At 31.8% G+C, this 72,089-nt stretch overlaps 4 protein-coding genes across 4 annotated transcripts; 3 read left to right on the top strand and 1 right to left on the bottom strand.

Annotated features, from left to right (window-relative positions):
• The first annotated feature begins 2,587 nt into the window (after positions 1–2,587).
• Positions 2,588–18,723, top strand: LOC139502881 (uncharacterized). Its single transcript, XM_071292527.1, has 9 exons — positions 2,588–2,604; positions 4,369–4,408; positions 6,216–6,293; positions 7,340–7,645; positions 10,434–10,552; positions 11,255–11,432; positions 12,861–13,010; positions 15,080–15,208; positions 17,405–18,723. The coding sequence occupies exons 3-8, from the start codon at positions 6,227–6,229 to the stop codon at positions 15,199–15,201; spliced, it is 942 nt and encodes a 313-aa protein (XP_071148628.1). The 5' UTR covers positions 2,588–2,604; positions 4,369–4,408; positions 6,216–6,226; the 3' UTR covers positions 15,202–15,208; positions 17,405–18,723.
• Positions 18,724–29,956: 11,233 nt separating this feature from the next.
• On the top strand, positions 29,957–47,099 carry LOC139503340 (cell adhesion molecule DSCAM-like). Its single transcript, XM_071293112.1, has 13 exons — positions 29,957–30,012; positions 32,328–32,675; positions 32,985–33,275; positions 33,942–34,205; positions 35,607–35,903; positions 37,083–37,403; positions 38,764–39,060; positions 41,838–41,948; positions 42,527–42,554; positions 42,873–42,904; positions 43,552–43,707; positions 44,303–44,364; positions 45,886–47,099. Exons 2-13 carry the CDS (start codon positions 32,336–32,338, stop codon positions 46,120–46,122), a joined length of 2,436 nt encoding a protein of 811 aa, XP_071149213.1. The 5' UTR covers positions 29,957–30,012; positions 32,328–32,335; the 3' UTR covers positions 46,123–47,099.
• A 2,648-nt stretch (positions 47,100–49,747) lies between these two features.
• On the bottom strand, positions 49,748–52,860 carry LOC139504135 (uncharacterized). The gene is made up of 2 exons (XM_071294195.1): positions 52,611–52,860; positions 49,748–51,522 (listed from the first exon to the last, which is right to left on the bottom strand). Exons 1-2 carry the CDS (start codon positions 52,858–52,860, stop codon positions 49,748–49,750), a joined length of 2,025 nt encoding a protein of 674 aa, XP_071150296.1.
• A 3,646-nt stretch (positions 52,861–56,506) lies between these two features.
• Positions 56,507–70,864, top strand: LOC139502719 (uncharacterized). The gene is made up of 7 exons (XM_071292283.1): positions 56,507–56,578; positions 57,272–57,571; positions 58,569–58,687; positions 61,707–61,890; positions 66,240–66,359; positions 67,865–67,930; positions 68,966–70,864. The coding sequence occupies exons 1-7, from the start codon at positions 56,509–56,511 to the stop codon at positions 68,989–68,991; spliced, it is 885 nt and encodes a 294-aa protein (XP_071148384.1). The 5' UTR covers positions 56,507–56,508; the 3' UTR covers positions 68,992–70,864.
• The last annotated feature ends 1,225 nt before the right edge of the window (positions 70,865–72,089 follow it).

Below are 72,089 nucleotides of genomic sequence, written 5' to 3'. Positions count from 1 at the left end.
TTATAATACTTTTATTATCAAAAGAATTGGGAACTGTTTCACGATTTTTTTCGAAAAAAAACACGAATTTATGAAGAATCTGGTGTCATGTCATACTTTTGATTAGACCTGCTGAGTTATGCTTTACAAGTCAGGTAATTTATTTCAAACTACCACCAGTCAGGGATACTATTTGTACAAGTTATTTTTAATTACTTGAAGAAGTAATATTAATAGACTTATATAAGTAAATTTGTAGGCTACTTATACAAGTGAATTTTATTTACTTGTATAGGTAAAAAAAATATTGGCTGAATTATGTCCCTTACACATTCAGATTTTTTTACTTGTATAAGTAAAACAGTCATCCTATCTTCTTTTATTGAATTCTTAGGATTTCTTTGCTCTAATATAATATAAAGGTATCTGCCCTTTGCAGATGTCTTTACTAAACATTTAAGTGTAATTTCGGGCAATGAAAATCCCATTTGTCTGTTATCTTCAGAATACTGCTCATTTAAAAGCCCCCAAGGACATGTTCAAAGGAGCAATTTTTGAAGGCCTTGCGCAAATACTTAAGATCTTTGCGCAAACAGTTTCTTTGTTGAATTAATGAGAAGAAACATTGAACTCTAATTAAAAAATATGAGCTAACATGGGAAAAATCATTAAAGACCTGATTTTACATCTCAAAACTTAACATTATTTGGGCCACACTTAAAAAAATTTTGGTTTCCCCAAACCCTACCCAAAGTTGAGATAGTGGGTAGGTAGGTAGGCATTTTCTTTTCTTTTTTTTCAAAAAAGAAATTGAAGTATCAGATGTTTATAAGTCTTCATGTCTATTTGATTAAAAAAAAACTTCTTCAAGTCAGGACAATAACAGAATTAGAGTAGGCAGCTTTTTTCTGGGTAGGTAGCGTTTGGGCAAACAAACCTATTATTTATTATGGCCTTGTAGTATTGTAAGAAAAATTTACTTATACAAGTAAATTTTTTGAGAAAATTAAAGGGAGATTATTTAAACATTATTAATTAACTTATATGTGTATATATTTTTTTACTTCTTCAAGTAAATAAAAATAACTTGTATGAGTAGTACCCCTGACTGACCAAGGCTGAGTTGTTTATTTTCAAAATCCTCCTAATTACATGCATAGTAGTGTCTCGTGTAGGTTTACTTAGTTTAAATAGTTTTGTGTCAATCCCTCTGTATCGATGATTTAAGATGCCTAGCAACAACTTACATTTTTTTGTAGATGGCCTTAGCTGCAAAGTAGTCTCATTTTGTAATTGAAAGTCGGAATGTCTCGCCCTTCGACCAATTTATACAGAGCGTATCAATGATATATGACAATTGTTGTTAAAAGCATCTTGTTCTGAATATGTATAGATTATTTGCTACACGACATAGTTATTCCGACACCATTGTACAATTTTCACTGAAACCTGAAAACGTGTGATTCATGATGTCACTTCTCATACCGTCAATATTTCTGAAAACGTTACTTAATAAACAAAAGATATATGAAATATATTTTAGTGATTTATTATGTTTTGGGTCAAGCTAATTTCCACTGATTATTGCATCGAGATGATCATGAGGGCATTCCGATGTATTGCTATCGCCTAGATTTGCACACGTAACTTCAGTTTTGGGTTTGTAACCGATCTATAAACATGATAAATACGCGGATATTAACTAGTGCAAACTAACATTCCTTATCGTTTGCTACATGTACATAAACATGCATGTAAATACATCTCTTCAATAAATACTGATACAAATATTTTTGTTTAGAACATGATACATTAATAATCATGATAATATGAAAATGTTTTTTTTGTCGTTAAATATACATATATATATATATATATATATATAAGTAAAAAATCATTGATAATATCTATGCACACGTACCGAAAAATTGTGTCAAAGCATGCGAAAGAATACCTCAAGAACGTTTTGCGACAATCCCGACAAGGATCATCAGTAACTCTGTAATTGTTTTTGCGGGAAAATATGAATGCCTACTCATATCCAATCTTTTTAAATAGAAACATCGAATGTTTACAGAAGAGTGTCCACCATGCACTTGCACTGCACTATCATGATTATTCATGTTATTAGAATAGTTTAATAAAATGATATACAAATGGATGAAATTATATATACATGTAACTGTTATACTAATATAATATTTAACAACAAACCAGTGTATACTGATTTGTATCACTACAATATATAAATAGTTTTTACGGTGCGGTTGAATTACCTGTCAATTAATCATCATCCACGCTTGAACTTGTCTCAGATTTTTTTTGTCTCTGTACATTAACCTCAGTTTCAGGTATAGAGATATAATCCTTTTTCTGTGACAAGTGCTTTTGACCATCCACAAGAACGTGCGGTCATTCGATGTTCAATACTTCAGTATTTTGATTACATATAAAAAAGAAGATGTGGTATGATTGCCAATGAGACAACTATCCACAAAGGACCAAAAACAGACACTAACAACCATAGGTCACCGTACGGCCTTCAACAATGAGCAAAGCCCATACCGCATAGTCAGCTATAAAAGCTATGTTATGTATAAATATATACATGTATTGAAATAAACGGTAAGACAATTGTTTTATATTTTTGCATGTACAGGGGTATCTTCTAAACCGTGTAGTGTGCTAATTTAAAAATTGTGTATGAGGATGAATAAGTATTTGTGGTTGTGAGTCGGAATGTAAATACCTCCATTTTTGAATTCCGAATGTTTAGAACGCTCGATTCTTTGGCAAATGGCTTACTTATCATAAATTTCATCTGTGAATTATTTTACTTTATTTTATGAATAGATGATTAATTACAGGCAGTTCAGACCTAACAACCCTTTGTTGAATCCGTAAAAAAAATGTCCCGTTGGGTTTTGGTATAATTGTTGAGGTTTAAACAATGCAATTTTAATCAGAAATATTATCTTAACTACTTGAATAAAGGACAGGTAAACTAACAGTGTGCCAAACTATCAACCTTTACATGCTTTATAAGTTAATAATGTTCATAACTTAAACATCTCCCCCATAGTCATTAATGCACCTTTGTGTTTTTCTTCACGGAAGTTTAATATTTATTTACTAAAAATGCAAACAAAATTAATCTTATCCATTGCTATGCATTTAAACATAATCTGATGTACAGTAGTTGTCGTTTGTTTATGTAATACATACGTGTTTCTCGTTTCTCGTTTTGTTTAATTAGATTAGACCGTTGGTTTTCCCGTTTAAATGGTTTTACACTAGTAATTTTGGGGCCCTTTATAGCTTGTTGTTCGGTGTGAGTCAAGGCTCCGTGTTGAAGACCGTACTTTAACCTATAATGGTTTACTTTTTAAATTGTTATTTGGATGGAGAGTTGTCTCATTGGCACTCACACCACATCTTCCTATATCTATTTGAATTCTCAATGTTTTCTTTACCAAAAAACTAAAGAACAGCTCTGTTTTTACATCGGATGACCGTTAGGGCATTCCGGTGTATGGGCCATTCCAGTTAATTTCTGACAGGTCCCCAGGGGATTGATGGGGAATTTTTTGTTTATACGTATCAGAAAAAAAACATCATGAAAAACTACCTATCAGATCTAAAAATTAAGACCTTTCAGATGAAGAGTTTCTGTTCATATTGGATGGATGGGCTTTCAAGGGAAAACATGACCTATCAGAGTTGTTTACTGCAAGGATTGTTCCCATCAGAATTATAAATACAATACCAGGTAATGCATATTTCGAAAATGTATTCATTCCAAAGCACCCCTAAGATCTGACATAGGCATTTTTGTAACCCTTAAGATGTAATTAGTTTTAATCATTTACTGCTGCAAGACCCTCATAATTTGTTTGCGTATAAGTGTACGTGTCAGATGAAATAACCCAAAATTTCACCCCGAAGATGTATAAATCATACACCCTCCTTCCTTTGATTGGAGCAGAACAAGTCTATTCGAGCCAAACTGTCTTTGTCAAGTGTGGAAATAACTGTGTCTATATCTCTATTTGCATAAGCTAGTGTGTTGTCATCAGCATGAACAACGTAATTGTAAAGTGAGCTGTGTGTGGTAAAGTGAAATATCATTTATGAAGATTTCAAAATACTTGAAACCGCAAACACACAAACAATACTAAAAAACGGGGGTTCTCACGGTAGGATGACATAATTTTTTTTGAGTGAAATATTATACTCCAATGAAGCCATACTCTATGATAAGAAGTTACAAAATTTCGATTTTTTGTTACATGAATGTCTTGTCTGATCCCATTCAAATAAATGTATTTGTACAAAAAACATGAAAATTATCTAACCTTTTAACTTACTAAATTATACGATTTTTTGTAGGTTTAAAGATCTTTTAGATTTTGACCATCAGAACAAACAGGTGAGAATGAAGGTTTTGTATTTAATGTAAAGTACATAATAAGAGGTAGGTAACTCAACAACAAAAACATCAAAAAAAGATATCTGTATCAAATACCACAGCGCCTATACTCGGTGTCCTTATGATGATGGCAACGTATTACTAAGCAATTTTTTTTTCAAAACCTAGTTCACCAAGATGAGTTACAGTAATAAAACCACTGATCCTTGGCTTTATGAGTGTTTTTGTTGTGTACATGAATTGACTAATTTTGTGTCATGAATGGATTCCCAATATCCTTTGTTATTCTATTGTAAGACCGTCATCGTGGTCAACTTTATTAACTTGTGATTATGGCTATCTTCATCAAAATTGAATACACGAAATACATAAATGTAGTTCATGTGTGACAATAACAACATCCATTATCAAGAGTATATTTTTAGATATAAGGGCCAAGTGAGCTTTTCTCATCACTTGGCGTCCGTCGTCCATCGGCTGTCGTCGTCCGTCGTCTGTCGTCTGTCGTCGTTAACTTTTACAAAAATCTTCTCCTCTGAAACTACTGATCCAAATAAAATCAAACTTGGCCACAATCATCATTGGGGTATCTAGTTTAAAAATTGTGTCCGGTGACCCGACCAACCAACCAAGATGGCCGCAATGGCTAAAAATAGAACATAGGGGTAAAAAGCAGTTTTTGACTTATAACTCAAAAACCAAAGCATTTAGAGCAAATCTGACACGAGGTAAAACTGTTAATCAGGTCAAGATCAATCTATCTGCCCTAAAATTTTCAGATGAATTGGACAACTGGATGTTAGGTTGCTGGTAATTTTAAGGAAATTTTGCTTTTTTTGGTTTTTATCTTGAATATTATCATAGATAGAGATAAACTGTAAACCTCAAAAATGTTCAGCAAAGTAAGATCTACAAATAAGTCACAGGACCAAAATGGTCAGTTGACCCCTTTAGGAGTTATTGCCCTTTATAGTCAATTTATAAACATTTTTCGTAAATCTTGAATATCTTTTACAAAAATCTTCTCCTCTAAAACTACTAGGCCAAATAAAATCAAACTTGACCACAATCATCATTGGGGTATCTTGTTTAAAAATTGTGTCCGGTGACCCAACCAACCAACCAAGATGGCCACCATGGCTAAACACAGAACAGAGTAAAATGCAGTTTTGGGCTTATAACTCAAAAACCAAAACATTTCGAGCTATCTGATAGGGGTTGATATTGTTTATCAGGTGAAGATCTATTTGCCCTGGACTTGATTTGGACAACCCTTTGTTGGGTTGCTGCCCCTGAATTGGTAATTTTAAGGAAATTTTGCTGTTTATTGTTATTATCTTAAATATTATTATAGATAGAAATAAACTGTTAACAGCAATAATTTACAGCAAAGTAAGACCTAAAAATAAGACAACATGACCAAAATGGTCAGTTGACCCCCTAAGGAGTAATTGCCCTTTATGGTCAATTTTTAACAATTTTCATAAAATTTGTGAATTTTTACTAACATTTTTCACTGAAACTACTGGGCCATTCATTATAGATAGGGATAATTGTACACAGCAAGAATGTTTAGTACAGTAAGATATACAAACACATCACCATCACCAAAATCCAATTTTGTCATGAATCCATCTGTGTCCTTTGTTGAATATTCACATAGACCGAGGTGAGCGACACAGGCTCACACAGGCTCTTTAGAGCCTCTTGTTTTTCTACTCGTTCAATACAGGGTAAAAACAACGACATAGTTACATGATTTATAGATTATAGTTATTGAAAAACGCTAATCCTTTTATGATTAAAGGTACAGATGAAATGGCACGGTTCAATATCCAGTTGAGTATGATGTTGCTCAATATAATAGACACGTTAAATGCGAAAGGTATGTATCTATAGAAAATTAGTTAGATAATGATATTTGGGTATCACTTGTTTAAACTATTATAGTTGCTACGTTGTTTGAAACCATTAAAAAGTTTATCTTATTCATGTTTGAGTCGGACTTGTGTACAAAGTCATGTGTTTTTCTAAACGCGTAGTGAGATATATATTATTAGTTACAATGTTATATCCAAACACAATTTTAAGTATAAAGAACATTTTAAAAATGTACACCTGTCATGTCATAAAAACACTTAAAAATGTGTTTTAGAATTCTTATTTAACATTTATACACTTATTTATAAGCTACACATCATACGCACAATTCTATTTAAAACACTTTCCTTGCTTTGGTCAAACTAAATATGTTTAAAAATGAGACATGTTTCGACCTAGAAATGTAAAACTAATGTGTTTCCAGTTGTGTTTTGAGTCGGGTCTAATCACCACTTTTGCAGCGTAATTAATGTTTATTATAATGTCATTAGAATAAAATCTTACTATCAGCTCAGTAATGGAAAAACGGCACATACATACAGAAAGAAACACACTCTTTAAAATTATATCAAATCATTTGGTACCGAATTTGTGGGTATTAAGTATCAAGAAACAATTTGGAACACGGTTTTCGTAGTTTGTCTCGGAATTCAACCAATCAAAATACTGGATATCATGTTTCGAGCAAACATTTATTACTTTGCGCACTGAATAAAGTTTTTTGACCTGCGAGTTTGATAAGTCAGTGTCATCATGGTCACACTTATTAAACAAAAAATGAAGGATAAATTATGCACAAAGAATTTAGAAATCAAAATATTATATCGTAAGTGAGCTACCATTTGTTTTTATAGGGAGAAAGGGAAGGGGGCTAGGATGAAATTTGAAAAAGGCAGCTTCATGAGTTTTGTTGAAAAAAAAAGTCGAGATATACTAATCTAAAAAGTCAGTGCAGAATTAAATTGATAATTGTATTGTATAAATACATCTATAAACTTCTGGGTCCAACTTAATATTTATATTCAAGTACTAGTATCTCAACTATTGCAGTGATTTTGACATTTGAACCAGAAATCATACGTATTGGAGAGACTCTGTCTTTAGCTTGTACTGTTGGTGATGTGAATATTATCGACCAAGGACTTATAAGACAATGGACAAAAGGGCCTGAACTGATTTGTTATAATGGCCATCCAATAGATCCACTTAAGTATAGCGAGATTGTAACGAAGGATAACCAATTTAAGCTGCAGATCAACAACGTAACAGATTCTGACCTGCAGTGTAATTACCAATGTCGTTATAGCTTTGAAACACAAACAAAGAAAATAGAAATATCGAGACATAATTTTGAATGTAAGTATAACTAGAGGCTCATAAGAGCCGGTGTCGATCACCTTGGTCTATGAGTATATCAAACAAAGCACACTCTTAAACATAGTATATGAGAGTAGACTTTATGACAAAAATCTCTATCTTAATGCTCTTGTTTTACTGATCATTCAGTCTGCTTAGTTTCTTTGACTTGTTAATAGATCTTGCATTGCTGATCATTTTTCTTATTTAAAGTGTATATTTTTCTTTTATAATTTAAATCATATGAGGCATAACAGAAACACAATGTTTCTCCCTTAATATTATAGCTCTCATGATAAAAGGCAAAAATAAAAAAAAAATATGTTAAACTTTGTCATTTATGGGCCATATAACTCCTATAAGAATTTGTCTAACAGTTTTGATATATATGGACAATTGGAAGTGCTCATTATTCGGAACATATTTGTTCCTTTCAGATTTTCTCTATTCAAAAAGGTTAAAAAAATAATTAACAAAACTTGCATTTACTCCTATGTTCTGTTTTTAGCCATGTCAGCGATGTTGGTTGGTGGGCTGGGTCATCTTACACATTTTTTAATCAAGATACCTTAATGATGATTGTGGCCAAGTTTGGTATATTTGTCTCAGTAGTTTCAGACGAGAAGATTTTTGTAAAAGAATATAAAAAACTAATTGTTAAAAATTTAAAATGAGGGCAATAACTTCTAAAGAGTCAATTGACCATTTTTGGTCATCTTGACTTTTTTGTAGATCTTACTTTGCTGAACAATTTTGCTGTTAACAGTTTAACTCTATCTATTATAATATTCAAAATAAAAACAAAAAACTGCAAAATTTCATTAAAATTATCATCCGGGGCAGAAAGTTATCAACAGATTGTCTGATGCAGATAGATCTTGACCTTATGAACATTTTTGTATTTAGTGTCGACTTTTCTGTAAATTCTTTAATTTCAGAGATATTATCAGGCCAAAAACTGCATTTGACCCTCATGTTCTTTTTTTAGCCATAGCGGCCATCTTGATTTATGGGCAGGATCATTGGATACTCTTTTTTAAACTAGCCATAAGGATGATTTAGGCCCAGCTTGGTTCAATTTCGCCCAGTTGTTTCAGAGTAAAAGATTTTTGTAAAAACTTTAAAAAAATTGTGAAAATTTAATTAAAAGGGCAATTACTCATAAAGGGGTCAATTGACAATTTTGGTCATGTTTCCTATTCTTATTTGTAGATCTTACTTTGCTGAACAATTTTGCTGTTCACAGTTTATCTCTATCTATTATAATATTTAAGATAATTATAACCAAAAACTGCAAAATTTCCTTAAAATTACCAATTTAGGGGCGCAAACCCAACAACCGGTTGTCTGATGTCGCTGAAAATTTTCGGGCATGTAGATGTTGACCTGAAGAACATTTTTACTCCTGTCGGATTGGCTTGGTTGATGGGTGGGGTCATTGGGTACATTTTTTCAACTAGAAATGATTTAGGCCAAGTTTAGTTTCATTTGGCCCTGGAGTTTCAGAGGAGATGATTTTCATAAAAGTTCACGGACGACGACGACGGACGCAAAGTGATGAGAAAAGCTCACTTGGCCATTTTTGGCCGGTTGAGCTAAAAAGGAGAACAGTTAAGTTTGTTTTCACTGGCAACACTACTAATGACTGGTTTCCTAATGAATATTATAAATTGGACTTGGTCAGTTGGTTGTTTATTATCTCGTATCGTTACCTTTATGACTTTTTTATTTTGTTGATGACCCTTCGCTGTAGTAGAACAATACATTGAGTCGCATATTTAAAGTGTGATTTCATTAAGGTATTTGACACTGACAAGAAAACCATATACCAACACACCCAGACACATCATTTTCAAGCTCATCTTTTTGTTCTTGATTCTAAGTACGGCAAGATACTGGGAGGAGCACCAAATACCAGTTTTCAAATCTTTGGTTTGACACAGTCTTGGATCGAAAAAAAAAAAAAAAAATAGGCACTCGATTCGAACACGAGGCTCTAACTACTTTTTAAAATTTTCGATGTGGTTTGTGTCGTTTGAATACTAATAACTTAAATGTTCTTATTACGGTGAAAGTGAAATACTAGTAAAACAATTCAATTCATTATAACCTCATGACACATTTGGCCAAAAGCATTTTATGGACTTAATTTTCGGTCATCTCTGAACACTATATGGTCTTTAATGGCATGCATTATATTGGTTTGATATTAAGGAAGGAATTAATTCGTGTTTTTAAAACTCGGGTACATTATATAAACATCATCATGTCCATGGAGGGTTATGTTTTATAGTTTTTACGGGAAATAGTCGGACAATACCAAACTAAGGATGTCTTGTTGTGATCAAAACGTATAAGTCAAAATACATTACACATATCATTTCTTCTGGGATTATTTGATCCTGCTCCATCAGTATAAAGTACATGTTAAAGTTAGTGTTCAGATAAGTTGAAGGGGAAACGCTTATGATAAGTAAATGATAATGGTATTTGGTATAAAGGTATATAATTTTATTTAGTTGTATAACGCATTGGCACATCGCATCCCCATGGAGATAAATTGATGATGTACATTCAGTTGTCATTGTGGTTCATAGTCTTTGAATGTTTGCATTTTTTACGGGTTAAAAAAATGCTGGTTCAATTTTAGCATTAACATTTTGCACTTTACTGAAACTTAAAGGCGAGACATATCTCTTTGTTAACAGTATATCATGGTTTAATATGATTTGATGGTATATCATGCAGCAAGAAAAGATTGAATGAAATATATTTTGATTTATTCTAGATCCACCAGCAAATGAAACCAAAGCCACAATCAAAAGCAACGCATCAGACGAAAGTAGTACAATACATCTGCATTTGAAAAAGGTTTATCCAGTGCCGATCTGTACGGTAACTGTAGGGGTGAGTTAGCAAAGAATAGTTCCTGAATACGAGTCCAGTATACTTTAATAATTGGTTCATAGTAAAAAAACAAAAAACATGTGAATCTTTATGAATTTATAAACTGTAGTAAAAGGAAGTCTTAGACTTTGACCAGGGGCAATACAAAATTTGAGTCGAAGAAATGCAAACAATTGTAGTCAAAACCTAATCTTAGTTGAACCAGATGTGTAAAATAGTCCATGGCACCCATCCGCCATTTTTCTAATCAGAAATGCAAATAAAGTGTAACACACTTGCAATGAAGCACATCGGGAAGGAAGGCAACATTGCGGCTATTGTATTCTTTTCCAAATTATATAGAATTTTGCGGCTTTGAAGCACAAAAAATGTTTTGATCTATGATATACTGATATATTAGCTGGATGTTATTTTGGTATCTGGTATCACCGAAATTTCAAAATTAAAGCCATGCTTTCTTGTCGTATAAATGTATAACGGTATTTCTGTAAATGCTCTTTTTCACACCTTTAAATGACATAAAACTACATTTATTTAGTTGTCTTTTTTCACGAATTTATGTATTAGTATTATATTAACGATGTGATTTTCGTATACACAAACATTTGCATTTGGGTTATCTAATAATTGATGCTTAAATATTAGTAGATTCTAAATTTTGACACAGAAAAATAATCGTACTCTTGTATAATTATGTTTTAGGATTCCCAAATGGCTCTCGATATTGTGAAGCACCACACAAATGGTATCTACTATGAAGTGTATATGATTAAACGATTGGCGAATTCTATGCAATGCAATGGTGATTTTGAAGTTTCTTGCCAGCTGATAAAAAATTACTCTATAGCAGTTGAAAATATGCATCCCTGTAAACCAGAAGGTATTTATGCAATATTTGATTTTTAAATCTATTTTTTTTTTCACGTTTGCATTACATATCATAACTTAGATTTCTACTTAAAGTAGAAGCGGTTCAGAATTAAAGCCGCGTTTTAAAGATTTTTATTAAATCTTTCTTGAATTTTCAAGTGTTTCGAAAAACGGATACCAATGATTGCTTTCAAACGCATTTTTAAAGATGATGCTTTATGACTTCACGAATAGATTAGGTCAAGGAAATCTCTTTCCACTTTTGAAAAATAGCATATACGGAAAACCAATGAGACAACTGTTCAAAAGTAGCGGATTAGATACAAATAAGACTCCACGAGACCTTCCACCACGAGAACACCTTGTAATGTCAGCTATACAAAGCAGTAATCCTGACTTCGAACGGGCACATATAGAAAGCGGTGGGGTTTAACATGTTTGTTGGCACTCAAACTCCTCTAACCAGGAACATAAAAACAGCCAGCGCAGTCTGTTAAAATCAATTGTAAAAGGCTTGAATCATCAGATTGTTATGAAGCAAAAAACATACTAACATAAAGACAATAAATTAAAAGTATCGATCTTAGAGTACTCGATGATACTGAAAGCTAGTGCAAATCCAATCATAACAGCATACTTGTAATAAATCCATCGTGTCCTCCTAGGTTAAAGTATCAGTCAGGACACATCCGATTGATTTAAAAAATACGTATTGAACATTTTAAGAAAATCATGGCCCTGTAAGCACTTAATTTTTCCAGGATGTAAGATCTTAAGTTTGCATCATTGTAAAGCAATACATATCTGGTTTTGTTATAATATATCACGAATGAAAGAAATGTACCTGCACAGGTAGCGGAAACTGGTAGTGCGTTCCCGTCTCGATGACGATGGAAGTTTTAACGACCTTGTCTGGCTATTCAGCCCTTCCACGGTCGGTCCCGAGTAGTTATTGGGGAGAAAGATTGTCCTCACTTCTATTTTACACGACATAATACCATGTAACCGTTAATACTTATATTACAAAACAAACTGCCTAGTGGAGTGAGCATGTTTTATATGTCAAAAATTGACCATACATATCAGTATTTGCATCATTCTATTATGTTTTCAAAGAATTTGTCCTTTAATAATACATACATGTATGAAAAGTAGTTTTCGGATTACAAAAGCGACACATCGATCACTTAATAGCCTATATGTTGAAATGTTCTGTACTTTTTTCCTATTTTTGAACACGAAAATCGATAAGAAAAGGAATGATTCTTTTTAAATCGTATCATTATCAATGTAATGACCACCATTATATTTGTATATCATGTATGTTTAGAAATTTAAAATATAGATTTATGATTTACACAATGATGTAATTATTTAATAGAATCATTATCAGAGCAAAGTTGATATGCGTCTTTTTTTCAAATTTTAATATTTATAGCTTTTACTGACGATTCAGAGATAGAGAATGAATTATTGGTTAGTTTGCTGACATGTTTCATGGTACTCATTGTGGTGATAATGGTAATAGGATTTCTGATATTTAAAAAACGTTTAAAACGAAGAGATTCAGACCAAAAAGAGAAAAATGGTAATTACCTTTAGCATAATATTGACCTTATTAAATATCCAGATTTCGACAATTAATGTCTCTTCAGTGATGTTGGGGATCGAAAAGTATTTAGAAAGCCATTTAATTTACCTCAATTTAGGATAGCCTCTTGAATTTTAAAGAGTCAAAATAAGATGAACGGATTATATAAACCGGAGGGAAAATGCCCAAACAAAATAAATATAAACAAGTCTAAATTGAAAATAACCTATGATTGCCTTGGATAAAAATTGCAATTTTTATACGTGTGCATGTAAAACAAATTTCGTTGTAGAAGGGTCTAAATACAGCACAAACAACATTTTCCAAAAGACCAAAAGAGTGAAAAAATATATTTTAACAAAACGAATTTGACTAACTGGTTGAACAACTGATGTTCTTAAACCCTGCTGACTGCCATTGGCGATTGCCAAATAAATCGATCACAAGGTGTAACAAAATAGATCTCTATATTAATTTAATACCAAGTAGAAAACAATAAACTTGCGGCAAAGATGGTAAACCGCAACATGAGGTGCTAAATTTTTGACACCATATCCGGATTTCGACAATTAATGTCTCTTCAGTGATGTTAGGGATCGAAACATTATTTGGAAGGCCATATAATTTTTATACGTGTGCATGTAGAGGGGTCTAAATACAGTAAACATCAGCCAATAATGTCAGTATTTTTTTTTGTTCTTCCCTCGCCGGGATTCGAACTCAGGCTACTGAGATATCGTGGCACCAAATCGCATTGCACTGCGACCGACGCGCTAGACCACTTGACCACTTCAAAAAAGAGGTTTCGGTGGCTGGGTGTTACCTTTCCTATATATATATATATATATTATATCTATCATTTTTTACTTTCGAACGGTGAAAATATACAATGAAGACCACATTCTAGATGTTGAATTCAGTAGTATGACAGTTATCAGTACGCATATTACTGGTTCCCCAAAAAGTTTGTTTGTGGATAGATGAAAACAAATCAATATTGTGCTAAATGCAAAAACGTTAAGACTTGCATTATTGATTAAATTGAAAATGTGCATTGTTATACAAGTTTTATGTATTTGTCCCCCGCGCAACGCATTGTACAGGATATAGACAAACCTGTCTTCTGTCTGTCCGTCCGGTCTTGTAAACGCACTGACTTGTACAATTCTTACTAGATTTATATGAAACTTAGATCGTAGGTTTATATCATGAATGTCTTGGACGAGTTTGAAAATCAGTGCTGATCAATTTTTGTTTACAAAAGTTATGTCCCTTGGAAATATTGATTACTAAAATATATGGAAAATTGGATTTTTGGAGCTCTCATGTGTACAGTTCATGTTATGAAACTTAAATTTATATCAGAAATGATTTTGACACTTTCGAAAATAAGTGATGATCCAGTATTTTTTTAAGAGTTATGTTCCTTGGAAATATCATTTTTAACAGAAATCGCATTGCATTTGATCTGAAGCTTTCGTTCTCTAAGATACTTTTATAGGTAAAATAATGCTAATAAAAAAATGTTTTTTGTTTTTGCTATTTGCCATGTACCTTGTATAGATAAACTATGTTCAATGCGGTGGACATTCGCACTGTTATTTTATTGTTACTTGAGGGTATATTTAACAGTTCGTTTTATTCTTTCGACTATGCGCGGTTTATAATTTTGTCTCTCTAAACTTTCAGTCGTATCAGCTGAAGTGAACACATGTTGCACGCGCGTATATCACATCATTCGATTTCCATGCCCAACAAATAATATAATGTTACATTTCAAAGTTGAGGATGATAGAAAAGCAACATCTTTAATAACACTCATGGATTTTGTTTCGAATTAAAAAAAAAAAAAACTAGACGAAAACATTCACCCTATTTATGTATCGAAATTATAACGTTTTTCTCCCAAAGACAGATTTTAGTATGGATTCATGCATCTGAAGTGCATGAATAACAAATGGTATTATCGGAAATTATTCCAACCATAAAAAAAAATGAGGATTCAGATTGAAAATAAAAAAATCAAATGAAAGTGTACAACATTAAATCTGTATCAATTTATTTAGAAAAAGACACACATGATGACGTTGAAAATCAATCATGTACCAATAGCAGCACTATTTCTGATGACAGCAGGTTTACAACCGAATCAGATACAAACGTGGAAGAAAAAGAAAAGTTTCTGTAACAAGGTGGTGAGTTTCGCAAAGTTGTGTTTTGTTTTTGAACGTAATTGGTGAAAGTTATTTCAAAAACTATAAAAAGAGGGGGGTTTATATATAATTACAAACCTAGAACTTCCAGGTTCTTGAACTTGTAAATACAAACCTAAAACACTCATTACGAATAGGGAAACTTGAATAAAAGAAATTCCTGCTGCACTTTTAAATGAATGAACATAGTTAATGATCAGCAAATACCAAATATAAATCTCAAAAGTCAAAAGTCACATATGTATTTCTCCACAATATATTTATGTACACTGGTTGATTTGTGTGCAAGCAGTAAAATGTATAATTTCATTTTCAAATATTGTGATCACCAATTTTTATACGACCGCAAAAATTGACAATTTTTTGGTCGTATATTGGTATCACGTTGGCGTCGTCGTCGTCGTCGTCCGAATACTTTTAGTTTTCGCACTCTAACTTTAGTAAAAGTGAATAGAAATCTATGAATTTTTGACACAAGGTTTATAACAACAAAAGGAAGGTTGGGATTGATTTTGGGAGTTTTGGTTCCAACAGTTTAGGAATTAGAGGCCAAAAAAAGGCCCAAATTAACATTATTCTTGGTTTTCGCACAATAACTTTAGTATAAGTATTAAAATAGAAATCAATGAAATTTAAACACAAGATCTATGAACACAAAAGGAAGGTTGGGATTGATTTTGGGAGTTGAGGTCCCAACAGTTTAATTAGTGGCCAAAAAGGGGCCCAAATAAGCATTTTTTTTGGTTTTCGCACCATAACTTTAGTATAAGTAAATAGAAATCTAGGAAATTTAAACACAAGGTTTATGACCATAAAAGGAAGGTTGGGATTGATTTTGGGAGTTTTGGTCACAACAGTTTAGGAATAAGGTGCCCAAAGGGTCCAAAATTAAACTTTGTTTGATTTCATCAAAAATTGAATAATTGGGGTTCTTTGATATGCAAAATCTAACTGTGTATGTAGATTCTTAATATTTGGTCACGTTTTCAAATTGGTCTACATTAAGGTCCAAAGGGTCCAAATTCAAACTTAGTTTGATTTTAAGAAAAATTGAATCCTTGGGGTTCTTTGATATGCTGAATCTAAAAATGTACTTAGATTTTTTATTATTGGCCCAGTTTTCAAGTTGGTCCAAATCCGGGTCCAAAATTAAACTTGCTTGATTTCATCAAAAATTGAATTCTTGGGCTTCTTTGATATGCTGAATCTAAACATGTACTTCGATTTTTGATTATGGGCCCAGTTTTCAAGTTGGTCCAAATCAGGATCAGAAATTATTATATTAAGTATTGTGCAATAGCAAGAAATTTTCAATTGCACAGTATTCAGCAATAGCAAGAAATCTTCAATTGCACAGTATTGTGCAATAGCAAGAAATTTTCAATTGCACAGTATTGCGCAATAGCAAGAAATCTTCAATTGCACAGTATTGTGCAATAGCAAATATTTTCAATTGCACAATATTACGCAATAGCAAGAAATATCTAATTGCACAATATTGTGCAATAGCATGAAATTTTCAATTGGAGTTATCTTTCTTTGTCCAGAATATTAGTTGAATCAACTTAAATCATTGTTTTATACAATATACAATGTATATTCAATTTTACTACCAACTGATAAATTAAAACAATCTTTACCATTCAGAGATAACAAGCACTTTATTTTACATTTTAATATTTTATGATGTATTTAAATGAGTAATTATTGTTGCAAACTCCATTAGAAATTTGAATTGAGATCAGTTTTGGAAAAAGGGAAAGGGGGATGTGAAAAAAAATGGGGGTGGGGGATGGGGGGATTAAAATTTTCTCATTTCAGATTTCATAAATAAAAAGAAAATTTCTTCAAACATTTTTTTGAGAGAATTAATATTCAACAGCATAGTGAAATGTTCAAAGGCAAAAAAATTATTTTAAGTATATTAGACCACATTCATTCTGTGTCAGAAACCTATGCTGTGTCAACTATTTAATCACAATCCAAATTTAGAGCTGAATCCAGCTTGAATGTTGTGTCCATACTTGCCCCAACCGTTCAGGGTTCAACCTCTGCGGTCGTATAAAGCTGCGCCCTGCGGAGCATCTGGTTCCAATAGCTATATTGTCAGCTTCCTTTCAAATCCCAAAGCATTATGGTTTGAATTAATTTGTTACATTGTATTTGTATTGCTTATAGATTCCGGCTTGAGTTGAAGATGAACAGCAACAAATATTTTTAGACAATGCAAAAAAGAAGTAACGAGTGGATGAAAGTCGGATATTACCTGTCTCAATCGATGACAAAATGGTTCGAAGAGGGGATAACGATTAGTGTCTATGGACATATAACTGGTCATATGTGAAATCTCAAATTTGTTTTAGTTGAATTTGTGTTTTTGACTAGAATGCGACTTCGGTCACAGAAAGCTAGACATAGGGACTGGGACTCGGCGTCGTTAACATATAATTTCTAAAAAAGCTTGATATATTTAGAAGGTAAAAGACCTGAATCGTTCATTTTTCATAATATGGTAGTAGTGCGAATATATGTGTGAATTACTTATGTATATATTTTGAATATATGAAAGCCTATTGCACGTCAAAATATATAGATGACTTATGTTATGAAGTTCCCGTTTGTCATATGTCCATTTTCATTGACCTAATTTTTCTGGTTAAGTGACTAATTAAAAACAAAAGTTATTTTTTAGTATTTGTTATATCTCTTTTTTTGAGTAATATGATGACTGTATTTGGTATGTGCGTACCTGGTAAGGTTCTAGCGCCCATCAGTTAGTGTTTACTTGACGTCGAACTCATGGATCAGTTAACAAGGTCAAGTTTTCAGGTTCAAGTCCATATCTCAGATACTTTAATCAATATGTCTACTATTTTTGATTGTAAAGTGTACATGTCCAACTGACTGGTGCAATCTGACCTTGACCTCATCTTTATGGTTTGGTGGTTTAAGTTAAGTATTTGCGTTTTTGTCAATCTTTCTTATACTGTATGCAATAGGTCAACTATGTTTGGCGTATGAACACAAGTCTGGCATTCATAATCATTAGGTCATCGATAATTATGATATATGGAATTATTGAAAGGTGTTTATGTCTGTCTGGCAATTGTCATCTTAATATCATGACCTCATTTACATACCATCCCAGCTAAGACGTGTCTGTTCTTATTCGGCAATTAACCTAAACATTGCCACATGTCCATGTGTCTGTCCAAATTCATGCTCAAAAACAAAGGCAGCAACTGTTTTGATAGTGTATAGTTATCAAAGGTACCAGGATAAAAATTTAATACGCCAGACGTGCGTTTCGTCTACATAAGATCAGATCAGATAAAAATAGTTATAAATCCAAAAATGTATATTTATTATGCCCCCTGACAAACGGATCTATGATATTGGTCTTTAGGCGTTATCTGAAGCTTGATATTTATTAATGTGCATACCTACAAATGTCTCTCGCTTTTGTGTGAGTTGTTATTTTTATTTCTTATTGTTGTATACCCTCGTTTTCTTAAACATACGTACCAACAGTGTTTTCATACATACGTCATTTATTTATGTATCTAAGAGAGAGAGAGAGGTTTTCAATATAATTCATCTAGACATTGAATTCTATGTAGGTATAGATTAAATGTAAAGTATATACATTTTTGTACTTCACTTAGTAATCTATCAAAAACATTCTCAGAAACTGATGTTCACATTTGTTTTCCATAGCAATATTTTTGTCCAGTGCATACACATATTTCAACCTTTCTTTTACTGAGTTTATTGACAGTTTTTTTTTAAAACATCTGGAATTATAAATATATTTGCTTTATGGTAAGAAAAAGAGTATTTTCTGCATTGACTTTTCATTTTTTTGCAATGTTACAAAACAAAACAAAACTTCTTTTGTAAAAATGTACGCTAATTTCGTTGGTCAGATACCAATTTTCAATCTGTTCTTATAATAATTGTGTATGTTCACATTCCCCCCCAAAAAAGGTTTTAATTTTTCAATTTCTTTATTACAAAATGTACAATTTGGATTATCGTAAATCTTAATTTTATGAAGAAATGTGTTTGTAGCTTATATTGATATTCTATGATTGAATCTATACTGTAGCCACTGTAACTTAGTATTATTTGTGACAACAAATGGCAGTTTATAACAAAAATTCCAATAATTTTAATCAAAGCCAAAAATTTCAGTCCATCTTAACTGACTAGTGGGAACGCTTCTATTTTTATTTAAAACAATATACATATCTTTAGATCCTTTTGAACTTTTAACAAGTTTATTTATAGCAGATGGAATTAAAGATAGTTCTACTTTGTGATTTTTTCCCCACAAATGATTTTGATGCTTGACAAATAGCAAAATGATATAATACTATTACATCTCATGAAATTTACATTTATCTAATACATTTCTTCCATTTTTTGATGAGAGAAAAAAGTCCCATCTTCATTTTCAATATCATTTATAAATCTTATACCATTGTAAAACCAATCCTCATAAAAAATAGGTTTATTTGCTACCTTCACATCATTGTTGAGCCAGATTGGACTAGCAAGAAAGCATTTTCAACTGTCATATTTATCTTTTTCTCTCAGAAGTTGCCATGCTTTTAGAACATCTTGCCAAAATTTATTTTTGATATTTTGTTGTAATTTTTGTATATAAACACTTCCACAACCATAAATTTTGTTAAGTTCTACATAAACATTTGACAAAAAATATTCTGCCATTTGTTGTCTGTTTTAGATAATCTCCTTATCCATGTACACTTCAGTTTTAAAATAAATGCACGAAGATTTATCATTTTGAGTCCACCGTCTTCAATATCATTTTGTAAAATATCTCTCTTTATTCTATCAATTGCTGAACTTCGTATAAAATTATTTATAACATTTTTTAAAATATCATCACTTGGATTTGGTAAGGATATAAACAAATGATTTAAAATAGGCAATATCAATGTCTTTACTACAGTAATTCTACCAATAACAGTAAGATTTCGTTTTGACCATTGCTTAATTACATATTTTATTTGTGCAATTTTTTTATCATAATTATTTTTTACAATTCTATCAAGATTACCATCAAAGCTTATACCTAATAACTTTAAACATGTTTCTCTCCATGTAAGGTTTCTATATTGGCATAATACCTCATAACTATACTTTTTATTTCCTATCCAAATAACTCGTGTTTTAGAAAAAAATAATATTTAAACCAGAGATATTTCCAAACCAATCTTATTCATTTAATTCTTCGTTCAAAGTCTCTTCTTTACCATCTAAAATAAGAGATGTATTGATTCTACCAAATTGAACAACTTCAAGACACTGGTTAAAAATTCCAAGGAAATCGAATCAAATGCATTTTCGAAATCTATGAGCAGCAACAGTCATAGAATATGTTTTTTCCCCAGTAAATTGCATAATATCATAAATTAAACGAAGATTTTCTTCAATATATATCCAACTAATAAATCCAGTTTGATCGAAATCTATCAGTTTATCTAAAACTGTTTTAAAGCGTTTTGCTATAACTCCAGAGCCAATTTTATCAACTGTATTTAATAAAGATATAGGTCGCCAATTTTGTAAGAAATATCTAGGCTTATTTCCGTTCGACAGGCATGTAATGATTCCTTGTTTTTACGTAACAGATAGTTCACCAATCTCAGTACTGTAGTTTAAGGAGTCTACAACAAAAATTCAAATCTTTCCAAACATTTAAAGAACTCTGTGGAGAAATCATTAGATCCTGGTGTTTTATTATTTTTTATATTTTTCAATATCAAACCAGGTTTTTCAATTGTTATTTCACCTTCAAGATTTGTTTTCTCATCATCAGTTAGTTTTTTAATCTTTATATCTTTCAATATTTCTTCAAGTTTACTGAATTTATCTCCCTTTGACTTATATTTATTCTTGGATAAATTTTCATAAAAAAAGATTTTACTTTCCTTTAAAATATCTTTTTGTTTTGAAATTACATATGCATTTTTTTTTCTACTTTTGGTATTATCTTATCTGTACATTTTTTTTATTCTAGCCCACAAATATAGCTAGTAGGTTTTTCATGATCGAATTATTTTCCCTTTATTTTTTTCTTTTCTGATTAGCTCACCTGGCCTAAAAGGCCATGTGAGCTTTTCTCATCACTTGGCGTCCGTCGTCGTAGTCGTCGTCGTCGTCGTCTGTCGTCGTTAAAAAATTTTCAAACATCTTCTCCTCTGAAACTACTGAATGGATTTGAATGAAACTTAAAATGATTGTTCCTTAGATTATCCTGCACAAAGTGTGTGCTTCGATTTTTGATCCGTCAAAAAACATGGCCGCCGTTACTTAAAATAGAACATAGGGGTCAAATCCAGTTTTTGGCTTATATCTCAAAAACAGAAGCATTTAGTCTAAGAGCAAATCTGATATGGGTTAAAAATGTTCATTAGGTCAAGATCTATCAGCCCTGAAATTTTCAGATGAATCAAACAAACCATTGTTGGGTTGCTGCCACTTAATTGGTAATTTTAAGGAAATTTTGCAGTTTTTGGTCATTATCTTGAATATTATTATAGATGAAGATAAACTGTAAACAGCAAAAATGATCAGCAAACTTTAAGTAAGATCTACAAATAGGTTAATATGACCAAAATTGTCAATTGACCCCTTAAGGGGTGACAATTTTTCACAATTTGTTCATCATATTTGTTAACTTTAAAAAATCTTCTCCTCTGAAACTACTGAATGGATTTGGATGAAACTTAGCATGATAGTTCCTTAGATTATCCTGCACAAAGTGTGTGCTTCGATTTTTGATCCGTCAAAAAACATGGCCGCCCTTACTTTAAATAGAACATAGGGGTCAGTCAAATGCAGTTTTTGGCTTATATCTCAAAAAACGAAAGCATTTAGAGCAAATCTGACATGGGGTAAAAATGTTCATTAGGTCAAGATCTATCAGCCCTGAATTTTTCAGACGAATCAAACAAACCATTGTTGGGTTGCTGCCACTTAATTGGTAATTTTAAGGAAATTTTGCAGTTTTTGGTCATTATCTTGAATATTATTATAGATAAAGATAAACTGTAAACAGCAAAAATGATCAGCAAAGTAAGATCTACAAATAAGTAAATATGACCAAAATTGTCAATTGACCCCTTAAGGGGTTATTGTCCTTTAATGACAATTTTTCACAATTTGTTCATCATATTTGCTAACTTTAAAAAATCTTCTCCTCTAAAACTACTCAACCAAATTCAACCAAACTTTATTTGAATGATCAGTAGGGTGTAAAAAATAATAGTTGTGATTTATTTTCTATTTCGTCAAAAAACATGGCCGAAGGCATTTTTTACCAGGTGAGCGATTCAGGCTCTTGAGAGCCTCTTGTATTTTCTTATTCATATTTTTTATTTTCTAAAATCTGTATTGAACCTTCAGCTGTCTTTTCTTCCAAAATAATAATTTCATTTCTAAGATCTTTCTCTTGTTTTTCTTTTACCTTTTTCTTATAATTTGAATAAGATATAGTTTTTCCTCCAATTTCCATCAACTTTGTCTCAAGAAATAAGTGACTGTTAATAAAATAATGGAGATCTTCATTATTCATGTCTTCAATTCTATATATATATATATATCATAAACAGGTGTTACATATTGTTTTTTAACTTCTACTTTTTTTTCCTTAACAATCTTTAAATATATTCTGGATCATACAATAATGAAGTATTAAATTTCCACAATCCTCTACCTAGATCAAATGGATTAAATTCTAGATTTGATACAAGCACGATATCTTAAGTATGAGTTCAAATCCCTGGCAGGGAAGAATAAATATTTTGTATTTTGTTTATTCTTATCCAAAGGTATATTTTTATTTATACATTTATAAGCTTAAGGGTCTGGATGGGGGACCTTCATTTATGTATTCTATTTTTTATTCCTATCTTCTCTATTTTTTTATATATTTTTCCTGTTACTTTCTTTTCTTTGTATTTGTTTTTCTCAATTCTTCTGTTTTGGTCTCGCCTGAGACGAGAGTCGCAGTATGCGAGACACAGGTATAACTCTCCGGCAATGCCGAAAATTATTTGTTCAAAGCTTTATATTTCAGAAAAGAGAAGACCTGGGAGCTTCATGACTTGTTTGCAGATACGTTATGTGACTAAGTTTCCATCTGTCATACGTCGAATGTCATTGATCTCATTTTCATTGTTCAGCAAGTGCTTGAGAAAAATAATTTGACTTTTTTGTAATTTGAATTTCTCACTCGATGTGAGTAATAGGATATTAACCATATTTGGTACATGTATGTGGATCTTTTGCGCGAAACGTCTACCTGTCCGCCAGATAGCACGGCTAACCTGACCTCGAGCTCATTTCATGGATCATTGATCGGGGTGAAAGTTACGTGATTTTATCCGTTTCTCTAATACTATAAGCAGTTGGTCAATTATATGCGGTGTATTGAATGTGATTGTTATGTGTACATGTCAGTCTGGTAGGTCTCATTTGGCCTTTACCTCATTTATATCTTTCATTGTCCAATTTTAAGTATTTTGTCGTTCTATCTGTTTTTTAAGTACTATAAGCAAAAAATGTAGGTCTGTTATATTCTGTTTTTTAAAAAAAATGTCTGGCATCATTCTGCCTTTCTATCATGTCTAATCACTTTAGCAAGAGAGACATTTTAGCGTGTGCACTCTTGTTGGACCCTTATCTGCACTGTCCCCTATTATTATCTATTTTTAAACCCCCATCTAAACCCTCAAAGGATTTGGCAGCTGTTAGATTGATTGATTTCTAGAATGTACTTGTATTTATTTGATTCATTTCTATTCATTTAGAGTTACTTTTCAAAAACGATTTTATTTTTACAATTCTTGTTTTATATTAATTGATGTTACTTGTTATTTATATTTATATATATTGTAATTTGTAATTTTTTATACAATTGCTTATTAATGTATTGTTCATATTAAAATGTAGTTTATTCTTTCATATGCACATGTATAAATTTATTGACAGCTATTTTATCTTTCTTTGTATTATGTTATTTTCATATTTGCCTAATTAAAAGATGATACTGAAATTAAAAGTACTAGCTTCTTTTTTATTATGTTGTGCTCGTTAACATACATTTCTAAAAAAATAGACTTAAGGAAGTTCGCTACTCTGTTTCAAAATAACAAGCTTTTCATAACACTAGTATATATTAATAGAGGATTAATAAAGGAACAAAAAATGCAAAAAATATAGATAGGTCAATGTGCTTGTTTTCGAGATAATAGCCATTGAAATTTTGGCGGGAAAATATTCTCTCTTGATTTTTCATAGCTTTATCATTGACAAGTTCAAGTTCTCAAAAACTATTAAAAAATAACAAGAATTTTATAAGACTTTTACAGATGGCTTATAATTATACAGGTAAAAGATTTATGAAATAAAAAGTGGGGGTCAATGGGCAAAATTTTTGAAGGCATTCAAATGGATAAAACCAGAGGAATCCGAAAATCTGACAAAAATCACAAAACATGACAAGCGAACATCCTTAAATCATATACTTATCAATGCCAAGGGAAACTTTAATTTGGCCAAAAGAGAAATATTTTTTTAATCAGTCGGATGAACATCAACAAAAACCCAAACTATCAAATATTTTATAAAGTTCACCTTACTCGGCATAATTTAGTATGACAAATAAATCATTAAACTCATGCTGTACAGTTGTATTTTTTAACTAAGGTTTCACTGTCTTGATAGGCAGTATTCGGCCATGCAAAAGCGCTGACACATTTAGCATTATAATATTCACAGAGAAGCATTCCAATTGGACCTTACTTTCAAATGTTTGTATTAAATTTAGTTTCCTTGTTCGGGTAAATTTTAATAATCATTAAATTGGTTTCTGAACTTTGTTTTAACTGGTACATTTTTTGCATGTCATAATGAAGACTTTCTTAAATCTAATCGGGTTGAATTGTGCGCAAATAAAACTGGTTTTACACCACAAAATTGTGTTTCAATACCACGTCATGCTAATAAATTCACCATGTCACTCGATCTCTACGAAACAGGAGAAGGGCTCGTCGGACCTCGCTTTTCGTTCTCTTTCTAAGAATTTGTACAAAACATTTTTATTTTTTCAACAATGTGCATATTTTGTATATAAACTCACCATAGATACCAGGATTTAAAAGTTGTTGTTGTCTACAAAAGACTCACCAGTGACGCTCGAATTAAAAAAGGTTAAAAAGGTAAAATAAAGTACGAAATTAAAGAGCATTGAGAACCAAAAATGCCTAAATGTTTTGCCAAATACAACTAAGGTAATCTATTCCTGAGATAGAAAAGCTAAACTTTTACTTAATATCGTGTGCATTGAAGAGTAAAACAATAGGCAAAAACTGACAACGCCTTCCTTGCGAAAGGTACATGTCCATATTGTAATAATAGTGTAAATATATCTCTTTAACATTTTAAGCCTACCCTACTTTATAATTCGACAAATGCAATAGATTAAAATTTAAGATATAAAATGACATACAACGATGTCTTCTTTTTTTTTTAGGTCTTACATGAAAGATTGGATTTATTGTAGTAAGGCTTATTATTCAGTACACCAAAATTCATATTTAGAACCTTTACAGTTATCAGACGTTTCCCGCCAGTTTGTATTTTTTTTTAAATTATTTTTTCACTATCAATACCTTTGCTCTTTCTGAACGAACTTAATACACACTAACCATTGAAAATGGAAAGAGATGGGTAGTTTTTTAGAAGAGAAAAAAAAAGCTTAACACGTAAATTCCAAAATAAAGATTCTCTACAAGATTGGGATTTCGACATTTATAATCCACAATAGCGCTATTGGTTTGCATCACCGGCGAAATTTAAATTTACAGCGAGCGACTTTACATCTGCAACATTCAACATCGTCAACAAGATCAACAGACTGAGTGTGATAAAAAAAAAGATAAGAGTGCAGACAAATGTGTAAAAGCACCAGTTCTTAAAATCCGGTGATATGTTTTTACAGTCAAGGTTTTGTAGATATTTACACTCAAAATTCCAAATAAAACATTCTACGTTTTCCATCTATAGCACACATTCCGACTAAACTTCAATCAAATACGAATATCTCAGTGAATTTCATCATAAACCAAGAACAAAGAAGCTAGAATATTGACCTAATCGGCAACTGTATAGGATAAGATTTCCGAATTTTAGTCTCATAACCATAGAATAAGTCGGGGAAAAATGTACTTACTTGTCTTTCTCTGAGATCGTCAATTTAAGTTGTTTACATTTTGTAACAACGGATCAATGGATAAAGGAAGATGTGGTATTAAAAAATATAGTGCCAATAAGAAAACTCTCCATCAGAGTCACAATTTATAAAAGTAAAACATTATAGGTCAAGGTACGGTTTTCAACACGGAGCCTTGGCTCACACCGAACAGCAAGCTGTAAGGGGTCCCAAAAATTACTAGTGTAAAATCGTTCAAACGGGAAAACCAACGGTCTAGTCTATATAAAAACGAGAAACACTTATGAAGCACATAAACAAACGACAATACTGAACATCTGATTCCTGACTTAAGATAGGTCAAAACAATTGCAGCGGGATTAAACGTTTTAAGGGAACCAAACTCAAGCTTTTTTCTCTCGATAAAGTCATGCTAAAGATAAATGACAAAGAAACAAAATGTGTGCTTACAGTTTAAAAATTGTATTAGTGGAACATTACTTTTATAAATAGGATATCAAATGACAGACATGTGCTAAAGCACCATTTTTTACATGTATATACACATTCATAAAAAGACATGTTGATATCAATGTATGAACTAGTTAACACAAAACACTTAGAACATTATACATATTGAATATTAGTTTCCGATTTCAATTGTTTAATATTGGGAAAACGGAAGATATATTTGTAATGAGTTATAAGGAAGAATTTCTTGTAATTTATGTACATGTCATGTATGTACATTTTTTATGAGATACATTGGAAAGTTTAAGTAAATGTTATCGACTCAGGTATTTATTGTTTTTATTGAAAATAAGTCATTTTATTGTTATTTATATTGAAAAGACAAAAATTGATAAGACTGATCCTTTTTTTTTTTTTAATAATATGTACTTGCAGATACGAAAGTATGGTAGTAAACCGTCAATGATCTCTTGACAAGATGTTTATCACAATAAACGACTGGAAAAGCATTGGCATTTGCGTAAATACAAGTATTTAATAAGGGGGCTGTCCCGATATCCCGAAACAACATTGGTCCAACACCTTTTAAATTGTCCGACGCTATATTAGTCCGATACCCTATTGTTCTATTGCCTCATTAGTCCGACATCTCACTTACTTCCCAATTTGTCTGACACCTCATTGGTCTACACCTCAATAATCCAACACTGAATAATTGAATAAAAGTTATACCATTTTTATATTTAAATGCTTAATGATGTGTTCATTAAGTACTAAAACTGTGTTTAAAAAAGAAAGCCTTGTTCTTCGGTCCTGGAATAAAAAAAAAGGATTTCGTGTTATTAGATCTTCACTGTCAGTAAGTGTTGGAAGTTATTTCAAATTAAGGAATATATCTCCCTCATGTCAAGCTCTGATTCCTTGAAACTCCATTAGCTACACTTTGTTATGGTCCTTTTTGGTTGATAACTGTTCATCTTTCTTAAAAATAAATTGAATTTCCAAATAGGAAAATGGCTGTATAGGTCGGGTTCGAAATCACAAACTATGTGTTGACAGGTTATGAATCAAATACAGATGAATTAATTTGCCACTCGGCAACCGAGGCTCTCAACCAAAACAAAAAATGGAAGCAGTCAATCATGTACAATCAAATAATTCTATGATATAGAAATCAATAACAACTAAAGATAACAGTAAAGATTTAAGTATATTAAGTTAAATTAAGTACTTTTTCATATATTTGTATTTTGTTATTACTTTTATTAAATCATTCTCCATAATGATAACTACCGTTTTGTTGTCTAGAGTTTTATATTAAAGAGTTTGAAGACTGCTATATGTCTGGTTTTTATACGCCCGTCAAAATTTTTACGGGACGTATTATGGTATACAAATGTCCGGTGTCCGTCTGTCTGTCCGGCGTAAACATGTCGCACCGTAACTTGAGAACGACTTATCCAAATTTCATGAAACTTAATATAGTTGTTTCTTATGATGGTCAAATGATCTAAATACTTTTTGGTGAAAATGAGATTAAAACTTTTTGAGTTACGGCACTTTGTAACTAAAACAGGGGTGTGTTTTTTTCACATGTCGCACCGTATCTCAAAAACGATTCTTGATTATGGCTTAAAACTTTAAACACTTCTTATTTATATCAATCTTAATATCTGTATACTTTTTGGTGATGATTAAAAATTTTATTTTTGAGTTATTGAGAATTTGTAAAAAAGGGGGAGGTTTTTTTTACATGTCGCACCATATCTCAAAAACGATTTATTATTGCTTAAACCTTTACACATGTCTTTGTTATATTAATCTAAAGATCTGTATACTTTTTGGTGATGATTCAAAATTTCATTTTTGAGTTATTGAGTATTTTGTAAAAAGGGGGAGGTTTTTTTTACATGTTGTGCCGTATCTAAAAAACAATTTATGATTATTGCTTAAAACTTTTCACACTTCTTTGTTATATTAATCTAAAGATCTGTATACTTTTTGGTGATGATTCAAAACTTTATTTGGAGTTATTGAGTATTTTGTTAAACAGGGGAGGTTTTTTTTACATGTCGCGCCGTATCTCAACAATAATTTATGATTATAATTGCTTAAAACTTTACACTTCTTTGTTATATTAATGTAAAGATCTGTATACTTTTTGGTTTTGATTAAAAATTTTATTTTAGTGATATTTAGTTTTTTGTAGAAAAAAAACAGGGTTGGGGGTTTCACATGTCCCGCCGTGTCTCAAAAACAATATATGGTTATTGCGTAAAACTTTCTCAGAAACTATTTATGATTATTGCATAAAACTTCCACACAAGACGTAGGGCGTATCATGCGCTCATGGCGCAGCTGTTTATTCTTTTCCTCAAAACATTGTGTATTAAAAAGAAGATATGGTATGATTGGCAATGAGACAGATATCCACAAAAGACCAAAATGACACAGACATTAACAACTATAGGTCACCGTACGGCCTTCAACATGAGCAAAGCCCATACCGCATAGTCAGCTATAAAAGGCCCCGATTAGACAATGTAAATAAATTCAAACGAGAAAACTAACGGCCTTATTTATGTTAACGAAAAACAAATATGTAACACATAAACAAACGACAACCACTGAATTACAGGCTCCTGACTTGGGACAGGTACATGTACATACATAAATAATGTGGTGGGGTTAAACATGTTAGCGGGATCCCAACCCTCCCCTAACCTGGGACAGTGGTATAACAGTACAACATAAGAACGAACTATAAAAATCAGTTGAAAAAGGCTTAACTCATCAGATGGACAAAAATACAAGTGGACGTGGCTGGGTACTTATACATTCCAACACAAAAAGACAACATAAACAGATCTGAGAGTAGAGTACTCGCAGTTATCTGACAGCTATTTCAAAGCCACTAACAACTAATAAAAAAATCATGCATCTAAGACTAGACTGTAGTCCGCTTTTCTATAAAAACATTTTTTTTTGTGTTTTTAATTTTTTTTTGTAGACATGGATATTGCAAATGGCATTTTCAAGTTAATAGTGATAACTAGCATTTATTCTTCAGGTAAATCGTATCTTAACTTAAACATGTTAAAGGGTTGCCGTCGTGTTTGTAATTTAAACTGAGTAAGTTGTTAGAGTTGAAAAACTTAACGTCTTAAATAGTTTGATTACGATTTTCTGGAACGGTTCAGTGTTAGAAAACCACTTATAAGTTATAAGAAAATTGTTCTTTCACTAAATAATTCAAAATTAGGTGGCTATGTGGAACGCATCTATACCATTATAAATGATACTACAGATACAGTTAAGTCGGCTTCATATCTTGACTTACATCTAGAAATTGACAATGAGGGTCGGTTGAAAACAAACCTTTACGACAAAAGAGATGATTTCAGCTTTCCAATTGTGAACTTTCCATTTATAAGTAGCAACATTCCAGCAGCACCTGCATACGGAGTATATATCTCCCAATTGATACGATATTCCCGTGCTTTCATTTCCTATCATGATTTTCTTGATAGAGGGTTGCTGCTCACAAGGAAGCTATTGAACCAAGAGTTTCAAATGGTGAAGTTGAAATCATCCCTTCGTAAATTTTACGGCCGCCATCACGAGTTGCAATTGGTTGACCGTTATGGAATAACCGTTTCACAAATGATATCGGATATGTTCCTTTATACGTCGTAACTACAATCCCCTTCCCTTTCATGAATTTGACCTACCGAATTAGACTATTTACCGGATTTGATATCACATAAGCAACATGACGGGTGCCACATGTGAAGCAGGATCTGCTTACCCTTCCGGAGCACCTGAGATCACCCCTAGTTTTTGGTGGGGTTCGTGTTGTTTATTTTTTGGTTTTCTATGTTGTGTCATGTGTACTGTTGTTTGTCTGTTTGTCTTTTTCATTTGTAGCCATGGCGTTGTCAGTTTGTTTTAGATTTATGAGTTTGACTGTCCCTTTTGTATCTTTCGTCCCTCTTTGATAAAAATATGCAGTGTTGGTTGGTGTAAGATAAAGTATGACGCGTAAAAAAGGACGACATTTTCATCTGCTGATCCTTCTGTTTAGTGTAAATCAATTTGTCGTCATCAAAACAAAAAATAAGGTGCCAATACCAGTAAACAGAACAAGGTTCTGATCGTTTTATATGACAGTTAATAGTAACTACATTTTTGTAAGTAATTATCGGAACACAAAGATAAAGAGCATGCAGATTTAAATACATATAATCTATAAAAATGTAATTTACAGCAGAATAAATTAAATGGAAAGGGATAGAAGGATTTGTTGAAACCCGGAACAGTGGTGTTACAGCACAACACAAGATACAAAAAAAAAGAGCTTCATTCATCAGGTCGAAACCAAACAGAAAAACATATAACAAAACACAGACCGGTCGTGTGAGGGTTTTAAACATCCGAAACAACATAAAGTATTTCCTTAACCTTCTTAGCTTCATTAGGCCAGGAACCTGTAATTCAGTGCTTGTCGTTTGTTGCTGTGTTACTTTTTTGTTTGTCGTTCATTATTTTAAACATAAGTACGTCGTTAGTTTTCTCGTTTGAGTTGTTTTACATTTGTCATTTAAATTCTGTGACATTATGTCGTTTGTGGAGAGTTGTCTCTTTCGCAATCATACCACATCTTCTTTCTCATATACTACAATATAACCTCTGATTGGTACAGATACATAGGCCCAAGACCACAATTAATGACGAATATACATTGTAGTTCCTTTTAATTAGAGTGTATTTTTCCTTATTTTTTTCTTTCCCTTCCTCGTTCATTTCTTAGATTGTTTTTGGTGGAAATGAAAGAAGAGAGGTGAAATAAATTTTTGGATGTTGTATTTAAACTGATTTGGATATGGAATAAGTGATTTGGCCAAGTGCAAAAAGGTAATATGTACAGTTTTCGGAACATCTCTTGACTTGTCAATAGGGGTATGGATGTGTATTGGCTAAATTTGTAAAAGTAATTGGTTCAATCTTTCTGAAATTTGGATATATATTTGGACTAGTACTATACATTACCCAAACAACAAAATTGACAAATTGCATGGTGCAAATTTTTTAATGATACAAAACGTTATAAAGACACTGATAGAGGAATTAATTGTGGTCTGTGGCCAATACATGTAAGATTTCTTCGTATCATTCTTGAAAATATTCTCCGTTTCACAATATTTATCATTAGCCTAACAAACGTATCAGATTAAAAACATTGGCATACTTTACCTATCTAAGTTTGTATAGCGAAGATATCCAGGAAATGTATCTACTAGTATATCGAAATAGAGTCAACATACATTATTCTAGCTCATTTATTCTAAATATTGATGTAATAGTTGTCCAAGTCTTTACTTGTAGGAAAACAGATGCGTTTCATAAAAAATGTTTTTGTGAATAAAAACGGAACAATTTGTCTTAACTGTACTTGTTTTAGTCAAAGCGAAAGTTCATGGCGAGTACTGAAAACATCGACAGAAATTAAACTAGGTGTTACTGAAAGAGAACAGTTCTACATACCTTACAATCAAGGGCTTTTATTGAATCCCAAACTGAAAAATTCAAATATTAATATCAGTGGGGATTACGAAAGTGGAGAATGTAACTTGATAATAACACATTTCTCAGCTGCAGACACAGGAACCTATAAATGCGAGTATTGGGAATCTGGCTGTATCAAGATAGATACTTACAACGTGTACCTTCAAAGTAAGTATTTGTTCATAAAAAAAATGAAGTTTTTGTCAAATATAATGCACATGTACATGTTATGATGATGACAGGAATTGCGTTTTTAATTTATCCAATTGGTATGATCTATATAAATATATCCAGGCATGTAGCTACATGATTTACACTAGTAATTGTTGGGGCCCTTTGTATCATTACAGACATTTTGTATCTATACCAGTATGCAATGGGATTTATTTTCATGTACCACGCTATATTTTATTTCAAAGGAACATATTGTGGTATAAATTTAAAAAAAAACATACAGTTTACATTATTTGTCATTAGGTCCGCCATCTGATTTGAAAATACAACACACAACTGACATAGATGGAAAGAAAATACTATTCGGAAATGAAGGTCTTGCCATCACAATTGTCTGCACTGTGAAAAGTGGTAAGCCAGAAGAAACACTTGTTTTACAAACGAATGGATCAACACTTAAAACTGGAGGAAATGGTAGTTTAGAGCATTCGTTTGTTCCTACAAGAAAAAACAACCGGCAATCATTCAAATGCTCTGCCATCAGTGAAATATTGGACAATCCATTGGTGTATACAGTAGAGCTAGATATCCAATGTAAGTAAAAATATTTACAATGATCACTATGAATATATTACTAGGACATATTACGGGGGGAGGGGGGTACCGATTGCGCCTTTTGAGCGTACAGCTCTTCACCAGTTACGTAACATATACATCCTTGGATTTCAACTACATGTATCTTTTTTTGAGCGTGGGAGGGAGGGGGTACCGATTGCGCCTTTTGAGCGTTCAGCTCTTCACCAGTTACGTTTAACAACCGGTATATTAACATGGCGTTACATTTTTTTTTCTTCTCTTCATTACAAAAAAATAAGGACGTCAGTTTTTAGTACAAGATATGAAATGTATCTGCCTTAGATATATCATGAAATGATAGCAGCATAAACTTGAATTTTTGAAATATTTTAAATAAATTAAATGTTTTTGGAATTAGGATGTTTTAAATTGTCGGGGCCTTTTATAGCCGACTACACGGTATGTGTTTTTCTCAAAGTTGAAGGCCGTAAGGTTACATATAATAACTGCTTACATCAAATCTGTTTGAATTTTGGTGAATAGTTTTCCCGTTTACAGAATACCGCATCTCCTAAATAATTTTGTATGGAGAGATATACAGATAAAACTATTTTATGAAAACTAATCCTGTTTACAAGCAAGAAAAAGAAAGTTGTGTATGCAAAAGTTGAGTTTCTTTTCCAGACAAACCAGAGATTGTCATTGATAAGATAAATCCAGAAACTTTAGTGGAAGGGAATTTCACAAAAATATGTTGTCAAGCTAAAAGCAATCCTAAGGCCATGACTATTGAATGGAAAAAGAATGGAGAATCCGTGCTCACCGGTTATGAATCTCGCTTATGTTTGGAATTTACTGCACTTAACAGAAGCCATACCGGACGATACACTTGTAAAGCAACTAACACAGTAGGACCAACAAAACAATCAGTGTTCTACAAAGTTTTATGTAAGTAAAGTGTCATAGCAATGAACAGTTTGGCAAAAGCATGCAATATTCTTAAAACTGAAAAAAACTTGCACCATGAAAACATGAACTTGCATTAGTTGAAAACCGCATTATAACCTCTTTTGAGTTTTTTGCTATTGATTATAATGTTCTGTATGATAGAATTTGTGTCGCATAGACTTGCAATCTAATTAAATGCTAAATACAAGTCTATCAATCTAATTAAAAACCGATCTCTCATCGCTCCTGTTTCTGATATGTCGCGTGGGAGATCTAACGAAACCCGCTTTGAGTGACCTCGTAGGTGTGTCTTTTTCGACCAATGAAATTGAGTCTTCCACGATCTTGGAAGTTTAACGTAAGGCAAAGGGATGTAACTCATTTTATTTACGACGAAATCGTCAGTCAAAATAATTCATAAACTTTTTTGATTGGCTTATTAATAGGTCGTCAACTCATTTGCATATCTTTATAAATTCATAACTTTTAGTTCACTCACATGTGACCTCATAGCGGGTTTCGTTAGATCTCCCACGCGACATACCAGAAACAGGAGCGATGAAAGATCGGTTTTTAATTAGATTGATAGACTTGTATTTAGCATTTTATTTTATTCATAATACAAGATTCTAATACGAGTATTCTGATTACAAAATAATGTACTTCAGATAGACATATTATTTTCGGTATATTGAAAATAAATCAATAATTGTATTGGTTATATTGTTCAACAATGTGTGTCACATGTGGAGCAGGATCTGTTTTAGGTTGTCGGGCAAACTGATCATATCATCCACGGTATTTAGCGGTGTTCGTGTTGTTAGATTTTTGTTTGTTTGTTTCTCTGTTTTATTTTATATACCGTCATCAGTCTTTAAGTCTTACTGTAATTTTCTGGACAGTTTATTTCGCCTTTAGCTTGTATGTATTTCGCCTCAAATACATTTATACAAGTTGAACTACCCATTCATAGAACATTTTACATTTTTTTTCTCTTAGAATTTCAAAACACAAGAGTATTTCTTATTAAAAACTGCTTTTTAAAACTGTAGTTGTATCGAACAAAAACCACATTAGTAGGTCCATCAATTATAAGAAGAAACATGCGTAGTAATCATAATGGTGTTTTTTTACCTTCTGTTTTTTTTTTTCAATATATTTGTTGTGATGTAGTAAGTCATTATTTAAGACCAATCTCATTGATACTCATAAAAAATCTACAAAACATTGGTAAGATATTTCTGTTTAAGTTGGCAATTACATCTAACAACTACAAAAAATGTGTATAAATGTTGTTTTTTTTTTATATTAATGTTTTACTTTTGAATCTTATCAAATTTTTCTCTCACATACATGTACTTTGATTTTAAGGAAAATCATAATAGTATTTTACATTCACAGATCCTCCGGTTATCCATATAACAAGATTGCCAAAAGAGCAAAAGATAATACTTACTTGCAATCCCAGAGGAGAGCCTAATAATTATACATTTGCCGACTGGGCGCATCTATCAGAATTCAAAGAATATATTCGACGTTTACGAGGGACAAAAGATGGCAAATTGACCATCTTTAAAGCAGGCAATATGAGCAGACGACATGAAAATGATGGCATTTACACCTGTAAATCGACAAACGGTATTCTCGATGTACACCGAGAGTTATACCAAGAAGGAACTATTCCCATTAACGACGAAGGTATACAATCCTCCTCATACTAACCAATATAACAAACAAGGCGACAAATAAATAACATTTTTTGTAGTTGTTAGATGTAATTGCCAACTTAAACAGAAATATCTTACCAGCCATAGTTTAAATGAAGCTGATAAAAGCAATAATTATTATAGTCAACCGTACGGCCTTCAACAATGATTTTGTTTTAGATAAGTCGGCTATAAAAGGACCTGGCATGTAAAATGTGAAAGCTTACATTTCGATATTATGCTTAATAGTGAACTATAAAATGTTTGACGCTGTACAATTTAATATTCACACGAAGTAAATCCAACTATAAAACAACCACTGTTATGGAAAGGAATAACACGATGCAAGCTCTAACGAATTCTACAAAGTTAAAATAATGTCAGACTACAATGTAATATCTATATAAAAAAAGAAGATGTGGTACATTTGTATGATTGTCAATGAGACAACTCTCCACAAGATACAAAAATGACACAGAAATTAACAACTATAGGTCATCGTACGGACTTTAACAATGAGTAAAGCCTATACCGCATAGTAATGATTAGTTTTACTACTTCTTTGCAATTGCTGGATCGTCTCACATAATTACGCAAAATACTTGCACTTTTATATATGGTAAACACGCCCATACGTGTACATTTAAGTGGTACTCTTTGCTTTACTTTAATGACCGCCTCATGTTTTTTAATGAATAACATAAGATTCGTATATATTTGTAGATGAAAAAATCGATATACAATCGTCTACAATCGTCTACAATCGTCTTTATGTTCATTACAATTTTGTTATACATTGCAAAACAAGAATGTGTCCATAGTACATCAGTGGACCGTGGGAATGGGGTAAAATCTCTAATTTGGCGTTGAAATTAGGAAAGATCATATCATAAGGAACATGTGTACTCAGTTTCAAATTAATTGGACTTCAACAACATCAAAAACTACCTCGATCAAAAACTTTAACCTAAAGCGGGACAGACATACGGACGGACGCAAAGACCAGAAAACATAACGCTCATAGATGGGGCATACATGTACACATACGCAAGTTACAACAGCAGGTGTTCGGCTAAATAACATAACGCATCTTTAAATCAACTGTTATAACATATCAATATAGTATACATCAATTAGGTTCATATATATGCACATGTCTTTCATTGTTTAGGTCCGCCAATATTTGTGAAAGCAAACAAACCAATACAGTTTGGTCAATATCGTCAGGAGATTAATTTGACCGTATTTCTGTACAACAAGTTTGGCAGCATCCAAACAAATATCACCAAAGAAAACAAAATGCTAAATATACAGACTACTGAGGAGAAAATTGTAACGAATGACGTATTTCACAATGTCAACGTTTCAGTAAATGGTATCAAGATAACCTTCAAAATAGTTTTGGATAAAGCTGAAGATTTTAATGACTACACAATAACAGCTTGTAACCAAAAAGGATGCAATGAGTACATGGTTATGATTAAATCGGCAAGTGAGTATATCTAGAACCTTGTACAGACGAGCGGACAATAGACATAATTTACACGATATTTTTCTTTTCTTTTGACGCGCTTTAAGACTACAACAATTAATTGACACACGATTAAAATTGGATAGTCTCCCTTTTACCGAAGAGTCACATTTTATTTGTAATAATTGTATTTTATACATGTGTACATGGATCATGTGACTGCCGCTAAGATATATAGATAAAATAAAAGTCCTGATATTTCAAGCATAAATGATATATATTTTTTAAAACAAACATACAAAAACGAGACTCAATATCACGTACATGTAGTTTTTTATTCGGCAGCTATGAATTATGATCGAGTTTTCTTGAACCGTTCTCTATCCACCCGTTCATACGTCGTACTAAAGAAAAAGATTAGTTTGATACGATTTCATGAAACTGGCATGCATTATTTTGTAAATTGTTCGCTAAATGTTTTCTCAAGCAGTGCGGCCGGCAATCTAATTAAAAACCGATCTCTCATCGCTCCTGTTTCTGATATGTCGCGTGGGAGATCTAACGAAACCGGCTTTGAGGTCACATGTGAGTGAACTAAAAGTTATGAATTTATAAAGATATGCAAATGAGTTGACGACCTATTAATAAGCCAATGAAAAAAGTTTATGAATTATTTTCACTGACGATTTCGTCGTAAATAAAATGAGTTACATCCCTTTGCCTTACGTTAAACTTCCAAGATCGTGGAAGACTCAATTTCATTGGTCGAAAAAAAAACACACCTACGAGGTCACTCACATGTGACCTCAAAGCGGGTTTCGTTAGATCTCCCACGCGACATATCAGAAACAGGAGCGATGAGAGATCGGTTTTTAATTAGATTGTGCGGCCGGGGTTTGATTTTGAAGTTTCGCGTATTAACTTGAATCTTCAAAGGATTGTTTTGATAACTTAAATGGCGATAAACATATTCCGATATGTCATTAAAGATAAAAGCAAACCGTCATGGAATTTGCTTACTGTAATTCAGTGGTTGTAACAGTTGTTTGTTTTTTGGTTACATATTTGTTTTTCGTTCATATGTTGTAAATAAATAAGGCCGTTAGTTTTCTCGTTTGGATTATTTTACATTGTCATTTCGGGGTCTCTTATAGCTGACTATACGGTATGGGATTTGCTCATTGTTGAAGGCCGTACAGTGACCTATAGTTGTTAATTTCTGTGTCATCGTGGTCTCTTGTGGAGGTTTGTCTCATTGACAATAATCCCAAATTTTCTTTTTTTATATTCAAATTGTATATTGTTGTTTTGAGGTGTTAATGGGAAACATCTCACTTACGACTTCAGAGTTCTTTAATATATATACATTTTTATAAACCAGGTCGTCCAGAGCCTCCATCAAATGTGTCAGTTCTTCCCTATGAAACATATCTTGAAGTGTCTTGGTGTCCGGGATTTGACGGAGGATTTTCTCAGACATTTGTTATAGAATATAAAACAGAAACCGAGGAAATGTGGAAGCAAACAGAACCTGTAACTGACAATATGCAGCATACAATGAAAGTTCGTTTATATGATATAAGTCCGAATACTCGATATTATGTTCAAATTTTGTCCAAGAATAGAATTGGACAATGTATACGTAATGAGACGGATTTCACTCTGGTACTGTCTTTAGGTGAGTATTTACAAACATGTAGTAAATTAACCAGACCGGTCTCTATCTTTCCTCTAGAGATATTCCCGTTTCCGATAATATTTACCGTTATTGTATCTCTATGAGCTGATTAGTTTGTATATATGTTACAGTAAATAGTTGAAATTAGGAATTACATGTAATTACTAAAATTTAGGAATTACATGTAATTCCCGATGCACTTAGTAAATACAAGTAATTCCTAAAACTGCCCAGTTATTACAAGTAATAACTAATTTTTAAATGATTTTTTACACCTATTTACTAACTGTTAAAACACTGTTGTAATATGGTCAGCTGATCAAAAGTTGTGGTAATACCTACTAGAAGATCAGTGAATACTCTTCGAAAGTGATCAACCTAAAGTGTTGTTTTTGATATTGGTGCATAAGCTACGAAACATATAGCAAATTAAACATGATTTTTGTGTTGTAAAGTCATTAATTATAATGATATTAGAATTCACTTTTAGCAGGCAATCTCACTGGTTCTATTTTGTTAAATATGCTGAGAAACATGGTTCATTGGTTGATGACTTGTGCACTTGCAAGTTAATAATTGGACCTCTTTGAATGTAAATTAATGTTAACTTGGAAAAAAACTAAGATCAGCTATAAGTAATATACGATAAAAGTATTATTTTACAAACTTTACTTCAAGATATTATCTTATGATCATAAACAAGCTTCTGTCCAAGTTTGGTGGAAACCCAGTCATAGTGAAAAGTTAATGTTAAATGGCATGAAAACTACAAACAAGTTCAATATAACATGTATAATAAAATGCGGAAAAAAAGGATTTCATTTTACATGATTAATTTACCTCTTAATATTTGTCTTATGATCATAAACAAGCTTCTTTTCAAGTTAGGTAGAAATCCAGGATAATTTAAGAAAGTTATCACAATTTAGCCGCTGATGACGGAACATAGGTTGGTTCGCTGTGTCTCGCGTTTTTGCGATAAGAGTCGCATGCATGCTCGACAAAATGAAATTAATGTCAACAAAAGGGGTGAAATTTTAAGGTGACTTATTCAATCCACAAAAAAATTAGATTCATCACAAATGTCCGACAGAAGAAGTCATTGTTGTCGCTTTGACACTTTCCTCAATTTTATAGTTAATAGATATAGGAAGATGTGGTATGAATGCAAATGAGAAAACTCTCAATTCAAGTAACATATTTTTTTTTTAAAGTAAACCATTGTATGTCAAGGTATGGCCTTCAATACTTAGCCTTGACTCACACCGAATAGCAAGCTATAAAAGCCTCCCAAAAATACTAGTGTAAAACCATTCAATTTGGGAAAAAGAACAGTGCCCCTATATAAAAACGAGAAACTAGGAAAACTGATGAACTATTTAGAAAAAGGAATTTGACTTTTGTCATTGGGCAACTTGAAAAGCAAAATTAATATAAACAATAGGCTCTCAAGATCCTGAATCGCTCACCTGATTTTTTTAACTCAATTTATTCATCAATCATGATTTATATTATTGTGTTATAATGTATATCAGTGTTTGCTTTAAATTGCTTTTTTTTGTCATATATGCCACAAAATGAATATATAAGTTATGTAGAAAATCATCAGATATAAACAAAATTTGAACTTGATCTGCAATTTGTCAACTTAATACCAATACTGAAATCAATATTTACAAGCATAAGGGGTAAGTGTGGAGTTAATTTTCAAAGTTCAAGGACCACAACTCTGCACAAAATCATCAGCCTGAAACAAAACTCCAACTTCATCTATAACTTGTCTGGATAAAACTTTTTACCAATTTTCAAATCAATATCACTTCAAGCTTCCCACAAATGTCTTTCTAAATTTTGGATTGATATCTATGTCTTGCATGCTGATTTTTATGGAGTTTCAAAACGTATTAAACCACCATTTTCCAGTTTCGATTCACAAACTCTAAAGAGTATGCACTTTTGATGTGCCTTATATTCCTTAATCCTTAAGTATGAGCCCTAAAAATCCCTATCCCTTTACTTTCTGGTTTGGTATCTTGAATTATGTCTTTAATTTTAAAACAAACAAATCAAGTCAGTAAATAGCTGTAAAAATGACAAAAATAATCAGTAAATACCAGTAATCACTGAATCAACTAGTAAATACATGTAATTACTAAATTGGCTAGGGATTACAGGTATTTACTGAAATGCTTAGTAATTACGTGTAATTCCTAATTTCACCTATTTACTGTAACATATATACATTGTTAAATGAAATAACTTAGTGCTTTAATAAATTAAACGCAAACCACATAGCAAGCTGTAACACGACAAGGAAACTAATGGATTACTTTATCTTAAAAACTTTAAACGAAAACAATTAATTTCAAACAACGAACGACAACCAATGAATAAAATGTAATGTTCCTGACAAGTAACGGACCGGCACTTACAGAAAATAACAGAGTTCAACATGTTTTTTGGGCGCCCTATCCCATGGACACATATGTAGGACAATGTTGTAAAACAACAACATAAAAAAACCTATAAAGAATATTTCAAAAACGGCTTGACTCATAAAACAAAACAAAACATACACTAGGCTCCTTGTTGAAGACCTTGCCTTGATCTATATAGGTTTACTTTTTGAATTGTGACTTTGATGGAGAATTTTCTCATTGACACTCATACCACATCCTAAAATAAAAAAAAACAAAAAAAACCAAAGAACTGGCTACCCCCGTTGATTGCGTTCGTTGTTCATATTATTATTTAAAATTACGTTTACACGTATGCAGGTCTATCAACTCATGGATATGCAGTTACAGTAGTAGCAATTGTTGTGCCGATCATCTTCATACTGGTTCTAACAATTGTAATGAGGGTAATTGTCTTTATAAGGAACAAAGGTATGATAAATAAAATATTTTATGATACAACCTACACTGAAAATGCAAATGAAAAGAGGCAAAAAAACTCGAACTTCGTCTTCAAAAAGTTTATTATGTACATCCATCTGAACCACAGTTATATTTTGAGCAAAGAGTTCAATATTTCTTTAATACATTGGTTGATAGTTAACAAATTGACAACGCCATGGCAAAAACGTATACAAGAAAAAAATAATTTAAATTTTTCTCGCTGTGTGCATTAAAAGCCTACTATTGGTCTAGGGCTGTTGTCCATTCTATAGTCAGGTGGTTATCTCTTTTACACATTTACCTGTTCCATTCTCAATTCTATAGTTTGCAAAACACTCAGAAACTACAGACTAAGCAACACGAAAAACAAAACATCCAGTTTGATAGCAGGTGCTCTGGAAGGGTAAGCGGATTTTGCGTCACGTTTGTCAATTCGAGGAAAAACGGTTTGTTTGATTTGCTTCCATGATTTAAATTTTTGATAAACTGTACTACAGATTTAGGTTGATAGCAACTGTACGCATACATTGCCTTTTTAATCAACATTTGTTTCTGCTTTTTTTCAGCAAAAGATATAGCTGGCTTTACCAATGAGTAAGTATATTGAGTACTATTTGAAACTTCAATTTTATTTTGTAATATTGTGTGTTATAATCGTATTTATTACATTCAATCTGTTTTTATTTTGTGCTTTGTTACGCAAATTATTCAGTATTTTGCAAACAATTGATAACTTTAACAATTTCAATAATAAAATATTGATTAAAGTTTGGTCCAAATGTTTTTAATAGATACATACATATATACACTTTTAATTGATCCTGTAATATATCGTTTTCACCTCATTATGTATAATGTGAAAGCAATACGAAAATTATTAAGACACCAATCATTTGGATTTAATCATTTTAGCAGAGACGACGAGACAGCAGCTAATCTTCAAGGTACCTTTATTTCTGATTTTCGTTTTAAATGTAAAAAATATAGCAATAAACTGAACAACAAATACGAGAAACAGCAAAAATAAAGACATTCACTCCACTACAGGCTCCGGACTTGAAAAAAGAAGATACATTTAAAATGCGAGACATAGATTTTTATATTGTTTAGATTAAATTGTTTCCCTTTGTACAGTTTGAAATTTTCTTTAGTTTTGTAAATTACCATTTAGTGATTAAGATACATACATTGTACAGAGAATACAACAAAGGAAAATAAAGACAAACATAAATATAAATATATTTTGATTTTATTGTAACAAAAAAATAACTACACATTGTATCTTACCTTTATATAATATATTATGTATGTCGTTACATATAAAATATACACAATGATTTAATCAGGTAAAAAGAGGAGAGATATCTGATTTTTTTAAGTTAATTAATAGGGCGTCATATTTTGTTTTCTCAAATGCCTAATCTGTCTTGTTTGGTACACAATGCCAGTTTGCCTACAGCTTGAACATAGTATCTCGATGACCACGTTGGTTAATTAAGGTTTTACTTTTTTTTTTATTTGAGCTTATAATTTCATTTATGTTTTTCCATATTTGTTTATTGGCTTTGTCTTTTTGTTTGATATAATACAGGGGATTCTGTTGAGAACCAACTTTATCAGTCGTCTTCGTTCCAAAATTCCGCAGCTGTACATCACGTTTTAATTCAAAACGAAACATATCAGAACTTACCAGCTTTGTCAAATGATAATCAAACTCATCAGATGCGACTGTATAATGGAAATGGAGGTATGAACGTATGAAATCAAATATTTCTTTATACTGTCTTATCCTTTAATGTAAAATAAGCAAGAAGGAGGCATGATGTGTTTAACGTAACTTTTAGCACTATTTTGTGGTTAGTTGGTGATTGCTCCATGGAGGAAGCTGGAAAGAACAATCGGTGGTAATACATCACGATACAAATATACTGAATAAATACCTCAACATATTACAATAACAATCATTGTAATATTAAATTTGCTCTTCATGGACCCTTCAGTTGGAATACACGTATATTATATTACAGTGAATAAAAGTGACCTCTTTTACAATTATAAGTCTAGTGTTTCTCAAATGTTAAATATAAATATGTCAAAGGCTATATAAGGATCATGTATTTTTAGATATCCACATCCTAATTCGATCGTCGAAAGGTAGATTAACGAATATAAACATGAAAAGTACTTCACTTCATGATAACGATGTGATATTTCCTTCCTGAGGCGTTTCTTAATAGAACATTTTCTAAAGCGCTCAATACTTATAAGTTATAAGTTTGGAAATTACATTCTGTCAGTTTAATTATTTTTCATCAGTTTTTTTTTTAAATTTATTTCTATAGCAAACGGTCAAGGTGTGTCTAATTCAAACAGAGGTGTACTATCGCCAGTGCATGGCTTAGAGGTAACTTGTTTTTACTACGTTATGTTAAAGTTTAGTTAATTCCTTTACTGTATCTGTAATACTTGTCATGCGTTCATGATCTAACAAGCAAATATAACTTTGTGAACTAGTTAATACTCATATACATTTCCAACTTCCATACAACCCCGTCGTTCTCTTTTCCCTTTTGTGACCTCATGTGAATTAGCCGTATTACTAGGTTTAAACTGCAATGCGCACAACAATTGATGCCACATGTTGAGCAGGATCTGAATACCCTTCCCGAACATCTGAGTAATCCTCAGTTTTGGTCGGTGTTCCTGTTGCTTGGTCTTTTGTTTTTTATATTGTGTTTTGTGCAATATTGTTTGTCTGTTGGCCGTTTTCTTTGATAGACATTGCATTGTGAGATTTTCGACTTATGAGTTTGAATGTGAATCACGTATCTTTCGTTCACTTTTCCTGTAAGATTCATAAGACTTACTGTGGCCTATCCCTTTTTTAGCAAGCATTTCGCTCCTGTGCCACACCTTTTTTTAAATAATGTAGAGATGCTTTTGGCTTATGTCTAAACATCTAAAGCTTTTAAAGCAAAAACGTTTTATAGGTCAAATTCGATCAGCTATTATATGAACCAAACAACCAATTGTTGGGTTACTGTATCTAAATTGGTAATGTTAAAGAATCGTGTAGTTTTTGGTTAATATCGTCAATAAAAAAATATAAGATAAAGTGTAAACAGCGAAAATATTCAGCAAAGAAAATCTAAAAAAGAGTTGATATGACAACAAATCGTCAATTAGCCCCTTAAAGAGTAATGACAATTTAACATGATTTGTTCATCATGTTTGCTTACAATCAAAAATCGTCTGTTCTGACAATACTGTGCTAATACTTCTTGTCTTTAATAACGTGTTTATTAGGGTAATTGTTTGATCACTTGTATCAGACGTGTCGACCCTTTTGCAAATATGTATTCAATGGCTTACAATAAAACATAGGGATTAAAAGCAGCTTTTTGCTTTATTTGGAAACTAAAGCATTTAGAGCAAAAGTGGCATGTGTTGATGCGAAGAATAATACTTAGTGCAATGACAAGTTCAGAACAATTGACCACCCGTTGTAGGGTTAATTTCTGAAATAATTTATTTGTTAATGAAATTTGGCTGTTTTTGATTATTATCTTTAATATTATAGAAAGAGAGAAAGTATAACATACAAAATTGTCCATTTAAAGAAATACTAATAAGGTCAAATGTCTTAAACTGAATTCACTGGTAAACGATATTTGGCTATTATGAGCCTCTTGCTATTAAATATTATTGAAAATTTATACATGTTTATATTGTTAGAATGATATGATATTGACTTGCGTTGTGTTTGTGTTGTGTGTATGTTCATCTAAACAGTGAATGATAACAATACAATAACGAGAAGTCAGGTATTGATCCAGTTGCATGAAAATCAGTAAAATGATAATTATTTATATACGCTAGACTCATTCGCTTTTTCTAGACTATTGTTATATCGATATTTTTTTAGATTGGTGAAAGTAGTCTACAATATGCCGAAGTTACTTTTCAAGATCAACCAATAACACAAGAAGTTGTTATACATGGCATTGCTGACAGAACGATATATTCTGACATAGATTTTATGACGCAATATGAAGCGCAGCCATGTGGTAGAAGTAAAAGCGATAGTGAAAGTGACGATGACTTTATGTACGTAGATGGTATCGAAAACTTTGTTGAGAAAAGAGGAAATAACAATTCATAATTTGTATATACATTGTAGGTTTAATCTTGTTTTTGCTTGGAACAAATTGATTAGACAGTAAGAAACATTATTATTCGAGTATCTAATGATGTATTATATTCAAAACAATCGCGTCCTCTCTTCATGTAAATCAGATGTGTCGAATAAGAATTACCCCTCATGTGTGCTTACATACACAACACAACGAATGACACACGTAGAACAGCATCTACTGACCCTCCGTGAGCTCATGAGATCACCCCATGGTAGTTTAATGTGTTCGTATTTCTCAGTTTTTATTGTTTTATTTTGTGTGTTGTATATTGTTGTTTGACTTTTTGTCTTTTTCTCTTATGGTATGGCGTTGTCAGTGTATTTTCAACTTACGAGTTTGATTTTTCCTTTGGTGTGATTCGATTTTCATTAAATATATTTATATAAATATTTCGTATTCTAAGCTGAAAAAGGGTAAACTAATAAATCGTTTTCAATTAAAGGTAATAATACAACTTGCTTTGTAAAGAAACGATCAAAGATCTAATATAAAGTCTTAAAACTGTAACTTCCTTATAATCCAAAAAAATCAATATTTGTGTTACATGTATATGTAATAAATTATTTATGCATAGACATTTGAAAGGATGCAATTCAATTCGTAGTCAATTTGTTTTATGCAAGAAGTTGAAAAATCAGATACTACCTTGATGTCATACATAAATACTAGGTATTAGATATATATAGATTCTACCACTGCATCGAGTGTAATACGATGTTTATCCACTCGAGACAGTTATGTTTTCAAATTTAAAACGCGAGGCTTGCCCGAGCGTTTTAAATATTTAAAATTTAACTGTCGAGAATGGATAAATATCGTATTACACGAGATTTGGTGGTGGAATCTGTTTCTCTAATGATGTTCTAACATTATGCAAGCAAACTTATTCCTTCTTTTCGAATGATTTGCAAAAAGATGTGTTTTTTATATGTGACGTCATCAGGCATGGTCGCCTTCTTCATGCCGTCACAATAGAAATTTTAGAGGAAAGCAAGAAATTTCGACGTCATAATCGGATTTTAACCAATGAAGTACTGAGATCAAACGAACCACACGTTGATTAAATTTTTTTTATACAATGGGTGCAGAAAGGGATAAATTGACGAATAATTAGAGACACATATATATCTAATCGTTATTTTGGCTACAACCTACACCCTTCTTGATTACATGTATGTAGTATTTCATTGAATGTTAAAGGTTATATATAAATAAATAATAATGAATTATCTCATTCAATATGCCTATCATATGTTCAGCTCTAAATAAAATGGATTTCACGGATTTTTCAGAGCTTTCTGACATCAAATACTTTAACTAGACCTACATAACTTAAACCCGAACATATCAGCGATGTCATAACGTATGAAACGACGTTGATAAATTTGATCCTATTACTGATGAATCTAAGAAAAACAGCCCGAAATATCGGTTATCAGGTTGTCTGCATAATATAATAAAGTGTTTAAACTGAGTTTTAATGTGTGTATTGTTATTTATTTGTTTGTTTAATCTACATTTGCTAGAGGTTTTGTGAAGGGTTGAGATATCAAAAAACGTATTTAATACAGCTCGTTTCTGCGCTTGTCCTAAATCAGAAACCTTTGACTTTTGCTTGTCTAGTATTTTTTAAAATTAGTTTCATTTATATTTTTCGAAGTTTAGTTTGACGTCAAATTGCGCTGAACTAGTATTTATTATGGTTATGAAGTCAACCGAAGGTCACCTCTGGATCCGGAATTATCTCGCTGTATTGAATTCATGGAGAACTATTGGTCATGTAGTTGGTGTAGATTATTGCGTTGCGTTGTGTATTTTATCGTAAGTTATCTAAGGTGTTAAAGATAGAACTACATCTGCCATTATACGTTTCTTTAATTTTTTCAATACAACATAAAGTATAACAATTACACGACGTCACAAAGATAGCGGCCGTACCGCAAAAAGGTACGTTAATATTAGCGCAATTCTTAACATTCTGGGGCCGCAGAAAATGATATTTAACTTAAATTTGAAATACAATATGAAAAATTCGTAAATTATGACATAAAATGAAATAAAATCATAGTTAAAGTCTCTCAATAGTTTTTTAACTGTTTTCGTCTGAATAATTGAACACTTTTACAAGTCTATATAATAACCGTAGTTAATTGAACAGTCTATACATCCACTAATTTCTCCAGGGCAGAAAAGTTCATTCACTGTCATCATGTGTACTGCGTATTTCCAACGGATAGAGCTTCACAATCGGACGGTTGGTGATTCCTGTGTCGGTCTTGATAACAGCTGATCGAATGAGTCCATCCTTTCCACGAACTAAATCCTGTACAACTGCTAATTTCCACATTATACGATTTGTGTCATTGTGTACTTGTACAATGTCACCTATTTGTATTGTTTGTTCGTTTCTTCCAGATGTACGGTGGAATTCACGGAGTGACGTCAGATATTCGTGTTTCCATCTTGAGCGAAAATGGTTGATTAGTTCATTATTTCTCTGTAGATTTTTATTGAGTTTCACGTGCAAATCTTCAGAAGTAGCACTGTCAATATTCTGTTCCGATTGGTTGTCAAGTCGACGACCATATAAAAGGTGCGCTGGCTTCAGCGGTTCGGGATCTTAAATATCAGTAGAAATGTGACTTATCGGACGATTGTTTAGAGTTCCTTCGATTTCGATTACAATTGTATTCAACATTTCCGTAGTGACACATGACTTTCCTAGTATTGCTTTAATTGACTTTTTCGTGAGTCCAATTAGGCGTTCCCAAAAGCCTCCAAACCACGGTGCTCGGTTGGGTATGAACTTCCACTCCGTTCCTTGATCGGCAAGTTTTTCTTGTATTCTGTTGTCTTTGTTTGATCTTGTAATCTTTTCGGCGGCTGCCTTGAAGGTTGTTGCATTGTCGGACAACATAATCCTTGGTGTATATCTTCTAGCGACAAATATTTTAAAAGCAAGCATGAAAGACTCCTCGGTTAAATCTGTGACTACCTCCAAGTGTATAGCTCGTGTAGCGGCGCAAGTGAATAAACACAGATATGTTTTGCTTAATTCGTTGTGTTTTCCTTTTGTATACAAAGCTCCTGTGAAATCAACGCCGGTTACTGACAAAAGGATAATCATAGTTGACTCGATCTTTAGGTAGCGGTGGCGGATCGGGTGCGCTGTAAGGCATTCCTGATATTTTAATGCATTGAACGCATTTACGAATTTGTGATTTTACGCACTGCCTTATTCTCGGTATCCAATATGTCTGTTGAATATATGCGAGTGTACTGTTAAGTCCGGCATGTAAAGTCTTTGTGTGTGCATCCATTACGATTAAGGAAGTAAGACTGTGGTGTGTTGGCAATAACAATGGATATTTAGTACTCTCCTTCACAGGTGCGTTTTGTATTCTCCCGGTACAACGTATCAATCCATTTTTGTCTGTATACAGTTTAAGTTGTCGAACAAGTGGCACTTTTTTCTGTGAAGATGAATTCAAGCTTTCAATTTCATCATTAAATGTTTCCCGTTGTACTGTCATTATTAGAAATTTTAATGCTTTACATCGCTCCCTAACACTGATAAATCCGATTGACCGTTTATCTCTTGAATTCCGTAAATTCTGTATAAAGCGCAAGACTTCTCAATTCGTCGGACAAACATTCATCCCAATCCAACTTTGCTTTCCATAGAGTCTGCATAAACAGCTTAGCTTTCACCGTAATTGGCGTGATTAATCCAAGAGGATCGAAAATTCTAGACGATGGTCGCAAAACCTCGCGTTTTGTTATCATTCTGTCCTTTTCCATAAATTCAATCTGTTGAAATTTCAAATCGTCGGATTTCCTATACCATCTCATACCTATAACTTTGACTATGTCGTCATTGTCGACGATCTTGTCTCGTCCTGCGACGTTCTGTAATTCCGTACTATTGGAATTCCAAGACCGTAAGTTGAATCCTGCTTCTGACAATAATTTTCTTGACTCCGTGTAGAATTTTAAAAGTGATTGTTTATCTGTAAAACTGGTCAGAACATTATCCACGTATACATATCTCTGTAACACTGTTGATGTAGTTGACGGATTGTCTCTAAAATGTTTCATTAGTGTGGCGCTTAACATGAATGGCGAGCAGGTGGCGTCGAAAAGTACAACCTTAAATCGGTAAGTAATCAAACGGCTTTCTGTGTCCATGGGATTTTCTAACCAATACAATCTTGTGACATCTCTGTCATCAACATCTAATTCAATATGCAAAAATGCTCTTTCAATATCTGCTGTAAGTATATATTTGTACATTCTAAAGCGTACTAATATCTCCGTCAAATCAGTCATAATTGGTGGATATGTTGCTAGGCAATCGTTAAGACAAGGACTACTGTCGTTCGCTCTACAGCTACAGTTATATACTATGCGTATCGGGGTGGTGACTGAATGCTTTTTTACGGGATGATGCGGAATGTAATGAACTTTGTTTGTGCATGTACTTTCATCACATACCTTTTCAATGAATCCTCTTTGTTTTTGGTCTGTAATTATTTCACCATACTTTCGGAACATCTCGGGATCCTTCTTGAGACGACAAATAACGCTTTCCGTTCTGCGTTTTGCGATGTCTTCATTTGTCGGTAGTTCTGGCGCATTCTCTCTCCATGGTAATTTTGTAATATACTTATCATTGTTCTTCGTAATAGAGGTTTGTGAGTAATTTTCAATTGATTCAGCTAGGTCTGGATCATTTTGTTCTTTAGCGTCAATTCCCAACGATTCAAGCTTCCAAAATTTTTCAAGATCGTACTCTTCCCGTTTGTGACATACTAAGATATTCATCATTGGGAACGATGCATTGCTGGTTCGTGTAGGGACAGGACCTGAAAGTAAATATCCAATTTTCGATCTAACTGCGGTTGGACCGTTTCCACGCACTATTTTGTCTTGAACTATGTCCCAGTAAAAATCACCTCCAATTAATAGGGATATTTCAAATTGCTCTCCTTCCATGACTGGGTGTGCTAATTGTAGACCACGTAAATAAGAAAATTTTTGCGTTATTCTTATGTTGTGAGTTTGAAGTGGTGAAGCAATGGTTGGTACAATTAAAACTTTAATAGGAATTAATTCTCCTTCCGTAGACTTAAGAATAATTGTTGTTTTGTCAAGATTTCTCACCTTTTGTGTAGTACTACCAAATGTAGCTATACTCAATGTTTCAGACCCCTCTATTTTAATGTCCAATTTAGCTTCTAGTTCTTCCGTTATAAATGAGCGTTGAGCTCCCTCGTCAAAGAGTATTCTTGCATCTATACATGTGTTTTTGTGAACGACTGGACTAAATGCGGTTATCGATAAAACAGTTGACCTTTCTTCGCTAGCTGTATACAACATAGAAGTTTCTGTGTCTACCTTATTTTGCGATTGTTCAGTTTCAATATGATGTTTATTTGAGTACGAGTTCTGTTCTGCTTCCGGTTGCAACACTTACACGTATTCTTGAATTTGCAATCGGCTATTTTATGCTTACCTAAACAATTAAAGCATAACCTCTTTTCTTTTATAATGGCTACTCTTTTATCGTGATCTATTACATTTTCACATTCGTTTGGCCAGTGTATTCCGTCACAATATGTGCATTGTTTCTTCCGATTCGAGTTAAATGATTTGTCTGTAACACTTGTGTTAATTGGACGGGTTTTATCTGTAGTTACTCGTTTAACGCGTGTTACGAAAACTGCGCTAGGAGTTGCGGTTGAATACGTCTGTGTATAATCTCCGTATCTGGACTCTTGAATAGAAATCTCTTTACCTATCGCGTTTCTAAGCGATTGAATATTCCAACTGTCGCTCCCGTTTTCTCGTGTTATATTTTTTCGTATTTCATGTGGTATCTTCCAGAGAATCACTGGTATCAATAGCGATCCATACATTTCCTGACATTGTCTGAGAGACTCTAGACCCAGCATGTAAGCTTCCGAATTGTCATGAAATGTTTTCAAACTTTCTAATGTATCATGTGGTGCGAGTATATCAAGTAGTGCTCTCATATATGCATTAATGATTTTATGTGGTTGCCCATAGCGGTTTCTCAATAATTCAATTGCTTTGTGGTAGTTTGGATTTGTCATCATGGTCAATCCTGAAATTACGTTTGCAGCTTCAAATTGAAGCAATGAGTTCAAGTACGAAAATTTCTGAATGTCAGGTAATGTGTGATTGTGATGAATCGTGGTCTCGTATGAATCCCAGAAATATTGCCATTGTAAAATGTCTCCATTAAAATTAGGAAGAGATAGCTTTGGTAGGCGATGATTATTACTTGATGTCGAACTTGACTGAGATAATTGCTGACTTGTGTGAGTAAACGGGTTTGTGTACGGAACAAATTCTGGTGCGTTTGAATCTAGTATCGAAGATTTTGCGTTTGTTACGGGCTTTAATAACTTCTTAAATTTTCAAATTTTACCTTCTAAATCTAAATAATACTCATCTGTTTCAAGAATATCATTTGTAATATCTTCTGATTCGACTGCATCAAATATCTGATCATCTATTGAGGCTAACGTCTTCTTTTTCTTCTCAATTGCTTCGAGCAATGTTGATACTTCCTCCGTGTCTAGTTGTGAATCTCCGATGGCTTCCTCCAGTTTTTTAAAAACTTTTGTTACCGCTGCTTTGTTCCCCGCTCTCAAGGATTTTAATCGGCTGATGTCCATTCTCTCCGTTTGAATTCACGGCACCAATGTAGATTATTGCGTTGCGTTGTGTATTTTATCGTAAGTTATCTAAGGCGTTAAAGATAGAACTACGTCTGCCATTATACGTTTCTATTCAATACAACATAAAGTATAACAAGTACACGACGTCACAAAGATAGCGGCCGTACCGCAGAAAGGTACGTTAATATTAGCGCAATTCTTAACAGTTGGTTATGTGCCGTTTACTGCTACCTTTGATAACTGGTTACTGCTTTATTCAGATTGTTGTCTCTTTGGCACATTCGTTTTAATTCTCAATTTTGTTAAAGATTCCATCATATGAAAAACTTATCACGCTATATATTGTATCTATACAACGACTGAATACATATATTTGATTTGTATCATAATTTTTAACAATTTATGAACATAGTGTGACCCTAAGAATTTCCAACACATATGACAATCATAAATGGCAAATATCTTATACTTTTCGTAAATTTTTACTTTTATAAAAGTGTCCTACATAATATTGTATTATTCTTGAAGTTAAAGAAGGCAGTACTCATAAACATATTTGACATCCATTTAAATTTTTGTTTTATGATGAAACAAAAATGACAATGAAACTCATATTTCCAAATACTATAAATAGTGTAAATCTATTTAGATAAAACGCAACATAGATTGCCGGATAAGAGGATATTTAACTATAACAAATGCAAATTTTAGATAAGGTAAAGGTGTAAACAATTAATCATTTCCGATTAGTGTATGAAGGAATTTTCAGATATAGACTAGTGAAAACATGATATATTATATCAAACAGTCATAACCTAACCACAAACTGTTTCATGTCATTTCTATTTAAAAGATAAATATCAAACATTTTTGCTTAATCAATGCATACACACCCATTCAGGATTTTATCTGGTCAAATTAATGTATGTACAATATTACATTATTCCTATTAATATTGCATGTATTATTATCTCGAATGAGATAAGTTTTTCAATATATTGACTTTATTTAACCTTTCGCCTGATTTGGTAAACTGTTTATCACCTAATAAATGGGTGAGTGTTTCATATCTAGCCACAAATATTTCACACATATGCAGGAGGATGGAATGAATCGCTTATTCTGATTTGTTATCGTCCAAGTATATCATATAACAAAATTGATATCCACATGACAAAAACAAATGAAATTAGGGTAAATAAAAATTTCAATTTGGTAAGTTGGTAATTATTGTAATTTAAAAAAAAAGGTCCTTTATGATGATTTTTTTTAAACGAAAAATACAACCTTTGTGAAATCAAAGTACGAGTTTCAGTACTATAGGAATCAACACTATCAGTGATTTCATATTTCAATATCACTAGAAATGAATGTGATACAAGTAACTTGTTCAAAGATAATTGTATAATGTTTTACTATGTTTATGTTATATCATGCAATGTCTCTTCATTTTAGCGATAAAAATCATTGTACATTATTTGTGTTTAAGTTAGATGAAAAATGAAGCATATACTTTTTTTATATTAAATTGCTAGTTTTCATTATAAAACTTATGTACGAATGCTTTTTTTTCTGAAGAACATTCTTTAATATGTTCAATTTTAGAAGAAATTGACTTTCTCTGAATTGTTCGCTGCCTGTCAACAATTCACCGACATGTTTTCAGTATGCGATTACATCATCATGACGTTTCTCATACACATGCGGTGATTGCAAAAGCAAGTGCGAAGGAAAATAAACAATTGACAGAGAGAGTTAACAATATATTATTGCCGTTTGAATTGAAAAAACGGACGGTTGATTAGATAAAGGCTATCAATAAGAAATAAAACATTACATTACTTATTGAATAAAAAAAAAATCCACGTTTTCCAAAATTAAATTTTCTCCAAAACTTTTCGAGAGTTATTTTGTAAACGATGTCACCAGTAATTAAAACAAAAAAACATAAGTACATAAATACTGACAAAGCTAGTTTTAGGAGATGTTCGGGTATGATTAGAAATGTTCTACCCAATCAGCTTTGTATAACTGAATATATGATTAATAGGATAATGCAACTCATCAAATAAACCAGGTTTTTGTTGTACGAATCATATATCAATTTATACATGGACGACTCTGCCTGTGTAAAATGGAATCTGAGTATAATAATGCACTGAAAAAGTAAACTTGCTTTTAGTCATATTATATCAAATATAAGTGGTACTGAATCTAGTTGTAAACTTTTATTTTATTTGTTTTCTTGTAACTTGCAAAATCGACCTAGTGTTTTGTATTACTTTTTTAATATACATTGTGTTAAAAATTATAGATATGAAGCGTCTTTTGAAAGTCAATATAAATTATTTTCAAACCGCTAACAGAAGATTCCTGTGACATATACAGAAATAGCAAACATGTAATTAAACCATTTGTACGAATTCTTGGTTCAGAACAGAACGTGTCCTCATAGGCAAACATTTTCGTCTTTTGTTTTCATTTTTTAGTTTTACAAAAATGTCACTGATATTAAGTTGTCTATTTTTGAACGCATTGTGTGCTTTTTAAGATCATGCAGATGAATTTATAAAAACCGCGGTTGCATCTCGTTGATACCAATTTTAGTCATTTTTAAGAAAAACATACGATTTGTTATCACAATAACTAATAATATGTCTGTGTATAGAAAATGCAACTAGTTAAATCATATTCTTCCGGTTAAATGACAAATAAAACCGTTACAGTGTTTTGTAAATAAACCGAGGGCTATAAATAGACTCATTACACCCTCTACTACTTCAAAGAAATGTGGATTTTGCCTTCATTTTAGGAAGTCGCTTGTAATTGGTTTAACCACAGTTTTCAATTTCTATAGTCAACCCATAATTATATCAATTTTTTTTTTTTTTTTTATCTCGGTTGGATTTAATTGAATAAGCAGTTGGTAAAAAAATACAGAAAACTGTAAAGGTAAGTAAGGAATAGTTCAAATACTGAATATTAACTTTTAAAAGTGTAACTCTTTTTCCTCTTACATGTCTTATAAGACTAAATAAGGTTCAACTCGAGTAGATACGACAGAATTTAAATCAGCCAGAAAATATCAAAAAAGACATTAGTGTCGTTGACAGGTATCAAATAATTTAAGACCACAAAAATGTACTTCTTGTGAATAAAGACATACATCATATCAGTCACCGCCATCCAACTAGGGATAGAAGCCGTAAAATCTGTTTCTTTAAATCCTTAGATAGGGACACATGTCTGCCTTTTTAGTGTGACAATGCACACAAGTAAAAACTAGCAATCGAAATATATGAATCTCATTTTAGATAAGAGGCGATATTCATTTCGATAAAAGGAATAAAACAGTTGTTTAGCTGAAATCAACACGATTGTTTTCAACTCTTGTACAGAAATTTGCAAAAAAATATAAAAAATCTCGTATATGTCCAAATTTGACAACTTCCTTATAATATTTCTACAAATGCATGTTCAACTATTTGTCTAACTCTTTGTTAGTTCGTGTAAATGTTTTTGTTCTTTGTTTCAGTCTTCGTTTCTGTCAAATTACAGGTGTATTTTGTAATAATGACTCAAATATTTCGCATTCGTTAGTTAAATTTTGCCTCACAACTTTCTTTTCTGATTGTAGAAAGCAAAATGGCGAGAATGTATATACACTTGATAATTTTGTTAATGTATAAACGTCAAGAAACTGTGTATGCAAATGGTATGTATTATATCATGGATACATACAGTAATAGGGCAATACCCATGCCTCAATTAAGCAATATTAAATCACTGTCTAAATATGATTAGCTTATTCCAGAGCGATTGGGAATAGTGAACAAAATTACCTTTCTCTTTTCACTGATACAAATTACATCAGATTTAATAGGTGATGTTTTCAATTCTTCTTATTGAAATTCTTTTTTTTCCTTTTTGACTACTTTTTCTTGCAAAAATTTTGAAACGACGAAATAAACATAGTGTTTGCACATACGTGTCGATACAAGTGGATTCAAGTTTATGCGTGTCATATTAGAATATTATATTTGTATAGACACGAACAATTTTAGAGTATATATGCAATTGACTCAGTCTGCATTGTTACCTCGATATACTTCTGTGATGTACGAAATTTAAACAGAAAATACCATCGACTTCATTTACCATTTGCAACAGAGAAAACATAAAGTGACCAACGAAAGCTTATAGTAGCAATGTAACTGTCAATGCTTACGTAATGTTTAACGTGAATTGTTATGAAGTTTTTACTTAAAGGCACGTGTTAAACCACTAGTATAAATCGCATTATCGGGACTTTAATGATTGTTTGAATGATTATGCATACACAATGTTTAGTTTGTCTTTCTTCATTCGTTGATACTCTCGAGAATTTTTATTTTTGTTATGTTTGTAGTGTCTTGGACATTTAAACCAGACGTTATACGTATTGGTGAAACTATATATCTAATATGCACTGTTGCTGATGTAGATGCCATTGACGTGGCACTAATCAGACAATGGACAAAAGGTCCTGACCTTATATGCTATAATGGTCATCCAATAAACCGATATAAATATAGGGAGGTTATCAAAAATGGCAATCAAATTGAACTACAGATCAACAATGTGACAGACTCAGATATTCGATGTAAATATCAATGTCGGTACAGTTTTGAAACACAAACAAAAAGAATACACTTATCAGCTTTTGAATGTAAGTATAAAATATACAACACCTACATTATGTGTAGGCCCATTTGGTATGTTGTTGTTTTGGTGAACAGCCTTCTTAGCTATAAAGTAAATGAAGTATTTATGGTTCATTTCATAAGAGCAGCAAATAAAATGCATGAATAATGTAATTTAGAAAAAAAACCTTAGAAACTTACCAATCAATTAAGTTGTATAACTCTGCAGCCAGGTGGAACTTTGAATCGAACATGTTTGTTTAAACAATATCATTGGATAAATGGCACCTAAGATCAGCACAAGTATTGATCAGTTCTATTTTGTGTTTTGTGGCTTTTCGTTTTTTTTATTAGTTTTTTTAAAGATATGGCGTTGTTGGTTTTTTCGTTTTATGAATTAGAATGTCCCTCTTGTATCTTTGGCCTCTCTCGTTGACAGGAACAAATATTGATAACTGAAAAGCCTAGTTTTTCTCTAACAATAGAAATTGGTTAAAACTTTATGCTGAATAAACAGAGTTGTATTCATGTAGTGTTATGTACCATATGAGATTTATTTCCCCGAGGATATCATCAACCCAGTAGTCAGCACTTCTGTGTTACTTGAGTTGTCATTGATATGTTCATAATTATAAATTAACTGTTGACAAAACTTTGATTTATTTTTTTAAATAATGATTTTCTTCTTCAGGAATATATTACCTTAGCTGTATTCGGCAAAACTTTTAAGATTTTTTGGTCCTCAAAGCTCTTCAACTTCGTACTTAATTTGGTCTTTATAACATTTATTGATTCGAGCGTCACTGATGATTCTTTTGAAGACGAAACGCGCATCTGGCGTAAATATTTAATCGACAAAACTTAAGGTATGAACGATGTAACCTCTAATAGTTATATTTATATATAACTGTAAAACCAAGTACTCGTATTTTCCTCTATAGTGTTTGATAATAAATCTCAATATCATTTGCTATGTATTGTTTTAAAGTACGTGTTTTGATAAATATTGTTAAACGATTCCAGATCCACCAGATAATGACACAAAAGCTACAATACATACCAACACATCTGATGGTACAATTGCAATACAGTTACATTTGAAAAAGGTTTATCCAATGCCAAACTGTACCATATCTGGTAGGGTGAGTGGAATAATTATATAGGAATTTGCAAGGAAATTTCATGAGAACTATTTAATAACATAACATTTTCAGTGACCCTTGTAGACCAGTTTCTGACTAAAGCTTGTGTACCCTTGATACAAAAAATCATTGGATAAATCCTTAACTGTATTTGACAACACTTTCAATGATCTTCAACTTCGTACTTTATTTTGCTGTTTCAACTTTTTAAGATTCGAACGTCACTGATGAGTCTTCTGTAACTAAACGCGCGTCTGGCGTATATAATCTATGATGAGTTTATTTATCTACCTTTAACTTATTTTGATTTCTACTCCAAAACTCATTCTGACAATTCTCTTACTAGAACAGTTTTGGTAATGCATATTTTTGTTATTACAAATGAAGGAAATATTATTCTAAAAAATTGAGACCAAATTTCTAAATAAACGTAACATTTATTTTTCACATTTATCTTGTTTATGTTGACCACCATCTTAATCTTTTATACTGTGATACAATTTTCAATTTGGTTTCTTAAGATAAAATATTGAGATCAAATTAAGTATTTCTAAACCATACATTGAATCTCTATGAATAAAGGAAAAAGTTGTAAACCGCTGATCAAAATTCATAAATCGATAGAGAAAAAAACAAATCCGGGTTACAAACTTAAACTGAGGGTTACGTATCAAATATAAGAGAACTATGACAAAACAGAAATACAACACAAAAACGTAACACACAAATAAACGAACTAAAATGTCACAATGGCCATGTTCCTGACTTGGTACAAGGTATTTTATGAAAAAATGATGGGTTGAACCTGGTTTTGTGGCACTTCATCAAAAACTACCTTGACCAAAAACTTTAACCTGAACTTCGCACTATCATTTTCTTTGTTCAGTGGACCATGAAATTTGGGTCTAAACTATAATTTGGCATTAGAATTAGAAATATCATATCATTGGGAACATGTGTACTAAGTTTCAAATTGATTGGACTTCAACTTCTTCAAAAACTACCTTGACCAAAAACTTTAACCTGAACGGACGAACGAACGAACGCACGCACAGACGGACGGACGGAGCCACATACCAGAAAACATAATGCCCCTATACTATTGTAAGTGGGGCATAAAAACAACAGTATTCTAATATTTACTAGTATATCATTTATAGTTTGATATTTGAAGCGAAGCAAACAGTAGAGACACAGAATAAGATTGATTATTACTCTGTCCGATGCATATTTGTTTTATAGAATTACACAAAAGTTAACTTCTTTTAATTGATCAATTAAGGCGTCGAAGGTTGTCAATTAAATCACTTTTAAAATATCATACCGACAACACAAGGTCAATATTAATAAAAACACATAGTATATTCTCTGTTAATTAAAGTTTCATGTTGAATTGCTTTTAAACCAAGGAGGAAACCATTAGTATACCAATTTAAGTGTTGTGTAAATGTATAATATAATCTTTATCAATAGAAAAATCATAATTATAAAACGTACTTTATGTACTGAATCGTTAGAACAAATTATACTTTATATGTATATATATAGTTAAGTATTTTAATTGGTATTCTGATTGCGTTAACAAGCATACACGTTTGGAGTGTCCTCATTTACATTTAAAAATGTGACTAAACACTTTTTGTGTGATTAACACGACTTGGATAAAGTATTGAACATGACTTGCTAGTCCTGTGATAACATAAAATAAACTCTATTTTCTTTTTTTAAAATTCAATATTTTTTGTTAAGGAGTACTGCATGTCAATTTTTGTACATCTACATTGTTTGATTTTGATGACAAGAGTAAATGGTCTATCCTGCTAAATTGTGTAGATTTATCAATAGTGTGGATATATTCTCTGAAAACCCCTTAGTTGTATAAAATTGTTTCTTTTATGATGATTGTGGTGTCTTTTTATGTTTACAATTTGAATTGGTTGGATTAACAGACAGTGAACTTTTTTTTTTAAATAAGACGAAAAAGTAAAATAGTTTTTTCGACCCTCTAATGATGTACAACACTAGGGGTTTTGTTACTATCGGAATATCTGTTTTGTCGAATTGGAGGGATTTTTTGACGACTTATGATGGGTACATAACATAGACGAATTGTTGATGTTGTATAATGTTATGAGTTGGTAGCGTCTTACTTGTCAAACTTGTCAAACAACTTGAGTTAATTGATCTCCATGAAAATGTACCACCACCATTACTCTCTCAAAAGGATTGATTATGAGGACTAATAGTTCAAACTTTTTAGGAACGAACTAGGGACAAAAAAGCAGTTAACAAAACCAGGATTTTCTGTTTTAGACAATAACTTGGGTATTTGTCTTTAGATATTGGAGCATTACAGATGAATGTCCAATTTCAGATTTGTAAGTTCTCAGACTACATTCTTTCTGTGTAATATGTATAAATTGTATAAAAACATCCCAACAATGTAAGATCTGTTTTGTTCTTCCCTTGCCGGAATTCAAACACATGCTGCTAAGATATTGTGGCATTCTGTGGTCGCATTTATTTTGTGTCAGATACCTTTGCTGTGTCAAATATTTAATCAAAATCCTCTGTGGTCGTATCAAGCTGTGCCGCATCGGAATATTTTATAGGATATGTTGTCATTTGTTTATTTAATACCATACATGTGTTAGAACAACTGTATATCAAATACCATTGACATATCAATACGAAAAACCTTACAAGTCAGCGAACTAGAATGTGTTTAAATAGTTATGTTCCAGGTTTGTGTTCAGAGAAGCACATGTAACATAGACATGAACAACATTAAACCTAGCCGGAGTTTGCCAACGTAAGCAAACAAATTTCTTTATTGTTAAAGACAATCGAAAACTGTATTAATATTTAATTATCAGTTAATTCATAATATGAACCTGTACATAATACAAATCACCTTGCTGTATTTCAAACGGCTCTTGATCTGTGTATTTCCTTTTCAATTTAACAAGTTCGAAATCACTGCAATATTAATATATTCAAGTGTATTTCACTATTTTAGGACTCACTTATACCCTTCAATATTGTGAAGACTGATAGACATGGCATATATTATGAAGTTCATATGCTTAACGAGTTGACAAACGTCCCGAAATGCAACTATGGTTTGGAGGTTACTTGCCAATTGATAGACCAGTACCGCATACCAGTTACTGTTCATAAGGTTGAGATGTGTAGAACTATAGGTATAAATATATAGGCTTAAAGTCTGAAATGCCCCATGCACACGATAAGTATATTCATGAATACTCACAGGATCCTCTTTTAATCATCTTACTCCTTATATATCTACATGTTTTTTGTACTTATTGTAACAGAGATTGAATAGTTTGAACAGCGGTTAACTACTGTTGCCTTTCTTTATCAGTCATATCAAGCCATTACATAGATGCTTGGTTGACAACTATTTTGTATTAATTTTTCATCAATATATTTTTCAATTTCGTTCATTTAATTAACAATCAATTGTAAATAATGTATACCTAACTGTTTTTAACCGCAAATGTTTAAATCCATCATGTCATCATGTTAGTTAAGGACAAATCGGGTTTACAAATGTTTCCCGGTGAACTAATAATGTCACTGTCGATTTTAAAGAAGTCGTCTTGTAATAAACGCATTACAGTGCACCTGTAGTTTATAATTGTCTTTTCTGATACTTCGTATTGCAATATTAAATAATATAATGTTTGTGTATTACCGTACAGTGGTAAAAAATATGTGTGATGAAAAAAGTATTATAAGACTTAGTATAGAATGAAAATTGACTACTATGAATCCTTTACTCAAAAGATCTGTCACAGGAATGTGATTATTGACCATTGATAGAGTGAATACTGTATTCGATCTTATTATTTAATCGTTATCTCAAGTATGTCTTACATGGGAAGTACAGTAAACTGCACCAGTCCTCATGACAACTGAAACTTTGAATTATTTCAAAAGGTTGCCAAATTTATCGAACCTATATATACCCAAAAATAAGAATTACCAGATTTATTCTTGAACATAATTTGAAAATTTCCCCTTAAAACATCCTGGTAATAAACATTTAATACATATATTAACGCAATTGTGACAGTAGCATCACAGGAAAGATTCTCACATTTCTTCTGTACAACGTTTTATTGACATTTCAACAATGGAACAGTTTCTAAAACAGCTAAATTATCCCAGTTATAGGCTAAATATGCTTTCAATAGTTAGGAATAACCACATGACATGTTTCACCAGTTTTTATGAGAGGTTTAAAAGAACAACGCTGGGAGTATAAGTTATATATAGTGATCAATAAGGTATAATGTCTTTGTTGATGCATTTTTCATTTAAATAGTTATTTTGAATTCATGAATGATTTTGAAACACAAATGATATTCAATATTACCCAGGTTCTTGTAGGAATTTTTTTTATGAATAATGCTTCCTCAATAATTTCCATATCGATGATTTAACTCTGAAAAGTTTTAGGTTATCTTTACTATCAGAAGTAATAATATCCTTGTTGTAATATTTATTTTAATAAAATGAAATATCATGAGTCAGCAGTTTAAACACTCACATAACCATCAAGGAAGTAAATAACTCGAATAATAATACATTTTTGATTGAAGTGGTCCATAAAATATTTTACTATTAAAGTCGAACATATCATCTTATATATCAGTTTGAATTAGCATGATCATCTTATGTGGATACATACCATTTGTATTTTAAATAATCATGTGAAGTTTAAAAATATTGAAGCTTTTACATATTTTATAAAGAGAATTAGTTACATTGTATGCATGTGACCTAATAAGATATATACGGGATCATTAAATTCCATATGGGACGAGAGCGAACCACGAACTCCATATGGAATTTACTGACTCCGTATATATCGTTTTAGGTTACTAGCACACTATGTAATGAATTTATTTTACTGACTATCTTTAATTGTTGAATTTGGACGAGAGTTAGCTCATTTACAATCTAACCACATCTTCTTATTTGTGTAGTAAAGTGTTCAAGTGTGAAATTTTAAGAGCCCACTTCCATTGGTCTGCACAACAGAACTAATGTCAACAACATTAATATAAAAATATCTAACAGAACTTTCTATACATTTATAATCAATTAGTGCCAAAGTCGTAACTCCACTACTAACCTTGTATTGAAATAAGCCCTACCTACCTATTAACCTTATGTGGAATATTACACGGTCTCCACGTGTACGCTTTAAACCTATTTCTAGAAATGTAAAGGAGAAGAATAGTTCAAAACATGCATTTTTGATGAAATGTTTTTAAACAACTATGGTGTTTTATTAATCTTATTAAAAAAAACTTATATTTCACTACAAAAAAACAATAATTGTACTAACATGTAGCTTTTTATAATATAAATGTAATGTTGTATCCTTATTCTTAAAAGTTAAGTATAGAGATAATAGAAATTAGTATAGAACAGCAAACGGAAGCGTTTAAACTGTCAGGAATGTATCTATTTGTAAATCAGGCGAAATTTATACGGTTGAAATAGTGTCAAGATATCGTTATGACTGGCACGAATGTGTCAAGATATATACAGACAGTTGCAAGAATGTCATGAATTTGTCAAGACATATTCATCATTATTAAAAATGTCAAGAGTATGTCAAGACTGATCGAGAAAAATTTAAGACAGTCGATAATTGGTCATGAATAATCAAGACATTTATCAGATGATAAAGAATGTGTCGATTTTATTTTAGAGAATGTTAATACAGTTAAGATACATGTTAAGATAAATCAAGAACTTATAATGGACAAACTCGTGAAACCTAAAAAAAAAACAAATATTTGAATATCAACCAAACGAAACGATAACGTGTGCGTATCTGAATGACGATAACCTCATTTACTGAATCAGTGTTCAACTTAAAATTTCAGCGATACATATTATACACGTATGCTTGAAGTCAATTTTATTTTGTAAATATGATTATTGATTGATAATAGGTGTGTCTTATAGGATTCGTCTGACTTTTTGCTTATGTCATGTTTCATTGGTAAGCATAACGGTTTATGTCGGCTGAAGTTTCTTGACAATATATATATGCAGTGTTTGGTGTAAGTGTCCTTCTGACGGAGTTGAAAATTGAAATTATTGTCCATCAGTCAAAGTAAGGATTTTTGTGAATATTTCCATAAGTTTTCTTATATACTTTCAATGATAGGCTAATTGTGTACTAATTTTTTGATACATTTTATGTAGCCGTGGTGTAGTGGTAAGTTCATCGGACTACTAACACAAAGGTTCATGGTTCAATTCCTGTTCCGGAATGAAAATTTCAGGAACTGAATTTTCGGCTCTCCCTTGACACCATTTGCGAGTATGGTCTTAAGGAAACGATGATAGTCCGTCGGAAAGGGACGATAAATGGCAGACCCGTGTTAAGAGTTGGAGAGAGCCATATCTCTTTCACGTTAAAGGCACCATTGTAGATTTCGAAAAAACGTAGGTTAATGCTTCTATAACGAATTAATATAAGTTGCAAAACTTGTTTCCCAATCCACTATAAATGAATATGTTAAGACTAAATTAAACCAACTTAATTTGTAGATGTCCGTCTTACGTGTACCTCGTTGTTTTATTCGTCAAATTCATGTTGTCGTCGTTGGACATGTTTATCAGATACTTTTCATAAATATTTTATTTTGGTTAGAGAATGGTGAAACCGATAAAATGAACAAACAGACCATAAATTCCAGTTGTACAAGCTCGCTTTCTATTTTTATTATAATTTATAATTTTTGCATGGACTGATTACCATCGACAGTCTTCGGATGTTAGTTAATAGTAATTTATACAGCGTCTAGTCTAGTTCGCATGAAATGATGAAGCATATATATAGTGTACATGCATTGTTAAGGTGGTATGGGTGTCTTCCTCCATCTTGGATTGTAAAAACCAGAGAACAAAAGGTCCAGATTTTCCATCAAATTAGCAAAATTTGATTCAGGAATGCAGATATTTAATGTGAATTTTCATTTATAAGAACCAATTTATAAGAATATAACTTATAAATATTGATATTTGTGCAAATGTTAACTATTTTTGGTTGTTCTTTTTTTTTAATTGGCATTTAAAGGGGAGGTAACTCTAAAACAGTGCATTTTCTGAAGGGTTCTACATGGAATTTTCCTTTTTTGTATTTTAGCCGTAAAAAACGTGCAATCTTTTCTTTTGCTATTTTTTCTATTCTCAAAGCAGAGTCTGAAAGCTATCTTTTCCTGAAGTATTTAACAATTCTATTATTTTGTTTAGTTTCTAATCAGAAAATGGTGTTTTTTCCTGTATAATTCATACAAAATGTGTCATTTTGTCCCTTCCTGTAGCTTGAGAAAATGCGTGGTGACCTGTCATTTTTATTATATGTTTCGAAAATTTGGATATACGTTTAAGTATCTTTTAAATCAAGTATGATAATTTGTATCAGATTGGTTATTATGAATATGACAGCTCTTGAAATGCACTTTCAAACTCAAGTTTATTTGTCTTATCTTTTATACAGGTGATGCATCGCAATACTTTACGATTTTTATTGGTGTGTCCAGCATTCTTGTTCTAGTAGCAATAGCAATAGCAATGGCACTTCGAAAATCCTATTTGCAAGGTTTAAGAGATAAAAAAGGTATTTGCAATAAGGTTTCAATATTAAGTTTCTTTTTATTAAATGTTCGAAAGAAACAAACAGATGTGAATTTAGGAATTCAATAAACCAGATTAAAGATAACCCAAATTCATTGAAACAACTAATTATAATTCCAATGGCTCTATAGTACCTCCGTTATACAATTACAAATGTAGACAAAGTGTTAGACAAACTAATTAATAATCAGCATAAAAAATAACAAATAGTAAGCTTGAATTTGTTGTCATGAATTTATAAGGACAGTTCAATTATATATGAACCGGCCTATGAATTTGCATTCATCAACAATGTATCATTAATGTCCAAGATAACAACATTGAAGTGCAACCATCATATATTTTCTCCAAATGGCAACTGGGCTACCAGACGCCAACTGTGATAACTTCAGTAAAGCAATATATTCAGTTCACGAAAAGCATGCAATTTTATTTCAAATAAATCCCTTATGAAATTCTGTAGTGGAAAGAAAGACGCGCAGGTCCTGCAAAATCAAAAAAAAATGTTAACTCTAGTTAGCAGACGATAATCTCAATTCGTTGATTTGGTTGAATGATACATATGTTTTCTTTGTATATTTTGACTTTTTCAAATCAATGGCGACTCCGACTCAAAACAAGGGGAATTAATATTTTTTTGATTCGTGATTAAAATAGACATTCAATGATAATAAAAAATAATAAAGGCTTTATTCCGAATAAAATAGTTCCCAAGCAAGGTATTTTTTATTGTACTTGTGTAATGTTCACAGCTTTTCGTTCTTGAGGCTTTTAACAACATTTTCGCTTATCTGGTTATGCCCTTATATCACTAGCGTCCGTCGATTTTGTTATCTTTCCTCGTAGGCTTAACACTAATTTTGATTCAATTTTACACATTTTGTTCATTAAAAATAGTTGTCATATAACCAACCTTTGGAAAAAAACATGTACCATTCGTAATTATGTTATAATGTTATGGTGGTAAAAGAGGACATTTTCTGGTTTAAATATATCTCTCCATCTCGTGGGCATTGAAAAAATCATATAAATTCAACAAAAGTATTTCACAAAGCATTAACATTACTTAATTACAGACAAAGAATTAAGCATGTGCATGAGGAAGAGAAAGATGAACGGCAGCTTTCGTCGATAAACGAAACAGAAAACAGAAAAGCATCTTGCCTCTAAATTGTAAACGTTTTGTTATCTTAAAACATTAATAAAAATAGAATAATTCATAGTTCAAGGTTTTTTAATATACAGCCATTCGGTGACCTATAATTGTTAATGTTTGTGTCAGTATGGTCTTTTGTGGATAGTTGTCTCATTGGCAATCATACCACATCTTCTTTTTTTATAGTTGTTATAATTGATAATCATCGCAAAGGAAAATCTTTCCATCTAATTAACATTGACATAGATCTTTGTTTCTTTATAGTCTACAATGACAATATTTTTGATGTTTTCAAACCTTAATTCATATTTATATGTTACATCATTATTCAGGTGAAGACAACGGTAATGAAATCGAGGAATGTTCAGAAAGCTGCAAAGTCCTTATCTCCGCAAACGGTATATATTATTATTATATTTTTAACATTTCACAATAGCTACTACGTTTAGGCAAAGAATGGACAAATTCTATAATTTTTAATTAAAACTCCTATACTAAATGTTTGTACATGAAGACATAGACAACATTCCTTATGATCATAGTTCATGTAATTCTTAAAGTCGGAAAATGTAGAGAAAAAGAAAGCAGAAAAAAACTGTATGTATGAAAAAAACAAAACCATCAAGACAAACATAGTGTGCAAATATTTTTCATTAAAGAGCTCATAACCTCGTTGTAAACATTATTTCAGAAACTAAAATAGAGTTAATAGTTATGACAATACAAATAGACACACTTTCTCTAAATAATAACATAATTCATAACATACATGTATGTTATGGGTATGTTCAGTATATAAACTCATCATAGATACAAGGATTGAATTTTGTATATACGTCAGACGCGCGTTTCGTCTACAAAAGACTCATCAGTGACGCACTCGAATCTAAAAGAAGTTAAAAAGGCCAAATAAAGTACGTAGTTGAAGACGTGAAGGCACTGTTGTTTAACTCCATTAAATAACGAAAAAATGCCTAAAACTTAGTAGGTTTACGTGAACAGCAAATAAAAAATGTGAATAAAAGCCTAAAAACTTTTTTTTAATTATTGCTTAAGATAGATGTTTATCAAAATAAATGTATTCAGTACATAATTTAAAAAAAAACATGCATATTTAGTCATGTTAGTAAAATGCGTTTAAATATAAAAACTGTTTATTTCAATCAATTGGATAAATATAGGGTGTCATCAACTTAATTGGGATTTTTTTATCATCCCATCTATTCTATGTTTATATGACCACAACATTTTGTTTGACAAAGGACTATTTTGTCTCAAAATTTCAAAGCATTTTCATCGGTATTATTATATTTTTAACATTTCACAATAGCTACTACATTTTGGCAAAGAATGGACAAATTCTTTCACTTTTAATTGAAACTCCTATACTAAATGTTTGTGCATGAAGACAGAGACAACATTCCTTATTTCAGATAGATGCAGTGGAAGTAGAAAGTGATACGGGCAACGGAATAGAAATAACATAAATGAAGACAAAGATTTGAGTTAAGTCTGGAAGAGAGCTGAAGATCAGATTTGGTGTTCAATTCATGTATTTTGCATAGTCTGGGATCACATCAGTTTGCTAATCAATGATACATATATATATTCAGTTAGTTCATGACATTGCAGAAGATCATTTCATCCTATCCTATTAATGACTTTACCCTGTTAAATCTTCATTGTAGTACAGTAACTTTTCATGGAGTGTAGGCTGGTGTGATCCTAAACAAGCATATTTAGTACTGAAGTTTGCTTTAAGTAATAGCGAGACTTATTTTTTTTCAAGCAAAATTATTTATTGAACTTTTAGTTTGTACTGCTATTCAATCATTTTGTATTCTTTTTTTATGAGTTTTTTATACCATTATTTATTGTTCAATTCTTCCCCATGCTGATTTATTGAATATTCTTGTTAAACCTTTTAAACAAGTGGAATGTTTAAGTAGCAACAATACCAAGTTAAATATACTATTTTGTATAGGAAAATGCATGTACAAAGTCCCTATTTCTTTTTTTATGGTGATTTATATAGCCACTTAATACTTATATTTTGGTCATAAGTTCCACGTAGAAATCTTATCGGAGTTTGCCCTATGTTGTATTTTTGTTATATTTCATGTTTGGAGATATGGTGTTAATCTTTGTTAATATAGTCTAAACCTGACCAACAAGCCGTTCAGAATTTACTTTTATCGTTGTTCTCTGTACAACACTACCTCAACGACTGTTCAAAATCAACAGAAAGACTCTTCAACATCAGATTTTTCAAAAATGTTTCATTCATTTGTTTATCAATATTTATTACATTTGGTACTCCTTATTATAAGTTTGAAATACATGAAATATAATTTATTGAATTTGTTTGAAAATTGACATATGTATCAATGATATTAATATAACGTTTGTGTTATTGCAATGCAAAGGAAATTAATTGAATTATGAAACACATGTTACCTTATTTGTTTCCATTCTATACAAACAAAATCAAAAGAGGAATTTAATTTCAATGCATGGTTATTTTATAAAATAAATATGAAAGTTGATATATTTTTTTTAAATTTTTGTAATCTCGACTATATGAATTACCAACAATACTATACTTTTTTTTATTATTTGAATATATTTTTCTTGACTGTTTCTTAAATTTATTATTAGTTTTATGTACATTATCTTGTCAACCCGGTTTATGCTGTTGATTTGTGATCTCAGTTTATGTCAGTGTTACATGTATGAAGACTGGTATTCGTTTTATTATTTTCATTTTTCGTTTTTCGTTTTTTTAATGTAATCGCATTGTTAACTTTCGGACTCTTTTATCGCTTAACAAAATGATTTGTCATCGACCAATTTCATAGGTTGCTATATTTTCTTGATTGATACGATTATTATTTTCTGCTCATTTGCCGGCTTGTTGTTTCTTTGACACATTCTCCGTTTCCATTCTAAGTGTATTATTCGTTATTTGCGAAACAAAAAAAGATAGAATACGATATACGTTACCGTTTCATTACTAAAAGCATGATGATTTTCCAAAAAACCGATGTAAAGTTAATCTAAAAAATAAACTGTTATTTTATGAACAATAACTACAGTCATTGGACAAAAGTGAGTTCCCAGTCCAAAAAAGTCCTATCATTTCAACTAAAATCAATATTTTTCAAATAATTATTGTACTTACATTGTTTTCCTATAGTGTAGTTTGTACAAGTTATATTATCAAAGGAAGTATCTTCTTTTTGTTTTAAAACATGGTAAAAAAAGGCTTTTATAATTTTTGAGGTGAACATATGTATTCGTATTACATTTACTTAGTAATAGACTATTAATAAGCTGTCTGTGATATTTGTTATTTTACATGTCTTTTAAATTGAAAAATTAAACCTTTTTATAGTTTGTAATAATAAAGTTGGCTTTTTGTTTTCATAATTCAATATCAATATAGCAAAAAAACGCGGAGTTATAGGCTTGGCAACTGAACAACAATTCAACATAGTTCAAATAAATAGATCTAAATAATAAAATGTGCCAATACGACCTGGAACAGCGACAATATTTTAAACCGTATAGATGGCTAAAATAAACTTCGATATATGAAAACTCTGTCCGTATAATTGATTGCAAAACTACTTCGCAAAACATGAAGAGACGGCAATCACCAAACTACAGAAACAAACAAATGAAAAGAGAAGCACACACAGAATATGACGGCTTTTTTACTTCTACCACTACGTGAACACTGTCTGTTGGTTGATTATTCTGTCACTTTTTGGTGGGCTCACACTTAATATACAAAAAATAGAGTTACAGAAATGAAAAGTGTGTGCTGTACATTTATACATCTGAACATTTAAACCGGAGACTTCTTGGATGAGCCAAGACCTTCTGCAGTGGTGACGGAGTCAGATAAGATGTTCCAATCTCTTATAGCTCGTGGATAGAAGGATTCTTAATTTCTAAATGCTGGTCTTGCAAGGTGGTATATGGAAAGAGTGTTCATTTATATTTCTTGATATTCTGTTTGGTGATCGCCAGCCATAAATCTTTCCTTCCTTATTTGACATTTTGTATTAGATGGTTAGTCTATTGTTCTTTCGTCCTCTTGTGTTATCGTTGACACTTGTAGTTTGTGTAGCATAGATTCAACTGATGGTGTGTACCTGTTTTTTTAATATACTTTTCTAATCTTCTTTGTATCATATCTAGTTTATGCCCGACTTTTTGTAGGTAAGGAACCCATACTGAACTTGCATATTTAACTATCTGTCTAACTAAAACTGTATTTGCCTTTTTCTTATAAGGAACCCTATTGTCCTATTTGCTTTCTGACGGATGCTATTTATATAAGCATCATACTCTAAACCAGATGTTATGGTGATTCACAGATATATTGCTAATGACAAATGTTCTTAGTTGTGGTCATGAACGATATAAATGATGTGTATTGGTTAGTTTTTTTTTGTGATTGTAACATTTTTACATTTATTTGGAAGGAACTAAATCATCTTTTATCATCACACGTGGCTAGCTTGTTGGTGTCATCTTGTATATTGTTAC

The sequence above is a fragment of the Mytilus edulis genome, chromosome 14 (genome assembly GCF_963676685.1).
Source record: "Mytilus edulis chromosome 14, xbMytEdul2.2, whole genome shotgun sequence".
In the NCBI taxonomy this organism is placed as follows: Eukaryota; Metazoa; Mollusca; class Bivalvia; order Mytilida; family Mytilidae; genus Mytilus; species Mytilus edulis.
Note: the sequence above shows the minus strand (reverse complement) of the source record. Positions and strands in the feature narration are given on the sequence as shown.

Coding starts and splice junctions, on each gene's coding strand:
- LOC139502881 (XM_071292527.1), top strand. CDS start 6,227: ATGGCACGGTTCAATATCCAGTTGAGTATGATGTTGCTCAATATAATA. Junction 10,553..11,254: donor TCTGTACGGTAACTGTAGGG/GTGAGTTAGCAA, acceptor ATTATGTTTTAG/GATTCCCAAATGGCTCTCGA. Junction 13,011..15,079: donor AGACCAAAAAGAGAAAAATG/GTAATTACCTTT, acceptor CAATTTATTTAG/AAAAAGACACACATGATGAC.
- LOC139503340 (XM_071293112.1), top strand. CDS start 32,336: ATGCGTTTCATAAAAAATGTTTTTGTGAATAAAAACGGAACAATTTGT. Junction 41,949..42,526: donor TGTCTTTATAAGGAACAAAG/GTATGATAAATA, acceptor GCTTTTTTTCAG/CAAAAGATATAGCTGGCTTT. Junction 42,555..42,872: donor ATAGCTGGCTTTACCAATGA/GTAAGTATATTG, acceptor TAATCATTTTAG/CAGAGACGACGAGACAGCAG.
- LOC139504135 (XM_071294195.1), bottom strand. CDS start 52,860: ATGGACATCAGCCGATTAAAATCCTTGAGAGCGGGGAACAAAGCAGCG. Junction 51,523..52,610: donor GTATTATTTAGATTTAGAAG/GTAAAATTTGAA, acceptor TGTTGTATACAG/CTAGCGAAGAAAGGTCAACT.
- LOC139502719 (XM_071292283.1), top strand. CDS start 56,509: ATGGCGAGAATGTATATACACTTGATAATTTTGTTAATGTATAAACGT. Junction 57,572..58,568: donor ACACTTATCAGCTTTTGAAT/GTAAGTATAAAA, acceptor AAACGATTCCAG/ATCCACCAGATAATGACACA. Junction 61,891..66,239: donor TGAGATGTGTAGAACTATAG/GTATAAATATAT, acceptor TCTTTTATACAG/GTGATGCATCGCAATACTTT.